The sequence below is a fragment of the Cenococcum geophilum genome, assembly GCF_001692895.1.
Source record: "Cenococcum geophilum 1.58 unplaced genomic scaffold K441scaffold_86, whole genome shotgun sequence".
Lineage (NCBI taxonomy): Eukaryota > Fungi > Ascomycota > Dothideomycetes > Gloniales > Gloniaceae > Cenococcum > Cenococcum geophilum.
Window position 1 is genome coordinate 466,694 of NW_027137644.1, and position 72,089 is coordinate 538,782.

Here is a 72,089-nt window from a genome sequence, read left to right on the forward strand (position 1 = left end):
CGAATAATCCCTAGTCTATAGTATAGCAAAGATAGGAATACTAGACTAGTAGAAAGCTTTAAGGACCAATATAAAGCTTTTATAACTACTCTATTCCCTAAACCCCCCTTTACTAGCCCTATAGAGTGGAAGGACTATATAATAGATAGTAAATGGGAATAGCTAGAACTAAAGAAAGTAGAAGTTAAATAAGCAATTTTCTCTAGCTTAAATAAAAAGGCTCTAGGACCAGATGGGATATCTTTTACAATTTTATAAAAGGCCTATCCTATTATAGAAGATCTTCTATATAAAATCTATAGGATTTTGTTTATCTTAGGCTATTAGCTAAAGGTCTAGAGAGAAGCCCAAGGAGTTATTCCCTAAAGTAAATAAGGAGGACTATTCCCTACTGTCGGGAATGAGGCAAGCGGTCGTCACGTGTCATCACGTGTCGCCGCGGCACTAGCGTGGCGAGGAGCCTTAAGCTCTTCGCCCTCCCTTATTTTAATAACAAGCTTTATTAACCAACATCACTATAACCCTACTCGAGTAGTCGTTATTGGTAAGTCACCCTATATGACCAACACTGATTAGTGGTTAAATACACAGTTAACTATAGAGCAGCTAGGTTATTAACAGAAGAGACAGTCTTATATAGGGGTGCTATATACGCTTATATGGAATGGATCCCGGCGATACTGTGCTACCTTAAACTTACGGAAAACTAGTAACAGAAGTGTTACTAAGTACTAGGAGATACTAAGTTGCGTCTATTACGCGAAACAACTACGTTTACAAAAATTTAGTTAAGTACTTTAGGTCAGAAGTGTTACTAAACCTAAGGTCCTAAGTTAACGTCCAAAACGCGTCAAACAACATCTTAAATTGCCTACCTTTTAATAGCAAACCTACGAAATCCTATAAAACCGAAAACCCTACCTACCTTCGACGTACGATACCTCGTCGATTCTACCTACTATAGCGTTAACCTATCCAAAGAAGTACGAGAAAGATATTAACCCAGAGATATAGGACAGAGCCATAACCAACTTTGTAACCGCCAAACAATAGGACCTAAATGGATTTTTAGTACACCGCATAGAACACTATAAAGACAGCAAATATAATAATACTGTGCTATAGTATTGTATAAAGGAGGACTTTATAGGATAGATAAAGGAAACATAGGCTCTTGCGAAGAAGACTATCGTATAAGACTTTTATAACTTCCTTCGGGAGAACGGAGTCTTTGTCCCTATGGATGGAGGCATTATTAGAGATAATATTCAGGAACATGTTATTAACGCAAAAGAAGAACACGAATGGACTCCATAAGAGATTAAGCACTAAAAGAAGCTTAGCTTACGATAGAATCTACAAGAAATTAAGCACCAAAAGAAGCTCAACTTATAAGGGAATCTAAGCAATACACCACTAGAGACACTTCCGCCTCTATCTTCAGCTCCACATCCATCGCTTTTACCTCCGTCTTTAGTTCCGTACCCATCGCTTCTACCTCCGTCTTTAGTTCCGTATCCATCACTTCTACCTCCGTCTTTAGTTTCCCAGTATCTGCTAATTTAACTCGCAACTTTAACTACTGCCCCTTAAGAGCAAGCGCAAGATCCCCTTGCTTCGCGATCCAATAACCTCTAAACTCCGCTATAGCAAGATCAGGTACCATGCCCTATTCTATTAAGCTCTACGTTCCTACCACAGCCCTTGCTTGTAGAGCTTACGAAGCTCTATTCGGACCAGGAGAAGAAGTTTTACAAGGAATTAGAATACGGCAGAGGGTACGATCAATGTCGGCCACGAAGCACTTGTGGAGGTTCTCGTGGAGATCCTCATAGAGGTCCTCGTGGAGGTCCTCGTGGGGATCCTCGTGGAGGTCCTCGTGGAGGTCCTCGCGGAGGTCCTCGCGGAGGTCCTCGTGGAGGTCCTTATAGAGGTCCTCGTGGATGTTCTTGTGGAGGTCCTCATAGAGGTCCTCGTGGAGCATCAAGAACTGTTTGGGATTCGATGGATTAATGGCCAAGACAACCCGGCAGATGCGATAACAAAGGCAATTTAAGAGTATTCCTATTGGTCAACTATCGTTCCCATTTACTCGAGCTAGCCGTATCCAGTTACACTCCGCTAGCTCCGCAACCCTATTTCAACGACGCAGTTTCCTAGGGCGTGCTACCTACCAAATTCTGCCATATTCTGCCGACCCCGACGTCCGCTAACCAATTAGGATTTTCCATCCCCGGGATGGAAAATCGCTATTGGCTTACTTACTACTAGCGCCTTGGCGGCAACCTTATCTTCGCGTTAAACCCTAACGTCCTTCCTTTTCTTCTTCTTCTTTTCCTTAGCTTTATATCTTTATATAGTAGCAATCTGTAAGTGTATATAGATAGCAACCATAAAAGAAGAGTTGCCAGTGTCGGGAATGAGGCAAGCGGTCGTCACGTGTCGTCACGTGTCGCCGCGGCACTAGCGTGGCGAGGAGCCTTAAGCTCTTCGCCCTCCCTCATTCTAACAACAAGCTTTATTAACCAACATCACTGTAACCCTACTTGAGTAGTCGTTATTGGTGAGTTACCCTATGTGACCAACACCTACTAAAGTCCTACAGACCTATCTCCTTATTAAACTGCCTAGGAAAGACTCTAGAAAAGATCTTTGCTACTAGATTAGGATATCTAGCTAGTACTACTAGCTTACTCCAAGATTCTTAACTAGGAGGAAGAAGACAGCGGTCCGTAATAGACGCAGTCTTACTACTTCTAAATAATATCCAATTTAAAAATAGTAGGAAGAAAGCTAGATAAAGAATAGCTACTACGTTATTCCTAGACGTAAAAGGGGCTTTTAACTATGTCTCCGCAAACTAGCTTTTATCTATCTATAAGGAACTAGGACTACCTATAGCGTTTACACAATAGGTAGCTACTTTTCTTAGCAATAGAAATCTACAGCTTTCCTTTAATAGGCAAATATAACAAAAAGTAGAACTAGAAATAGGGATACCATAGGGTTCGCCTATATCCCCTATTTTATTTCTACTATATCTACGTAATATCTATAGGCTATAGATAGAAGGAGCCTATTCCCTCAGCTATATGGACGATTTTGCAATTACAATTACTTTAAACTTAGCTAAATCTAATTGCAAAAAGCTAGAGAGAATTGCACTAGAGCTAATGTCTAGAGCTAAGGAAGCTACTATTAGCTTTAATATTGGCAAAACAGAGCTTATATACTTCTATAATAAGCGTACTACTATAGAAGAAGAGCTAAAGCTAGGAGATATAGAAATATCCCCTAAACCCCTAGTTAGGTGGTTAGGAGTATTCCTAGACTCTAAGCTTACTTTTAAACAATATGTAGAAATAAAAACCTCTAAAGCAAAAGCAGCCTTCTATTTAATTAGAAGACTAGGAAATATATAAAGAGGTCTATCTCTATAAGCCCTACGGCAGCTTTATATAGCCTATATTACTACTATAGCAGACTATAGAATACAATACTAGTGGAAAAGCAAATCTAGAGACTATCTACTAGCTAGGTACCAGTCTCTACAAAATGAGGCCCTAAAACTAGTTTTAGGAGCGTTTAGAGGATCTCCTAGCTAAGCTATAGAGATTGAAGCCTCTATCCCTCCTCCTAAAATTAGATTTAAAAAGCTTTGCAATAGCTACGCATTAAAAATCCTAAAATTTAAGGAAAACTATGCAATTAAAAAGGCCTATATAGAAGAGAATAATAAAGATAAAGACGAACTAGCAACTAGCTCTGATTCTAGTTTTAAAAACTCTACTATAAGGCACTTACTACAGCCAAAAACATAGCTACTATCCCTAGTATCTAGGGTTCAGCAGCTAGTTCAGAACTGGAAAATAGAGAAAATCTCTCTAGAATGGCAAAAACCATGGTCTCCTCCTATATCTACATCTTTCTCTATCTTGAAGAATAGTAAAGTAAAAGCTGTACAAGAATATTTAAGACTAGTAGAAAATTTACAAGAATCCCTAGAGTGGGGCCTAGTAGATATATACTATACAGATGGCTCTAAAGACAGTAAATTAAATATAGCTGCCGTATGTAAAATAGGGGAGAGAAATAGGATTAAATATGCAACAAACTGGAATCTAGGACCCTATATGGAAATTATAGACATAAAGCTTTATACAGTCTATAGGGCCCTAGAACACCTAAAATAATAAAGACTAAAAGAGAAACAAGTCTATATCTTTATAGATAGCCAAGCGGCTATTAAAAGATTGTAGCTTAATTCTCTTACAGGGGGATAAGAGCTAGTCTTTAAAATTACGTAAAGCTGTTCCTACTTAGCTAGTAAGGGTATCTCTATTAACTTTTATTGGGTTCCTAGCCATCTAGGAATCTATAGAAACGAAATAGTAAATAAGCTAGCTAAAAAGGGCCTCTTTAAAAAAAAACTATAATTTTTTTTATACATCTCTAGCCTACCTAGGAAGACAAGTAAGAGAAAAGATACTAGAATAGTGGAAAGATAATTGGCAATAGAATAAAAGCAAAGGAAAACACTATACTAGAATCTGTAAAGGAAACTACCCCTTTTCTTTTAAAGCCCCTAAGGATAAATATCCTAAAAGGCTATAATCAGCTCTCTTTTAACTAAAAGTAGGAAAAGGCTTCTTTAAATCCTTTTCTAAAACAATAGGGAAGGATAAAGAAGGTAGATGCTTTAGGGACTGTACTACAGTACAAACCCCTACGCATCTATTACTAGAATGCAGACTATATTGGGAAGATAGAAAGGAAATACAAAGACAAATAGGCTCTTCTCTCTCCCTAGAGAAGCTTTTTTGTATAAAAAAAGGAAGAGGGGCGCTTTTTCTATTTCTAAGCAGGACAAAAATAGCTACTAGAAAGTGGCTAAGAGCAGCAGGATCTCTAGAAGGAGGTAACTCCTACTAAAGTCCTAGTAGATAGACTATAGAAAGCAAAAGGACAGAAATAAACTATAAATAGGACAGGGACAGGCGTTAGGATCACTTTTATTTCAATTTTTTCTACTATTTTCCTACCGTTTTCTTACTACCTAATAGTTGCTAGCAACCTAGTATTTACTAGGAAGCTGTAAATCCCTAATTTAGGGATTTATAAACTACTAGGACATAGCCACTAGTACATATTAAGCTGCCTAAAAAGGATTCATGTATATAGAACTATAGCGCCATAGCCTAGAGGCTGCATGCGCAGTATTGTACGTAGTATAATACAATGGATATTAAAAAAAAAAGAAAAAAAAAGGTTGTAATCTAGGGTGCTAGGTAGCTAGGAGGCTAGCCATCTACTGTATAGTCGCGATTCTTGGTATTATACCGCGTTAACTTATTAATAAGATCCACTGCTTGAGACTCTCTTCTTATATAGGTGTTAGGCGGCAATTTGGCGCAGTAGAACCGCGTTTTAATGCAATGCTAGTAATATAGCGCCTAGCAGTCGTTTAGGGCACATTATACGTTATTATAGTAGGTTAAAGGGCTTAAAACTGGCCTTTCTTATAGGCATTAATAGCTAGATTAAGTCTGCCCTCTCGAAAAAGGGCTTCTTGCTGTTGTGGGGTGGTCATTGAGGTTGTAGTTGTATAACGCGTCGCGTGTCTTTTCGCGATTTTAGTGGGGTGGCCACATGCTTGCAGTGGCCACATGCTTGCCGAACACGTTATTAAGAAGTAGCTTACCCAACCCCAGAGAAAAATAAGTTATGGTGGGGAAGTTCTATCTTAAAAGCATAAGAAAACTGTAAAGTGTAAGGGTGCAAAACGCGCCTATTTTCTCTCAGACCCTCGGAGAGGAATTCGCCTCGCGCATGCCCTAGATTACGTTACCTACCCCTTAGTGCTATCTAATTGGCTATATTGGTCGCGCACGGTGCCTTCCTTGGCAGAATTTTACAACATGATTGCATAAAATGCATATCAAGGTGCAGAGGTCGATTCCTCAACGAGGGTCTAGGGCACCTGAGATAATACGGGCGCTGGTAGTGAATATTATAGTGGCTGGGACTACATACATACAGCCCATTCCGCCCTGTCCGTAGCTCAATAATACAACAACATCACTTATCTTAACATTATCAGCTATAAATGGCAGCTTCCTCAACGAATGCTGGCCCGTACGGGCCTGCTAGACGACCAATCACGAACTAGTTCCGTCCCGCATGAGCTTGGCGCCCGAGCGTGTCGCCTATGCAGCCCACATGCTACCCGTTTCGCTATATGCACGTTTTACTATGTGCTTGTTTTGCTATGTGCTTGTTTCGCTATATATCCGTTTGGTTATGTGTCACGGCTCCAAGAGCTCGACGGCTAACATGAAGGAGCGCTTCCATCCGTTAAGGCTTCGCTGCGGACGCCGAGCCACTCTCCATCCAAGAGCACGTGCGGCCTAGCTTCGTCGACATTTGAGGGATATTTGCCTTCAGCTCGAAAAATCCATCCACATGGAATGTCACGGAGTTATCTATGAAATCCATAGGAGGCATTTTAATGAATGAGTTTGGTGAGAACTGCTCGATTCAATGCTATATGAGACAAGAAACCCTTATTCGGTTCCTGAGAAGGCGTGGAATGAGGCGGAGGAGGACATACACCGGTCCTTTTTGAGCCTATATGCTAGCCACATCACCGTGGACGGCAGCCGCTTTCGCAAGACGGTCGGCGAGTTCATTATGCTCCCTGGGAATACGCCAGAACCCAATCTAGACGTTCTTAGTCTCGTATCCAGTCAACATACTGTTGGGTGTGACAACCTACCTTCACATTCTTAGCCTCGTGTTTTGTTACTACGCCATCGAGAGCGAGAAACAGATCCAGATTTGCCGGTTTGGTACCTTTAGACGTGCGCCAGTTGTTCCTCTACAAGCTCAGTCAGAAGAGTCTCTAAAAGCCCTTGTCAGGATAGTTGGAATATACCCTCCATGTTGGCAGCCATTCGGTCATCCCCTTAACAACATACTCGGAATCGGTCGCGATGATCCAAGCTTTAGACTCGCCCTTGGACTTGCCCGTTGGCTCCTTGGTATTGACCCCGTCGGCCTCAGCGAGGAATTCCAGACCTAACTTTGCCGCATAGAGTTCCGCTCGCTGATTTGACCGCAGTGGGAAGTTGTCCGCCGAGTCCGCGATAGGCATGGACAATTGGCTGCCATCATTATTGCCGTATGCTACACCAACTCCTGCTTTTGCTTCAGGTCGTCCGTTGTTCATACACGCACCATCAGTGAAGATGATGCGAAAGTGGTGGCAGGGATTAGCCGGTCGACGGCTTCGAGGAAGATCAAGGAGTTGATGGCTACATGCGCAGCAATATAACAGAAATTCATTGCAATGAGGACATTCTTGAAGGAGTTCTGGTACAGACCAATCTGTGGTTGTAGGACAGAGGATAAGCTTTCTATTGTGGATGTTCCCTTCTCCGTCATCCATCATGGTGAGGATATTCAGAACGAATTAAAACTATGCTCCAGATCATGAGTTGAGTTGTAGGATCGAGCTATCGCCGTTACTAGCGCACGGACCAAGGTATCAGGCAACCAGACCCCTTCAAGGCGGGGCACGTGGGGCTCCGCCGGGGATAGCACGTGCAACCTTGGCGTTAGGCGCCGGCGTTCGGCAGATCTCTCGAGGTCTGAGTTAACTGAGATAACCGTAACAGTAAGTTGATTTTAGTGTGAGAGAGTTCCGGGGCCCGAGCTTACCACTAAAGTTAGGACCATAAGCTCTTAGACTCTTGGTGGAGAATTCGTTGGTGATAAGGAGAAGTATGCCGCACGTGCGCCACCGGGGTCTGATTTATGAGATAAGTGGGATTATTGTGGTTGGCACAGCGCGTAATTCTAGGCAGCCACTTAAACATAGCCTTATTTGCACCGCCACAATTTCTCCGACTCATCTTTAGTTTGTTCTGTCACTTTATAGTCGATGGACCTTTAGTCGACGGATCTTAGGTCAACAGACTACTTTGCACAGCCCAAACCACTTTCTATTGAATTACATCCTCTTGTTCTTCTCTCCTTGGCCTGACCCGCTTTAGGGTCCTATACGAGCTCCTTGTACGAGCCTACACTTAGTCCTCTTTATTGAGCGCAATGAGATATCCCTTAACCCGTTGATATGGGTCCTACGGTTATCGATAAGGGACCAGCCAATCTGAGAACCTGGTTCAATCCAAGTGCCCAATCAAATCCGGTAGCGAATTCTCTAAGGAACGGGTTAAGGGATAATTACTGTTGTCTTTCCGACTATTTTGGACAATAACATTTTCAATTTTGGTTTTCGAAATGTGTAATCAGGATGAAATCGCCATGAATGCCGCTGGCCGCACCTCCTCCCACAGGTTCCGGGACCTTCGATCTGCCTCTCTCGCCCGGAAACGGGAAATTGCAAAGCAGAAGAAATACTACCATTTTCGTGGCCTCTCACCGTCCGACCTGCACACCCCGCATTACCTCCCTGTCTGTGCTTCTCCATCATGCCCTACCCAGGGCACTCCTGATGACTGCTGGCTATCAGTCTTCCCGGCAAATCTCTCCACTGCTCCACTCCGGGCCTTCACGAAGCGGGAGTTCTACGAGGAAGCGCAGCGCTGGCCTCGGCCACCCACGTACCATCATACGTACCAGAAAGACAAAGGCAAGGATCCGAAGCGCGGGGAAACCTGCAAGTGGGATAAGATGCAGTATGAGAAGAAGCAGTTACGGCGGGAGATGCGGTCGAAAGGCTGGCGAAATGAGGTTGACAGTTTTGAGGAGAGGCCTTGTGACTGTGGGTGTGACTTCTGGCATTGGTTTTACTTGGAGATTCTCCGGGAGGAACTGAAGTTTGAAGATCACGATACAGAGCCTGAAGGATTGGAAGTGGGTTTATCTGGTGAAAATATGGCGGGCAGATCAACCGAGGTTGTTGCAACCCCACAAGTGGAAGAGGATAAGGACTGGGATATTGTTTCGTGTGCTTCGTCTATATCCTGGATAGAATCAGTAGTCACAAGGTAGAGGTTGTTGCAAGGGAAGAAACTTTATCTGCCAGAAACAGGATTCCAAGAGCAACATGCGGTCGTTGCCCACGTGAGTTTCATTTAGCAGAGGCCCTATCGACTCGAGCTAGTCTCGCCATCCGCTCCACTCAGATCCAAGAAAAAACTCATTCAGCGTCTATGAAATCAATCTCCGGCCACTCATCACTACAGTAACTCCTCCCTACTCTCGCTCACTGTTCTCACTATATACCTCCAGCCAAAACGAATATTAGCATGGTCTACCCAGATTATTTATAACCGTATTTTTCTCCAGCCAACTTTTTTCCTTAGTGTACCAAGGATTTAAGAAACTAGACGCGCAGCGAGGTTGCTTAACATGACGTTTCTAACACTGCCGTAGACGCCTGCGTTAATAGCCATGCTTCATTGCAAACAGCATTACTAGATATCACAAAGCTCTAATGCCTAGTTCGACTGCTTGCCTATATATACATAACACCTGTATATTTTTTGGGGAAGCTTTATAGAGACCTAGTTAGCCTCACAAGGGGTGGTCCAAAGGGTCAAATGAATAAAATGTTTTTTTCGTTATTCCAATGCCACAGTGATATACCCGGCGCTTCAGCAGGCCATGCACAGGTTGAACGGAGCACACGACCCGACATTCAAGCCTATTTCTGATAGGTCATCGGTGATTATGGGTATTTTTCGTATGCATTAGGACGGTGATATCGGCATTGGTCATTTTTTAGCTTCTCTTGGATGTTCTAGGGAATTTCTCGAATATTTCAATTCGAATGAAATTCTACCTACAGCGAGCTGCACAATTAGAGACGTGGTTTCCACGGTTTTATTGCTAACTAACGGCATTACAAAAAAAAAAAAACCTGGGAAACCAATCTTACTACCAACCCTTTAGCCCTTTAGCATAACTTCTCATAAGGATTTAAAAAAAGAAGCCTCATGTTGAATGAGCAAGCACGGATAAGATATTGAATAAATTAATCCATGAACCCGCATGATCGATGCCCAGTATACCATCCTTAAAGAGAGGAGAGTAGAAATAATAGAAAGGAACGACAGGAAAGCCATGCGATTTAGACAAAGTCAAACAGCAGAATTGCAAACCTCATTTACAATGCCTCAACTACTATGCTTTAGCTCTTTGGTGCGTCACTCAGGGAACAAGTAGCACAGTTGAGCCACTTTTTGCACATATATGAGGTATGAGGGTTGGCTGTCTTTTCAACTGATCTCTCCAGACAATACTCTAACTGCCAGACAGGGTCATAAGCCATACCGTGGTCCCTCCGCAGATGCCGCCCAAGGTCGACCAGCATGAATCGTGATACCCTACCATTTTCGCACCCTCCGATCCCACATTCATATTCCCCATGGGATTGCTGAACGTGCGTTTCTTCCTGAAACTTTGGAACTGCTGCGAAGCAGTGGTTATAAGGACATCTAACGTTCTCGTGTTCCTCTTTTAGATGCTTCACAAGCTTGTCCTTTCTAGCGAACCCAGTAACGCTTGATGGGCAGGACTCAATAGGACACTTGTGATCGCGTGCATCTCCATGGGCAGTCAAGATATGACGATCAAGGTCGAATTGTCTACCGAAAGGTTTCGTATAGGTGCATAGTGGATATTTGCAGACAAGAGGAGTGACGTGAATGTTGAAGAGGTGAATCCTTAGAGAGCCGGGTGACTTGAAGGTGGCTCTTGAGGAGCATTTGGGCCAGGGGCACTTGCTAGCACCAATCCACTGGGCTTCAGTCTCACTCCAGTGGTTGTTTAGATGTTGTTTCACCTCATTTGCGATACTTGGGAGGCCTGTCGAGCAAGTGGGCCAGGGGCAACGCCATAAGTTGAGGCTTGGCGGAGGGGCTCTGTGAAGGGAAGAATGTCCACTGAACGCCTCGTTAGCGTTCATTAAAAAAAAAAGCCTACCCGGATTCGCCGGGTTCGATTGGTGCGTCGAGGTCGAAGCCTGACGCGTCAGCGATCGGTGGCTGATTTGGTGCTGCGTCAGAGTCTAAACGCCCCAGCTGGGAAGGGCGCAGGGCGTTCGCAGTGTCGGACGGCAGAATCGTCTGATCAAGAGCCTCGCAGTCGATAGGATCGAAGTCGCCAGTAGCCGTGTCCAGCATATGGAAATCACTGAAGTGTATATTGAATGAATTTGAATCGTTGCCGCCGAGCCGGGTGTCGACGTCCTCGCGCAAGAAGTTCTCGAAAGAAAAGTCGAATTTTGATGACATTCTGTATTGTGTGGGGTTGGTGCTGGACTGGAGCAATGAGTGAGACGTGAGAGTTATGTGAATGAAAAAGTAGGTGCCCTTCGGAGAAGGGGATGCTGGAGCTCATATGCTTTTCTCTGCAAAATGCAATAGCCTGGGCCCTAAGAGGGCGATAAGTCGAGGAGGCTTTGCAGACCGACCTATGGTATGTGAGTGCAACCATACCCTTGTCTCAGCCTGGCGCTTTTTTGCATTTCATTAATGAGCCACGTGAAGATGATTGGGTGTGCTCAAGTGCTGATTGTGTCTCCAGGTAAAACGGGGCAACAATCCTAGAGCAGATCGCATCCCATCCTCGTTATCGATACTACCCTTTTCGAAAGTATTGCGAAAATTCAAGCTACTGTACCCGCTACATCATCCCAGCATCCTCTTCAACAAAGTATCAGTAGTATCCTTAATGTCATTTAAACACTCCTTAGACCGATTTATAGAGCGTGGAAAAGCAGAATTGAAAGACTTCACCGGCAGCGCGTCTCCATCTCCGCCTATTCCAGCCTCGACCAAACCCCCACCAATCCCGCAATCTAGTAAACCTCCGCTCCCCACCTCCACAACGTCCCCAGCAGTCTCTTTATACTGGCGGCCCGTCTTCAATCCCTCAGTTCCGGTGACAGAACATTTCAAGCAGGAACTTGGCGCTCACGGCTGGGGCAACAATGAATCCCAAAACTACACCTCCGATTCGCGCAACTGCTTTCACACAGCAGACGGCAAACTCGTAATCCGTGCTATCGCGGACTCTTCCTCGCCCCAGGATAAATATACTAGTGCGCGGCTTGTGAGCCATCAGAAACTCTCCCGACAGCGTGGCTGCCTCACCGCTGTCTTACAGCCACCGTGCGCATCGGGCATCTGGCCTGCCTTCTGGCTGCTCCCTGCAGAGCCATTCTCTTGGCCGACGGATGGTGAAGTGGATATATTCGAGAGCTGGAATGGCGATTGTATAAACAGAAGCTGTTTGCATTGGGGTCATTATAATGGAGAGGACTGGAACAAGCACCGCACCCGAGAGACTTCCCTGCCAAATATGCCGCACCAGCCACACGTCTATGCTTTTGCTTGGAATCAACCCGAGAATGGGATCGGTGGTAGAATGATGTGGTATATTGATGGCGCTCCAGTAATGAGGGCGGAAATCCCGCCTGGTACGCGGAGAATGGAAGATTGGCGAATCATCATGAATGTTGCAATGGGGGGAAATGTTTGTGGGGGTTCCCTACCAAGAGATGGTTGTTATGATCTAGTTGTGAGCGAAATTAGGATGTGTGGGGAGCCTATGGGTGGATGGGATGGATTTGATAGGGATTGGCCAAGAACTCAAGAGGGTAAACCCATGTAACGGTTACTCTGATGCATCTTTAATGCTGGGCTGTTTTGGCGACCGAAATTAGAGGTATTGGCTACTATGTCTTGTGTCTGAATCGCCTGTTCCTTTAACTGGTCTTTATCCTCACTTTTCATTTGACAGTGCTGTTTCTGATCCATTCTCATTAAATTCACTACAATTGGTTCTCGATTAATGCTCTGCTTTTTTGTCACGATAACTTTCCGTTGCTTCCAGTTCATAAATCACTCTATGGATAAAAGGCTGAACTACAAGGACCACATCGTAGCTGCTAAGAATTACGAATGCTTGGTTGAGGAATCTCCACTTGATGTCTTAAACCAAAGCTGATATGCAGACAAATGCAATTTTCCTTTTTTAGCTCCAGACCTAATTATTGTTAGCCAGATTCCCTACCCTCTCTAGGCACGCCCTAGTGAGGGGCTTCACACCGATCAGCAAAGGCTAGAATATTCAGTGAGTAAGGACTATATATACCTGATAGCAAAAGCTACTCCGCATATTTGGTTTTGCATCTTCCTTCGCGTGCTTCTGTTTGCTGATGACTTATTTATTTGGGGGCATCCTTCCCATACAACGCTTTGTTGCATTGTTAACATATTTTTCGGGAATAAATCTTACTTGTTTTACAGAAGAATATCTCTATACAATTTTTAAACCGATTTCTTTATTCAAATACGTTGTATATGTATAATGCCTTTTTCTAAAAAGCCAGGTTTTTTTCAAATGTATTGTAAGCATTGATGTCGAGGGTTCGTTGCTAGCATATTTTCTATACAAGGGGGGGTAATATAAATGGATTAGACGCCCCCCTGCTACAGTCCCTCGTCAAAAGTCTCCGTGCGAGCGTATTTTTTAGATAACCCACCTTGCTAAATTACTATATAATAACCACATAATTAATTCTAAAGCTATAAAAAATATTTTAAGTTTATATTGTATATAAAATCTATAACTCCTTTAGAAATCCTATTAATTCTTTACTAAAATCTAAAATCTATAATATATATTTTCTACTACTAAATATTAAATTTATTTTTTAAAAATTTAATATCTTATAGATATTTACTTTTACTATAACTTTTTTTATTTAAATTTTTATTTTAAAAGTGTGAAGGTTTATTATAACCCTTTAAAAACTTATTTTTTTTAACTTTATATAGGAAATTGCATTTTTTGACTCTTTTTTAAGTTTATAACCTTACAACAAAATTTTATACTTTTTAAATAAAAATTTAAGTAGAGAGAGTCCCAATAAAAGCGAATCCCTATAAGATATTAGATTTTTAAGAAATATTTTTAATATCTAGTAATAGAAAATATATACTAAATATAGTAAGTTTTAGTAGGAAGTGTTAGCGACTCAGTCAATCAAGGCATAAGCACGGTAAGAGGGACGCGCAAGCCTGTACAATTGGATTGTCTATAAACGAGAATCTAAAGCTAAAGAAAAGGAAAGGAAAGGATAAGCAGCAACGCGAGGAGTTATATACGATCCCTAGTTACGTAAGAGTCACGTAAGCCCTGCGTCTACTATAATGTCTACTATAACGTCTACTATAGCTGCCGCTTTCTGCCAGTGCCGTAACATTACCCCCCCCCTCCGCAAAAGCCTGCCCTCAGGCTTTGTATGTCCGTATTATACCCATGGGGCGTTCTTCTTCTGGTAGCTTATTATCTTTATTATGCTAGCATTCCATCCATTTGTCTAGGTACTTTGGCGGTCCCGGTTTATTAGGGTAACGGCTATAGAATTCTTAAAGCTTATAGGGACTGCCGATAAAGTTCCATATAGGGTACTAGGTAGGATCTGGGTTATAGCCTTTCTAACTAACGCGGTACTTTAGCGTTTTCCTTACTAGCTTACAGGCCAGTATCTCTTTAATTTCCCATTTGTTATCGCCACTGACTTAAATTAGCAGGGGGGGTTTGTTCTTTTGTCTAGGTAATAGGTTATTTATAGCCTTCCGTAGCTTATCCGGCGAGAAGATAGGGTGAACTTTAATTAAGTCTAGGAGCTTAACCTTATACAAGTTGCCTACTTTATTAAGAATCTTATATAGTCCTGCCATCTTATAGTCTAGCTTACGGCTAGGCCGTTCCGTCTTCTAGTTCTTTATTATAACCCAGACTATATCGCCTACCGTAAAGTTAGGCTCGCGCCTATGCTTATTCGCCTACTGTTCTATTAATTTTTAGGCCTTTTTTAGGTTCGTACAGGCTACTTTCCAGGCTTCTTTTAAGCGCTTAGCGTACTGCCGGGCTTCCTTATAAGATAGTTTTTCGCGTATAGTCTGGGGCCCTTTTAGTCTTTCCCAGTTAAAGCTTATACGGGGTAGGTAACCCATTTCTAGTTAAATAGGGGCAAATCCGGTAGAGTTATAGGGTAGGGTCGCTTAGGCGTAGTCCATTAAGGGCAATAGTTTAGCCCAGTTATTCTAGAAGTAGTTAATAAAAGGCCGGAGTCTCTAGTCCAAGTATTAATTTACAATCTCCGTTTAACCGTCTGTCTGGGGGTAATATACCGTAAAAAGCTTTAGCTTAATACCTAGGATCTAGGTAAACTTATTCTAAAAGGCTAATATAAACTGCAGCCCGTAATTAGATATAATAGTGTTTAGTAGTCTATAAATTTAGTAGACGTAGTAGATATATAGTTAGGCCGCCTCTTTAGTATTAATATTCTTATAATAGGGAATTAAGAATAGGCGCTTACTAAAGCGGTTAACTAGGATTATAACCATATCATATCTATTACGGTCTAGAGGTAGCTTATAAAAGTCTATAGAGATATATTACTAGGGGCGGTCGGGTATTAGGAGGGGTTTTAATAGTCCTGGGGTTTTATCTTGTGGAATTATGGACCTACGGCAGTTATTGCAGTTCCGTATATAGCGGTTAATATCTATAATTATTCCGGGCCAGTAGTAGCGGTCGCTAATAATCTTACGGGTTTTATTTTTTCTAGAATAGGCCGTAGAGACCTAGGCATATGCTTTGGCAATAAGCCGAGTCCGTAAGTTCTGTTTCTCTGCTACCACTAGCTATTCGCAGTGCTTAAGCAGTCCACTTTTAAGGGACTATAGGCTAGAAACGTTCTTTGCCTTTTTACGGTACTCCTATAGAGAAGGGGCCGTACGGTTTATCTACAGCAATTTATTAATTAAGTTAAGTTCTAAAGGGTTAATAGAATACATCTCGGCGCCTAAGGAGTCTATACTTAGTTCTGCCTGTATCTAGGGGTTAAGGTACTCTAGTCGTAGTAGCGTCTGGGTCTATAATAAGATCTTCACAGCCGTATAGTTACCTAGGTTTTATTCGCGCCTAGTAAAAGCATCCGCACGGTTTGTAGCGCCTAGTCTGTATATAATTAAGAAGTTAAACTAAGATAGGATATCCGCCTAGCGTGCCTGCCGGGCCGTAAGGGCCTTAGTTGTTATAAAGTATTCTAGGGCCTTATAATCTAATACTACCTTAATAGGTTTAGGGGTCCCCTCTAGCTGTATACGCCAGTGCTAAAAGCTAGAGATAATAGCTAGTATTTCTTTATTATAGATGTGGTAGTTTAGTTTAGCATCTATTATAGTCTTTAAATAGTATATAATAGGGTGCTATTCTCCATCTAGTTGCTTCTGGGAAAAAATACCGGCTATTGCGCCGTTTAAGTGTTACGGACGCTTTAAGTACAATGTTATAACTACTTAGAGAAGAGACGGAAGAAGCTAGTTAGTTAATTTAGGTACGGTCTAGGATAGAACCAATAGAGCTATATAACGAGGAATAGTAACTAAGGTTATATAATGTAATCTATATAATCTATATAATCTATATAATCTATAATAGAGTAGATAGAGTATACGTACCTTATATATAAAGGGGATTTCTTAGGAGTATAGTTGTGTATTTAAAGGACCACAGTCCCTACTTAGATAGTTCTCTTCTTTGTAGTAAATCTCAGAATACAATTAGAGTTAATTTATTAGGTAACTACTCCACTAGTTATTATTATATTGTTAACTTCTTATTTACCTATATACCCAGCCTATTAATAAGTTTACCGTAGTTCCTACTATAAGGCTTTGTTATACATTTACTACTAAGGTTACGGTATTAATAAAGTCAAATAATATGCCACTAAAAGCAGCTACCATAACGCCATTAACGGTGGCAACTACTTTAAGGTTAGGTAACGACACTAGTATAGCAGATACTAACTTATAGCAACCTATAACAGTTAGATAACTATAAGAGATAGTTAACTAGTTAATAGAAAATAATATAACGTTAAAGAATAGGATTAATTGTAACGGAGCCTTGTAGCAGGAACTACGGTGGACTCGTTAATGGGCTAGGTATATAGGTATTGCAAGTAAGTTAACAACGTAATAATAACTGGTGGAGTAGTTGCCCAATAGATTAACTCTAATTGTATTCTGAGAATTACTATAAGGAAGGAACTATCTAGGTAGGGACTAAGGGTCCTTAAATACACAACCGTACTCCTAAGAAAGTCGTTACTCTGTCTGCTCTATCTACTCTATTTACTTTATTATAGATCTCGCAGATCACACAGATTATATAGATCATATTATATGACTCTGCTTACCATTCCTTGTTATATAGTTCTATGGGTTCTATCCTAGACCGTACTTATATTAACTAACTAGCTTCCTCTAACTCTTCTTTAAGTAGTTGTAATATTGTACTTAAAGTATTTATAACACTATCTCCCTTCTTTTTATCTTCGTCCTTAAAGATACCTAGCATCTCTAAGTTGTTTACTAGAGGTGTGATATCCGTTTAATTAATTTGGTTAATATTGTTACTTATAATACCTAAAGCACCTTCTTCTTCTTTAACCCTTTGTTGTACGCGTACAGTCTCTTCTATACTATCGCTTAGTGAAGTAATGCTATCTCCGTATTCTTATTACGTGAAAGAGGGGTTAGTCTATATTACGTTAGTAAGTCCTTTATCTTAATAGCCCTCTTTTTATACGGAGTGCACTAAAGCAAACGTTTAATCGTCCTGTGATATTCGCTTAATTTCTAACGCTAAGTGTGCGCGTTTTATAACTCTTAATAGTCTCTAAGTTCCCTAAGTAATTTGTTATAGGGTCTTATATTTAATCTGCCGCTGCGAGGCTTAATAATAAACTATTTATTACCTTAGCGGAACTTTATTATTCGCGTAATACTAAGAAGAAGGCTGCTAATACTTAATAACGGGCTCTTAATTCTCGTCTTGCTGTGTCTACTTAGTTAATCCGTCTTAAGAAAATTCGCGAGAAGGTTTATTTTAAGGAGTGGAAACTTATAGAATAAGGTTTATAGAAACTTGGTAATAAAAGAACGGATTCTCTTCTAATAGAGAAGGAAATAACTCTAAGTAGTTTGGCAGTCGCTCTTCCTAGGTCCCCTTTAGGTAACTCATTTTTTGGCGATTCCTCTTTATTAATATTGCCTGACCTTTTCTCTTTTAATACTCCTATACCTTTTCTATAGCGTTTTTTAGGTTCTCTAGTGGTTCCTAGGTAGTCTTATCGTAGCCTATCCACTTTACTTTATACTATATTTTATTGTCTATGTCCTTATAACTAACGATCTTTAAAACTTACTATTTGTCTTCCTCCTATCCTCTATACGTGTCTACTTTATAAACCGGTGGCTTAATATTCCTATATGCTGGCTCTAGTATTGCGATATATTATATAAGGTAGATCTTTATCCTAGCTGGTAGGTTTAACTTAAATATAACCAGTAAAATTTTCTATATAATTTTAAAAGGTCCTAGTCTAACATAGTCCAACTTCTTGCTTAGTCGTTAACTTTTAAAATTTTTGTATAGTAGCTATACTTTATCTCCCTCCTTAAGATCTGGTCCCTTAGATCTCTTAGTATTATAGTACCTTTTTATTCTTTGCTGTACCACCTTAGCTATTTCTGTAAGGTCTACATAAAGATTTATTAAACTCTTTATTCTTTATTTAGCTGTGCTACTTATCTTCTTTGCTTAACGTGGCGATAATAAGGTCCTTAGCTTATATCCGTAATTCGCCTTAAATAGTAATATACCCATTCCTTCTTATAGTGTTGCATTATATATAAACTATATAATTGGTAATAGCAATACCCAATTGTTCTGTGTATAATTAATATAATACCTTAGATACTCTTCTAGTGTCTAATTTAATCTTTCCATTTAACCGTCTATTTGTAGATAATATACGGTAAAAGTTACTGCTTAAACTCCTTACTCTACTAAGAATACTTCCTAAAATACTGCTATAAATCTTAGATCTCTATCCAATATAATCTTACTTAGTACTCCATGTCTTATAAACACTTCTTTAATATAAATTCTAGTAATATCTTCCGCTGATATTTCTTCTATGTATGCTATAAAGTATCCCCACTTTATAAGCTTGTCTACTATTATTAAGATTACGTTATAATCTTATCCGGTAATAGGATCTCTTAACCTTAGTAACTTAATAATAAAGTCCTATAATATAACCTCCTATGGTTTCTCTAGTATTTTAACTAGTTGTAGTCCTCTATATGGCTTATACCTCGTTAGTTTATTCCTTTAGCAATCTAGATATTCTTTTATAACTTGCCTAGCTAGTCCCTAGATTCTATTAATAATATACTTCTCTTAAAGTCTTAATACTAAGCCTATAGCTCCGTTATGTCCTTAAGTTAGTCCTTTATAAAATGTCTTAATAAACTCCTTTATAATAGATCTTGGTACGTATATCACTTTTTAATTTTCGTACTACTCTAAGTCTGGATCCTCCGTTTATGTATCTAGGATCTTTTATATCTAATTACTCTCTAGTAATTTATAGATCTTCTCTTCTTATATTACTGTAATCTTTAGATAATTATACCTAATTAATCTATCTATATCCCTTTGCAGTAAAGCCCCTAATGGCTTTTTATTATTTTATAGTTTAGCCTTTCTACTTAGAGCATCTGCTCGTGCATTTTCTGTACCCTTAGTATACTAAATCTCGAAATGGTATTCCGTAAGCATCTCTACCCATTTAACCTATTTGTAATTAAGTTCTTTTATTATTAGGAACCCTATTAGGTTCTTATAATTCATCCTAACTATAAATAGTTTTTCTATACCTTATAAGAATAATCTCTATTCCCTTAGTACTATAACTATACCTAATAACTCCTTATTATAGATATTATAGTTTAGTTCTAGTAGTGTTATTTTCTAACTATAGTATACCACTAGGTGCTATCTGTCACGGCACTGACCTGACGCATACTGTTTCATACTATCTCGTACTATTCCCTACTGTTGGCTAGCCCACCACTAGCGACTTGGCGGCCGGCCCTACTATTTATATACAATACCCCCTTTCCACCTTCTTCCCCTCTTTATACCATAACATAGTTATTTAGTCTACTTTATTGCAGCACTGTAACAGTTTGTGGTATCTTTAATTTGCGCCCCATCGCGATCACTGATTCCCCATACCCTAGCCAATTAACCTCCGCCCCAGAGCAATCGCGACCTATACGCGCCTCTGCTAAAACCGACACGTCCCCAGTACAGTCCTAGAACAATCCTTAGTTTTTACCTAGCGCCTAGATGGGCGATACTAACGACGCCAAAATGGCCGAAACTTAGAACCCCCGCGACGTTTTTGTAGACCTATTTATAGAGATATACCCCAATATTGCGTGGACAATCTACTGCTCCCCACTGTACCCTAAGACCTTTAAGCCTAGTAAAGCTTACCTTACCCTTATTAACTATACCAATAAGTTCCTTAACAACATTAAAGTAGGACTATAGTGTATATATAACACAAACACCACCAACAAGAAAGCTAACAAAAACCTTAGTGCCCTTATCGCTTCCTAGATAGGAACTATTAACTCCTAGGCAAAGACTATTACCGTTCTAAAATAATTAACCCCTATAACAACGGTAGTAACCTAGTAGAAAAAACGGAGATCTAAAGACCCGCTAATATTCAGCGGAAAAGGCACCCCGCTAGAATAATAAGCTAATTTTAAGACCTGGCATATTAAGATTAAGGGAGTCTTTAACCAGGACTGGGACTACTTTAACACAGTTTAGTCCCAGATCCTTTACATCTTAGACATACTAGAGGATAAGGCCTATAAGTTTATTAAGTAGGGCCTAGAGCTTATATATAAGAACCTAAATAACACATCTATGTAGAAATGGCCTACTAAGGAAGATATGCTTAAAGACCTTACTGCCTACTATGAGGTCCTTAATATAACCTAGGTCGCAAAGAATAAGCTTAACCATTTCCCCTAAGGCGAGCGTAATTACTGGTTCTGGAAGGGAGAGCTTAATAAGCTAATAGTCCGCGCTAAGAAAACAAATAAATAGAAGGTGGACCTACTCTAAAAGTTTATCTCTCCAAAAATGGAAGAGCTAGTACTTAGACTGGCCTATAAAATTAACGATAGTAACTATATAGGTTAGAGTAAGCAGATGGATGTATTTGCTAAGAACCTCGCGAACTATATACACCAAGCCAACCTTAAGAAAAACGCTAACTACTGCCTACCTGCCCAAGCCCCTGCCCCTATGTTAACCCTAACCCTAATAGTAACTAGAGAACCTATAGACCTTAATAGAATCTTAGATATAGAGCGCAAGCGCCGCGTTAATAATAGACTGTGCCTTGCCTATGGCCTACCCGGCCACTGGAAGGATGCCTATAACCCCACTAAGATAGTAAACCTAGTCCTAATACCACCCCGTTAAATAACGCGAATAAATAACCGCGGACGCGGCGACTGTGGAGTCTATTATAGACGCGGTAACCGCGGAGCCTATTATGGCCGCGGCGGACAACCCCCCCCCTTTAACCCTACGGCTTAGTTACTCCAAACCATGCCCTATATAGGAGCCCAACCCGTTAACAATGCCTAGTATTAGTAACTTCGCGCTAGCAAATACGAATACGGCTATGTTGTCGGCGAGGTATTATCTTCCTATACCCCAACTAAAATAGAGACAGACACTACCAGCTAGACGGACACTAGACCGCCCCGCTAAGACAGCCCCGTACCCTAGTTGTTAAAAGGTAAACCCTTAGACTAAGTTGCGCCTAAGGGTTTAAACCATATAAGGAGGAAGATAAGAAGATTAGGTCCCTATTACTAGATTAATTAGTCNTTTNTATTANTAAACTNCNACTTAATCTTANATNANNAAANANTAANAAGAAATTAATCCTTATTTAAACCTAACTCTCCTTATTACGTAACCTATACCCCTAAGTTTATATTAATACAGTAAGCCTAGTAAACTCCGGTAGTACTGCAATAGCATTTACTAACGCAGAGTCTATTGTAAGAAAGTATAACGTTATAACTAAGAAGCTGCTAGCACCTAGGCCACTACGCCTTATAGATAGCATCCTAACTTCGCTTATTACGGACTACTTTACTACCCAAATGTTAATCGGCCTCTATACTAAAGCCATACTCTTTTTTATTACCAAACTCTCGCCTACTACCCTAATTATTCTAGGTATGCCCTGGCTTTAGAAGCACGAGCCCCGTCCTAGCTTTAGGAAACTTAAGATCCGCTTTAACTTAGACTACTNCTNTAGGCACTACCTNCNGTAGGGGATAGCNGACGTTANTAGGGACGCCCTATNTNGANACTTAGNACTACTAAGCCTAGTGCCTAGGACTATATATAAAGCCCTAATAATAGAAGACGTTCCTAATAAAGGGGAGCCTATATAGCTGCAAAGAAATAAGATAATAAAAGACTAAACTAACCTAGCACTTAAGACCAAAATGATAGGCTAGCTAGCCCTGCCGAGACTAAGGAAGAAGGTCCGCTTCGCGCCGCTACTATTAAGAAACCAACCCTAACCCAGGCACTATTTAAACCCCGGCCGCCTAGCCTGACACCCAGAACTAAGCCATATGCCATATACGCACACTATAGCTCGCGTTATAGTAAGGACTGGCTATAGAACTACCGAGACCTAGATAATAGAAACCGCGCCACCGCAACGCCTAACCTTACACCTGTCTCCCGCGCGTACCGTATAGGGCCGCCGCCTCATTTCCGCCCCCCCGGGCTGACCAAGCCGTGCCAGCCCAGCTATAGCACCAGAGAGCCAGATACGCCCTAACCTAGACGATATTAAATGCACCTATACTATTAATTTTACCCAGTTCTATAAACAAAATACCTTGGCTTAATTATCTTAACTAATAGTATAACTATGGACCCTAAGAAAATACAGGCCTTATAGGAATAGAAGGACCCAACATTAATTAAAGAACTACAACAATTTCTCAGCTTCGCGAACTTCTACCGACGATTTATCTAAGGCTACTCTGCCATTACTATACCTATAACAAAACTTCTAAAGAAGGATATTAGATAGCTATAGGGACTAGAATAAGCCAAATCATTTAAAGCCCTTAAGGGAGCCTTTACTTCAGCACCAGTACTAGCATACTATAACTATATAAAGAAAACAGTAGTAGAGACAGACGCATTAAATTAGGCTTCCGGCGGAGTCCTTTCCTAGTATAATAATAACGGAAAATTAAAACCGGTCGCATTCTTCTCCGTAAAGCACTCCGCGCCAAAATATAACTACAAGATCTACAATAAAGAACTCCTAGCTATTGTTAAGGCTTTAAAGGAATAGCGTCCTAAGCTATAAGGAACTAAGGAGCCGTTTAAAATTATTACCGATTATAAGAACCTATAAATGTTTATAACTACTAAGCAGCTAAACTAGCGCTAAGTCTAGTAGGCAAAGTTCCTTTTACAGTTTAACTTTATAATTATATACAGACCCAGTAACAAAGCCACGCTCCCTAACGCCCTAAGCCGGCTACTAGGAATAAGGCCCAAGGACGCTAATAATAAACGCCTCCGCCACCGAGCCCAAGTCATTATACCGCCCTAGAAAGTTAACCCTATAATCTTAGAAGAATTACTATATAAGTCCCGTAACTCTAACAACGTAAAGTTTATAGCCGCTCTAGACCCTAAAATAGCCGAAAAGTCACTAGACGAGTTAATCTGGCTAAAATACCAGAAGAACGAACTCGCAAGAGATATAGTAGCAGCCCTACGTAATTAGAAAGCTCGCCATTAGCTAAAGAAAATTAGGAAATTACTCTATTATAATAAGTTAGAATATAGTATTATTAACGGATAGATCTACTTCCGCCAACGTCTCTTTATCCCTAACGCCCTAGACCTCCGCCTAGAAGTTACCCATTACTCTTATAGCAGCGGCCCCGCTAGTTACCCTAGCCGGGTTAAGACTTTTAACCTCTTAAACCAAACATACTAGTAGCTAGGAATCTCCTAGTTTATAGCTACCTTCGTTAAAGACTATACCCTATACTTTTGCACTAAAACCCCCTATTTTGCCCCGCCCGGTTTCCTAAAGCCATTAAAATTACCCACCCACCCATAGACCGATATCTTAATTAACTATATTACAACGCTGCTAGTATACTAACGCTACGGTAAAGTATACGAATATATCCTTGTTATTATGGACCGCCTAACTAAAATGTAATACCTTATTCTAGTAACAGGACTCTTAATAAAGGAGTTAGTTAATGGCTTTATTAACAACGTATATAAGCTCCATAGTGCACCAAGTATAATTATCTCTAATTACGGCACACAATTTGTTAGCAACTTCTAGCGATAACTAAGTAAACGCCTTAAGACAACCTTGCGACTAAGCTCAGCCTAGCACCCAGAAACGGACGGCTAAACTAAAATTATTAACGCCGCCGTAAATAAATACCTTTGTGCTTTTATTAGCTTTATATAGGACAACTAGGTTAACTACCTACCGCTTACTAAGTTTACTACAAATAACTAAGTTAACGAGAGTATAGGCATCTCCCTATTTTTTACAAACTATGGCTTTAACCCTCGCCTTAGAATTAAGCCTGCTGGCCCCCACCTACTAACACTATTAGCATAAGCAAAGAAGGAGTTCTTCCGCGCAAACTCTATAGCCAACCGCTTTAAGCGGATATTAACACAGCTTAAGGCCCTAGCCTGGATTTTACAGCAACGCTATAAAGATAATGCTAATACCCGTAGGGATAAGAGCGCGTTATTCTACGAAGGTAATATGGTTATAGTTAGCTTAGAAAATATAAAGATAAATAGACCTAAGAAGAAATAGGACGACAAATGGGACGGCCCGTACCCTATACTCGCAGTATACTAAAGGGCAGTCGTAGTAGACCTCCTAGACCACATCTAAGTAAATAAATCCTTTTATATATCTAAGGTCCGCCTCTAGGCTGCTAAAGAGATCTCTAGCTAAGTAAATATTAATACTATAGAGCGCCGTAATGTATAAGGACGAGTAGCAGAGAGAGATAATAACGGCAACATAAAAGACAAATAGGAGTTTAAGAAAATCCTTAATATACACAACGAAGACCCCCAGGGCCTAACTTATAAGATTAAATAGAAATATTATAAGGATATAACCTAGTAGCTAGAGGAAGACCTAAAGGGTTGCGAATAAGCTATATAGCGCTTTTATAAGCAACACCCTAAAAAGCTAGGACCCCTAAACTAGGTATAAGATAAGGAAAAGTTACGCCAAGGTCGCGGCCGACTACCGCATTAAAATTTGTGGTGGTTAAGATGTCATAGAACTTTAACCAGCGGTTAAAGTTGTCTAATTGGCCAAATTCTCACTAAGAAACGCCACACGGACCGATTTAGGTAGTGGTATAGAGTTCTACTAACCTTACTTACTAAACTAACCAATTAGGATTTTCTATGCCCGGCATAGAAAATCGCCATTAGCTTGGTTAAGGGCGGTAAGCGGAACTAACATCTTTACAGTAGAAAATAGGCAACCCCGTATACTGCCTATTTTTAAGTTATCTATTTAGTTTGGGGACCAAACCGTCTAGGGGAGAGGAGTACTGTTACGGCACTAACCTGACGCATACTGTTTCATACTATCTTATACTATTCCCTACTATTGGCTGGCCCACTACTAGCGACTTGGCGGCCGGCCCTACTATTTATATACAATACCCCCTTTCCACCTTCTTCCCCTCTTTATACCACAACGTAGTTATTTAGTCTACTTTATTGCAGCACTGTAACACTATCTATCCTTATATTTCTATAGAAAGTACGCTCCTAATGCATAGTTTAATATATCTGTCTTAACTACTGTCTCCAACTATAGTTAATAGATTTTAAGAACTAGCTCCTAGGTAAACAACTGCTTAATCCTTTTAAATAGTTCCTTTTATTCCTCTCCCTATGCCTATAGTTCTTCTTTCTTTATTAGTCTTATAAGTAGCTTAATATCCTTTAACTATTAAGCTATAAACCTTCTATAGTAATTACAGAACCCTAGAAATAACCTTAACTGCGTTACGTTTTCCGGTTCTTACCAATTCACTATAGCCTCAATCTTCTTTAGATCTATACTAAGTTAGCCTAGTTTAATAATAAATTTAATAAAATTGGTCTTCTTAGTAAAGAACTCGCATTTCTTAATTACTACTAATATTTATTCTTCTTATAGTCTCTTTAAGACCTATTTAATATATTCTCTATATTCTTCCTTACTTATTAAGTAGATAATAATATTATTAAGGTATACTATAATAAATTTATCTAAGTGTTCCCTTAATATATTATTAATACGCTTCTAGAATGTTACTAGTACGTTTATAAGCCTAAATTGTATAACTAGTAGTTTATATAGTCCTTCCTTTAACCTAAAGGCTGCCTTTTATTTATTGCCTTCCTTAATTCTAATTTAATGGTATGCCCATCTTAGATCTATTTTTATAAAGATTTATACGTTACTAATCCTGTCTTAGATTTTGCTAATTAAGGGTAAAGAATACCTATCCTTTCTAGTGATGCTATTTAACTGTCTATAGTTAATATATAGCCTAAGTTTTCTATTCTTCTTTGGTATAAACAGTACTAAATATCCTGCTAATAACTATAATAGTCTAATATATCCCTTTTAAAGATTTTCCTAAATAAACTCCTTAAGTGCCTATAACTCTTTTTCTGTTAACTTATAAGTTGGGTAGAACCTTAAACTTATTCCTAGTTCTAACTCTATCTTATAGTCCTATACTATATAATCTAATAGCTTTTTACTTTCTAGTAACTATAGCTTTTTGCTATACTTATAGTATTTCTTTAGTACGTAACTTAATCCTTAATTAGTCTCCTTATATATTGCTCTAATTTGGTACTATACTAACTTGGTTTATTATTATATCTTATATTATTATATATCTCTAATATTAACCTAACCTATAACCTAATTAATCTTTAGATTATATTCCTATAACTAAGGCATTCCTAATACTGCCTTATTATTCCCTAATGGTAATATATTAAAAGATATCTTAACTTATCTACCTTTAATGGTTATCTAACTTAGTCCTATTTTAAGATTAATAATACCTCCTTTATAGGCTATCGGATCTCCTAAAATTGTTACTAGTAGATAAGGGTGCTCTTTTTGCCTATATAGTAGCCCTATTCTTTTAACTACTGCTAGTAAAATATAGTTTCGTATCGCTCTATTATCTACTAACGCTTTAAACTGTTAATCTTGCTAATTAATTCTTAGGTTTAGGTGTTATCCTTAAATTCCTTTAAGGGTCTAAGGCTCTACTATTAGCTCCCTCTAGTCCTATAGGCCTCTACTTTTCCTAACTATTGGCTACTTAATTCTATTATACTTAGCTTACTCTTTTGCTAATGCCTAGTTCGCTTTTTATCTTTAATATACTATAAATAGGTATTCTCTAAACATTCCCACTATTGTCGTCTATCTAAGCATTCTTCCGTAAGAAATCTTCCTGGTTAAAGTATTAAACTTCCTTCCTCTTAGACTTCTGCTAGATGCCAGCTATGTATATACTTAGCATTTCTATACTATTATTTATCTATTATCTAGTATATCCTTATAGGGTATTTCCGGTTCTTTTTTTTTTTAGATTTTTAGATATCTTGTATATATTATCTATATATGCAATCTATAATAGCGTATAGTATACTATATGCTTTAGGTTAACTTTTAACTTATCTTTATCTTTAAGTTTAAACCTCTATTGCGCTAATCTAAACATTATAACTTTATTTATAGGTACTAAGACGCGTCTCTTACTTCTTTAGTCCTCTAATTGTTTCTCTAGATCCTTTAATATTATAATTAAGGCTCCCTTAATATGACTCATCGCTTTTTCCGTAATTAGGTGGTCTTAGATAACTTTTTCGTCTAACTATATATAGAAATCTTCCTACTTATTATTATATCGTTGTTTATACCACTTTTAGTATAGCTGCTAGAGTATATACGGCTTATTCGTAAAGAAGTATCTTCTTATTACTATATTATAATAGCCTTTTATATATTATTCTTTAAACCTAGTAGGAATCCCTAAATCCTCTTTATTTTCTAGTTTAGTAAGCTACTTAGCTCTTAGTGTGCCCGTTCTTAGCCTATTAGTAATTCTTTATACGGGTGCTCTGTCCCTTATACAACCTAGTATACTAAATCTTACGTTTAGTTTCTTTTCTTACTATACGATAATTCTTGCTCTGAACTCGTTTATGGTTTTTTATAGTTTGCGTCTTATAACCAGATCCTTAAAGTTCTCTTACTTCTTAATTACTGTATTAACTTCTCGATCTTTAGTCTAAATATTATGTTCTACTAATAAGTCTTCTAGGTCTATATATCTGTCTCCTAATCTAACTACTGTTTATACTATAGATTCTCTAATCTATAAAGAAGCTCCTTGCCTCTTACTTATAGGTGTCCTAATTTATACCCCAAATTCTTAACCCCTTAGATTCTTTAATCCTAAGCTTACTTCTTTCTTAAGCTGCGCTCTAGCCTTAGTCTAACTAGGCTTTATTAGTGTCCTTATCTCGTCTTAAGAGTCCTAGATCTTACTTATCTCGTCTTAAGAGTCTTATGCCTTTAGGAAACTTCGTCCTAAGCTTATTCGTATATTACTAAACTAAGCTATTACTCTATCCTATCGGTTTTTGTCTGTTATAGGTCCTTAAGCATACCTTATCTTATTTTAAGAATCTTAGTTATCTTTTATCTTGTCTTAAAAATCTTAAGCCTTTAGCCTTTTACCTTTATTAAGTGGTAAGCTAGCACTAGCAGTTATCTGCTTGCTTAATTATCTCTAGATATTACTCTTTTTGTCTTATAAAGCGATGGATACTATATCTAACGGTGTTATAATACCCGTCACTAAACCTTACTCTATAGCGGTCTTAGTCTCTACTTTTATTACGTTATTAAGGTTTAGATACCCCTAGTTAGTTCCTTTACTATCCTTATCGCTGTTAATTAATAAGTACTCCGACTCTATTATTATTATTACTAATTATTATCTATATATTGCTGTAATATCTTAATCTAGCTTATAGAGTTAATCTTATTCTTTATCTAACTCTTTAGTTCCTTTAAGTCCTCTTAACTCTAGCTCTTATAGCTAATAGCTTGCACCATACTTAGCGTCTTTATAAATTTGGCATGCATTATTGTAATAAAACGTAAAACTTTTAATTAAACATTCTTTTATTCCTTGCAGTATACTATTATTCCTCTATATGTATATATTATATACTACTAGTCTAGTTCCCTTTACTGCGTAATAACTCTAACTACTTCTATAGTCTTTAGCGAAATAACTTTATTTTCTATAATTTATATAAGCTCCATTTTTAAACTATTGCTTTTATTATAGAGTCCGCTTAAATGTCTTCTGCTACTAAAATCTTTAGTTTAGCCTATACTCCTTAGTCCTATAATTACTTAATCCTTAACCTCTAGGTTTCTATAGTTTCTTACTCTATCTCTTATAGGTTTCTTTAGTACTACTTAGGTCCATTAGCTCTGCGCTATACTATATTTTTTAATTTAGCTTAGGTTATTACATACTCTGCGTTTTATATAACTATAAAACTCTATCCTAGCCCTTCTTAGCCTGTTCCCTTTAGTAGATCCTATTATTAATCTTTATTACTTAATCTATTAGTTCCCTTAGGGTATCCGCATCTTCCATTAGGATAATCACGTCCTAGACTTTAGCCTTAAGTCCCTATTTATACTGTGCTATAAGCGCCTTATTATTCCACTTAACTTATATTACTAGCGTTTAGAACTACGTTATATACTTAATTGCTAAAGTTCGTTATATAATATCTTAAAGTTTTCTTTCTGCTATGGTCGTTACCTCTAGGTCTTTAAATATTTATATAAGTCGCTCCGCGAACTCTCCCTAACTTAAGAACATAAACCGTACCTCTTGGTTCGTTATTATTATTCTATTTACTTATATCTCTATAAGGTAAGGCTTAAACTATTTAAGTGCTCTTCCTAATAAGAACAATCCTGTATACGCTACTTAATCTATAAGTGTTAGTAGCTTAGCTCCTTCTTATAAAACCTTAAAGTGTATTTACATAAGGAATCCTTTAAACTTTAATCTTTCTTCTAAAAACCTTTTAATCGATAGTAGCTTAATCTTTACTACTCCTATCCTATTAATCCTATTTTTAAGTATCGTATTATTTTCCGTTAGTTAGTTAACTATTTCTTATAACTGTCCTACTGTTATAGGTTGTTGTAAGTTAGTGTCTGCCATACTAGTATCGTTACCTAATCTTAAAGTAGTTGCCGCCGTTAATGGCGTTGTGGTGGCTGCTTTTAGTGGTATATTATTTAACTTATTAAAACCGTAACTATGGTAGTAATTGTATAATGGAGCCTTATAGCAGGAACTACGGTAGACTCGTTAATAAGCTAGGTATATAGGTATTGCAAGTAAGTTAATAACGTAATAATAACTAGTAGAGTGGTTGCCTAACAGATTAACTCTAATTATATTTTAAGAATTACTATAAGGAAGGAACTATCTAGGTAGGGACTAAGGGTCCTTAAATATACAACTATACTCCTAAGAAAGTCGTTGCTCTATCTGCTCTGTCTGCTCTATTCGCTCTATTATAGATCTCGCAGATTACATAGATTACATAGATCACATCACGTGACTCTGCTTACCATTCCTCGTCATATGGTTCCATGGGTTCCATCCTGGACCGTGCTTATATTAACCAACTAGCTTCCTCCAACTCTTCTCCAAGTAGTCATAATATCGTACTTAAAGCGTTCGTAACATTAATAGGATAGAAGCGGTAAAAATTAAGTTACTATTAATTGAGAGATACTTAGGAGAAAGATTAAAACTTAAAGGATTCCTTATATAAATGCACTTTAAGGTTATGCAAGAAGAAGTAAAGCTACTAACACTTATAGATCAAATAGCGTATACGGGATTATTCCTATTAAGAAGGGCACTTATATAGTTTAAGCCTTACCTTATAGAGATATAAGTGAATAGAATAACAACTACTAATCTAGAAGTATGGTTTATATTTATAAGCTAAAAAGGGTTTAAGGAGCGACTTATATAAATATTTGGAGACCTAGAGGCAGTAACTACGGCAGAAAGAAAACTCTAAGACATTATATAACGAACCTTAGCAATTAAATATACAATGTAGTTCTAAACGTTAGTAATATAAGTTAAGTAGAATAATAAGGCGCTTATAGCATAGTATAAGTAAGGACTTAAGGCTAAAGTCTAAGACGTAATTATTATAATAAAGATGCGGATACCCTATAGGAGTTAATAAATTAAGCAATTAAGATTAATAATTGGATCTACTAAAGGGAACAGGCTAAGAGAGGTTAGGATAAAGTTCTATAGTTATATAAGGCGCAGAGTACATAATAACTAAAGCTAAGTTAAAAACTATAGTATAGCGCAGAGCTAATAGACCTAAGTAGTACTAAAGAATCTAGAAGATAGAATAAGAAATTATAAAAACCTAGAGAATAAGGATTAAGTAATTAAAGGTCTAAGAAGTAGAGGCTAAACTAGGGATCTTAGTAGTAGAAGACGTTTAGGCGGACTCCATAATAAGAAAAATAGTTTAAAGAAGGAGCTTATATAAGTTGCGGAAAATAGGGTTATTACGCTAAAGACTATAGAAGTAGTTAGAGTTACTATATAGTAAAGGGAATAAGACTAGCAGATAATATATACGTATAGAGTGACAATAATATACTATAAGGAACAAAAGAATATTTAATTAAAAGTTTTGCGTTTTGTTATAATAACATATACTAAATTTATAAGGACGCTAAGTATGGTATAAGCTATTAGCTATAAGAGCTAGAACCCATAGAATGCAGAGGAACTAATAAACCAGTTCGCAAATCAGATATTAAGGACAATAAATTTAACATAGGCAAAACATTTTATAATAATAAGGCGATAAAGGCGGCTTACTAGGAGTACGTAGACCTTAAAGATATTATACTAGAGGCAAAGGATAATTCTACTATAGAATAGGAAACATTAATAGGGATTAAGACCCTACTAGATATAATATCTATCACTTCGTAAGACGTAAGAGAAGTAGGGCAGTAAACTACTTTAGTACTTAATAAAGGCAAAAGGCCACAGGCTTAAGATTCTTAAGACGAGATACGGGATAACTAAGATTCTTAAGATAAGATAAGGTAAGCTTAAGGACCTATAACAGACGATAACCAATGGGGTAGAGTAATAGCTTAGTTCAGCAATATATAAATAAGCTTAGGATAAAGTTTCCTAAAGGCATAAGACTCTTAAGACGAGATAAGAATACTAAGTAAACCTAATTAGACTAAGGCTAGAGTAAAGCTTAAGATAAAAGCGAGCTTAGGGTTAAGAATCTTATAGGACTAAAATTTTAGCAATAGAATAAGGACTATTAAAGAACTTATAAGCAAGGCTCAGCAACCGGATTAAAGTATTAATACTAAAATTAAGAAGTAAGAAGACTTTAAGGATTTAAGCGCAAGATATAAACCAAAAGAAACTATAGAAGAATTTAGATAAAGAATTATTATATAGTAAGAACAGAAACTAAATAAGAGATTTAGTATATTAGGATATATAAGGGACAGAGCACTAGTACAAAGAATTACTAATAGGCTTAGGGTAGGCATACTAAGAGCTAAGTAGCTTATTAAACTAGAAAATAAAGAGGATCTAGGGATCCCTATTAGGTTTAAAGAATAATATATAAAGGGCTATTACAATATAGTAATAAGAAGATACTTCCTTACGGATAAGCTATATATACTTTAGCAGCTATACTAAAAGTAGTATAGACAGCGACATAATAATAAGTGGGAAGATCTTTATATGTAGTTAGATAAACGAGTTATTTAGGACTACCCTATTATAGAGAAGGCTATAACTTATATTAAAGGAGCCTTAATTATAATATTAAAGGATCTAAAGGATTAATTAGAGGATTAAAGAAGTAAGAGGTGTATCTTAGTACCTACGAATAAAGTTATAATGTTTAGATTAGCACGATAAAGGTTTAAACTTAAAAATAAAAATAAGTTAAGAGTTAACCTAAAGCACCTAGCATACTATACGCTATTATGGATTATATGCGTGGACGATATATACAAAATATATAAAAATCCAAAGAAAAAGAATCGGAAATACCCTATAAGGATATATTGGGCGCTAAATAAGCAATAGTACAGGAATGCTAAGTATATATATAAATAGCATCTAATAGAAGTTTAGGAGTTAGGAGACTTAATACTTTAACTAGAAAGATTCCTTATAGAAGAATACTTAGATAAATAATAGTGGTGGGACTACCTAGAGAATACGTATTTATAGTATATAGAAGATAAAAAGCGAACTAGGTATTGGCTAAAGAACAAGCTAAGTGCGATAAGATTAAGTAGCTAATAGTTAGGAAAAGTAGAGGCCTATAGAACTAAAGGGAGCTAGTAGTAGAGCATTAGACCCTTAAAGGAATTTAAGGACAACACCTAAATTTATAAGTTAAATGGCAAGATTAGCAGTTTAAAGCACTAATAGATAGTAAAGTAACGCAAAACTATATCTTACTAGTAGCAGTTAAGAAAATGGGATTACCTTATAGACAGAAGGAACAATTTTACCTATTAGTTATAATTTTAGGAGATCTAATAGCCTATAGAGAAGGGATTATTAACCTTAAAACGGGACCTATTTAGATAACCATTAAAGGAAGACAAATTAAGATGTCTTTTAATATCCTACTATTAGGACGGGATAAGGCAGTATTAGAAATACCTTAGTTATAGGAATATAATCTGAAGATTAATTAGATTATAAGTTAAGTCGATATTAGAGATACTTAACGCCGTAAAATGCAACAGTAAACTAAGTTAATATAGTATTAAGTTAAAGTAATATATAAAGAGACTAAGCGAGGCTTAAGTTATATACTAAAAAGATACTATAAGTATGGCAAGAAACTATAGAGCCTAGAAAGTAAAAAGCTAGTAGATTATATAGCGTGGGACTATAAAATAGAGTTAGAACTAGAAATAAGTTTAAAGTTCTTTCTAACCTATAAGCTTATAGAAGAAGAGTCTAGAGCACTTAAAGATTTTATCTAAAAGAACTTATAAAAGGGATATATTAGACTATTATAGTTATTAGTAGGTTATCTAGTACTATTTATACTAAAGAAGAATAGAAAACTTAGGTTATGCATTAACTATAAACAGTTAAATAGCATTACTTAAAAGAATAGGTATTCTTTACCCTTAATTAGCGAAATCTAGGATTAGATAGGTAATGCGCAAATCTTTATAAAGATAGATTTAAGATAGGCGTACCATTAGATTAGAATTAAGGAAGGCAATAAATAAAAAGCAGCTTTTAGATTAAGAGAAGGACTATATAAACCATTAGTTATACAATTCAGATTAATAAATACACTAATAATATTTTAGAAACAAATTAATAGTATATTAGGAGAACACCTTAATAAGTTTATTATAGTATACCTTAATAATATTATTATCTACTTAATAACTAAGGAAGAATACGGAGAACACGTTAAATGGGTCTTAAAGAGACTATAAGAAGAATAGATGCTAGTAGCAATTAAAAAATGCAAGTTCTTTATAAGGAAGACTAATTTTATTAAATTTATTATTAAACTAGGTTATATTAATATAGACCTAAAGAAGATAGAAGCTATAGTAAGTTGGTAGGAACTAGAGAATGTAATATAGTTAAGGTTATTTTTAGGGATTTATAACTACTATAGAAGGTTTATAGTATAGTGGTTAAAGAATATTAAACTATTTACCAGGCTTATAAAGAAAGAGGAACTATAGGCATAAGAAGATAAATAAAAAAAAGTTATTTAAGGAACTTAAAGAATTGTTTACCTAGGAGCCAATTTTTAAGATCTATTAATTAGGACTAGACACGGTTATAGAAACAGATATATTAGACTACGTATTAGGAGTATACTTACTATAAAAGTATAAGGACGTATAGCACCTAGTAGCGTATTATAGTAGAAAGATAATACTACTAGAGTTAAACTATAACGTCTATAACAAGGAGTTATTAGGTATAGTTACAGCACTTAAAGAATAGAGAGTATTCTTATAAAGTATAGAGAAACTATTTATAGTTAAGATAGATTATAAGAACTTAACGGGGTTCCTAATAATAAAAGAACTTAATTATAGATAAGTTAGATAGGTAGAGATGCTTATAGAATACCATTTTAAGATTTAGTATACTAAGGGAACTAAGAATATAAGAGCAGATACACTTAGTAAAAAAGCTAAACTACAAAATGGTAAGAAACCGTTAGGAGTAATACTACGCAGAGATAAAGATAGATTAATTAGATATAATCGCCCTAAGCTAGTAGCTATTTAAGAGGATAACAAACTAAAAAGAGTCTACAAGATATTAGAAAGCTTTTAGGCATAAAAGATCTTTAAGGCACAGCTAGAAGAATAGTTAGAATATCTAGGAGAAGAAATACTATATAAGTATAAAGAAGCGAAGTATATCCTAAGAAGCATAGCAGAGTATTTTATAGAAGATTTCTATAAGGGAATAACCTAAGGATATAACGGAGCAATAGGCTTAGTGTTAAGACTTTAAGAAAAATATATTATTAATAGAATATAAAATATTATAAGGAAAGTAATAAAGGAGTATCTAGATTGCTAAAGGAATAAACTAATAAGGCATAAGCTATATAAAGGGCTATAACCTATTAAAATACTGGAGAGACTATAGGAGGTTATATTATAGGACTTTATTATTAAGTTACTAAAGTTAAGAAATCCTATTACTGGATAAGATTATAATATAACCTTAGTAATAGTGGATAAGTTAACTAAATAGGGCTACTTTATAGTATATATAGAAGAAATCTTAGCGGAGGATATTGCTAGATTTTATGTTAAAGAAGTGTTCGTAAGATATAAAGCATTAAGTAAAATTATATTAGATAGGGATCTAAGATTTATAGCAGTATTTTAGGAGGTATTCTTAGCGGAATAAGGAGTTTAAGCAGCAACTTCTACCGCATATTATCCGCAAACAGATAGTTAAATAGAAAGATTAAATTAGACGCTAGAACAGTATCTAAGATATTATATTAATTATATATAGAACAATTGGGTATTATTACTACTAGTTATATAGTTTACATACAATATAACACCATAGGAAGAAATAGGCATATTACTATTTAAGGCAAATTATAGATATAAGCTAAGAATATCGTTATTACTATAATAAGTAAAAAAAACTAGTAGTATAGCTAAAGAGAAAATAAAGACGTTAATAAATCTTTATATAAACCTTATAGAATTAGTAAAGAAAGTATAAAAGAAAATATAAGATTTAATTTACCGTCCGACCTGGTCCCCCTAATGGGTCCACACAGACTAATTCCTATAGGGAAAAAACCTCCTTATTTATAGAGAAAAACCCCATTTTTTAGGTGAATAAAAAACCTCCAGGGGAGACGTAAGAGGTAATACTTCCAGATAGCATCCGTACTATATTAACGGGAGGAAAAACACCGTCAGGTTACTGCTCCAAGACTTTCCCCTTACGCCGGAAAGTGTCTAAAATGCCTGTCTTGCCCCGTCTGCCACTTAAACCAATTTGCCACGCTTATATATTGCCTATATAAAGTTGTGTGCCTGTCCCTAGCTCCTTTTCCAAGTCTCCTATAAATATCTCCTAATAATGACGCTTGCGCTCCGCCCGGGCCTACATACTAAGGTCTCTTATCCATTCCTCTATTAAAAGGTTTCTACAACGGGGTATATATAACTTGGTATCGCTTAAGCCCTAGGGCCCAAACCTAGGCCCTTACACCTATTTATAAGGTATAGAAGGACGCTCTAGTATTTAATAGGGGGGACTAGTCCCTATAACTAGATACCTAGGTTGCCAGGTAATGTTGAAATAGGGGGCCTCTGCTATACTTAGGGCGCGGATTGTTTGCGTATATATAGGTGCTGCGCGGTATATATAGTATTTATAGGAGGGAGGGGGTACGCCGGAGGGATAATTGCTTGTCAATTTAAATGACCGAACGTGTACAATAGACGTGGTAGCTGTGTTTAAACTTTTTGCTGGGGCTTACCCCCCAGTAAAAAAATTTCACACCACTACTACCACGTCGCTGCGCAGGCGCTGCGCAGCCGTACATACGTCTCTGCGTTTACTCTAGTAGTCTATTGACACGATCTAAATGGAATATCAATAGTAGCTGCCAGGTTCCCGGGCTCCACCGCGTGGAGGTGCAGAGGCCGATTTCGTCGAGCCCTAAAAGAAAATAAAGAAGTACTATAATGCTAAAAGATCTAAGGGACTATATCTTAAGGAGGGAGATAAAGTATAGCTACTATACAAAAATTTTAAGAGTTAACGACTAAGTAAGAAGTTAGACTACGTTAGACTAAGACCTTTTAAAATTATATAGAGAATTTTACTGGTTATATTTAAGTTAAACCTACTAGCTAAGATAAAGATCTACCCTATACAGTATATTATAATACTAGAGCCAGTATACAGAAATATTAAGCCACCGGTTTATAAGGCAGATATATATAAAGGGTAAAAAGAAGATAAATGGCAAGTTTTAAAGATCATTAGTTATAAGGACGTTAATAATAAAATATAGTATAAAGTTAAGTAAATAGGCTATAATAAGACTACTTAGGAGCTACTAGAGAATCTAAAGAACGCTATAAGAAAGGTACAGGAGTATTAGAAGAGATTAGGTCAGGCAGTATTAATAAAAAAAATCGCTAAAAAATAAGTTACCTAAGGGGGACCTAAGAAGAGTAGTTACCGAACTACTTAGATCTGTTTCCTTCTTAAATAGAAAAAAATCCGTTTTTTTATCGCTAAGTTCTTATAAACCTTATTTTATAAGTTTCTACTCCTTAAAACGGACCTTTTTATAAACCTTCTTAAGACGGATTAGCTAAGTAGACGCAGCGAGGCGGGAATTAAAAGCCCTTTACTAAGCTTTAGCAGCCTCCTATTTAGCGTTATAAGAATAATAGAGTTCTAATAGGGTAATAGATAGTTTATTATCTAGCTATATAGCAGTAGATTAAATATAAGACCCTAAAATTAATTAATTAGGGAACTAGACGACTATTAAGAGTAATAGGTTACGTATATTTAGTATTAGAGATAAAGCAAACGTTATAGGACGAATAAATATTCGCTTTAGTACACTTTAAGTAAGAGGACGGTTGTTATAAAGATGGACTCGCTAATATAATATAAACTAACCCCTCTTTTAAATAACGAGAATATAGAGACAGTATAATCTTACTAAGAGACAAGATTATAGCAATAGTATAAAACTAACGAGCTGTAGATAAAAAGGAAGGAGCCTTAGGTATAATAAGCAACGATATTAACCAAATTAATTAGATAGATATTATACCTCTAGTAAACAACCTAGAGATATTTAGAATCTTTAAGGATAAAGATAAAGAGGAGGGAGATGGTGTTACGGACGCTTTAAGTACAATATTATAACTACTTAAAGAAGAAACAGAAGAAGCTAGTTAGTTAATTTAGGTATAGTCTAAGATAGAACTAATAGAGCTATATAATAAGGAATAGTAACTAAGGTTATATAATATAATATATATAATCTATAGGATCTATATAATCCGTAATAAAGTAGATAAAGTACACATACCTTACGTATAAAGGGGATTTCTTAGAAGTATAGTTGTGTATTTAAAGGACCACAGTCCCTACCTAGATAGTTCTCTCCTTTATAGTAAATCTTAGAATATAATTAGAGTTAATCTGTTAGGCAACTACTCTACTAGTTATTATTACATTGTTAACTTCTTATTTACTTATATACCCAGCCCATTAATAAGTCTACCGTAGTTCCTGCTATAAGGCTTTATTATATTAAGGCATTAGTTTCTAGTATTAAGGGCCGTTCTAGGTTAAAGTGGGCAAGTAGGGGGGCCGACACTAGCCGTTTTTTAAGCTTATTAAAGGCCTACATATATATAGCGTTAAAGTAGAAGGGCTAGTCTTTCTTAGTAAGGCGGTTAAGAGGCCAGGCGATCCTACTATAGTTCTTAATAAAGCGTTAGTAGAAGTTACAGAAACCTAGAAATAATTGCACCCCCTTTACAGTCCATGGGGGCGTCCACTAGTTAATTACGGCCGTTTTCTCTAGGTTAGCCTTAATTTTGTCTATACTAATAATAAAACCTAGGTACTTTATACGCTTAACACTAAATTTAAACTTCTTAATATCGGCCTAGAGGCTAGCTTCGCGAAGCCATTATAGGACTTTATAGACATACTCCTTATATTCTAGTTCGTTCTCTAAGTAAATTATAATATTATCCAGATAGGCCGTATAGAAGTTATTAAGGTAGTTAAAGAGTACATCGTTTATATACCGCTAGTATGTAGCTAGTCCGTTAGTTAGTCTAAAAGGAAGTACCTTATATTTATACGTTCTGTAACGGGTCCAAAATATAGTAAAATCCTTAGACCTAGGGTTTATCCTAATTTAGTAAAAGGCCTAGCGGATATTAAGCTTTATAAAAACCTTAGCTCTACTTATTTAGGTAAGAGTCTTATTAAATAAGGGCAGTAGGTAGCGGTCCTTGCGGGTTATATTATTTAGCTTATAGTAGTTAATATAGAAGCGCAGTCCTCTATTTAGCTTTTTAATAAAAAGAATAGGTAAGTTAAAAGGGGCTTAGCTAGGCTCGATAAAGCCCTTTATCATGCGATGCGCTACCCATACCTGCGGTATGGGCTGGAGAGCTTATAAGGCATTCCAACCGGCAGCCCGTCCAGTCGTGAGACACTGCTGCTACCTTTTTGGTGGTTTGTATGGTCAAGTGGGTTGGGCTTGGGCATAACACCCTTATTTAGGTTATTAATAAGGTACTACTTTATAGCCTATAATTCGGCAATAGACTATAGATAGAGAGGGCTAAAGCTAAGGGTGCTTCCTTTATCTTGCTTAATCTCAATCTTATAGTTATATAGTCGGTAGGGTGGAAGCATATTAGACACTGCCTTAAAGAATACGTCCTTAAATTTCCGGTGTCGATTAGGCAGTTTTTATTCCACTAGTTCTTTATCTATAAGCCCGCTTTCCTATCCACTAAGCTTACTTTCCTTTTCCTTAATTATTTAGTTAATTTTGTATAGGCTAGTTGTAAAGGTAATAGTATTAGGCTAAACCAGGTTTTAGTAGAATCCTACAGCGCCAATATAGTAGATATTAACTGGTAGGAGGTCCGTAGGTTTCTTTAGCGTCCGTTAGGCCGTAGTTTACAGTATATAGTTTATAGTCTTCCTTAGCTTACGTTCTATTTTCTATAAGTTGTCCTTCCTATCTATTAGTTTAGTGTGGCATCTAATATCCCTAGCTTTCCTTTATGGCTTCATAGGGTTCTCCATAGGGGACTTAGCTAGGTCACTACCAACTTCCTAGGTCTTTAGTACGGGTAGCGTAATATAGGTAGTTTAAGAGCGGCGTAGTATACGGATCCGTTGCGGGTTAAGCTATATATCCTTCTTAAAGGCCTAGTCTCTGCGTATAGCATTGGCCTAATAAATAGTATTAATCTGGGGCTGTATAAGGTTTTCTATTATAATACTAATTTCTTTTATAAAGGAAGGGGTTAGGGGTAGAGTTTTGGGCTAGATAAGCCGTCTACTCTATACTTTAAGCTATAAGCCTAAATAGGCTAGCCATTTTCTTCTTAAGATTATATCGTGGCTTCCTAAGTTCGTAATAAGAAAGGGGACGTTATACTACCTTTATCCGTTAACGCGGAGGTAAATCCGCAAGATAGTCTTAATAGGTGGCCCTATCTATCCGTTATACCCGCGAATAGAAATTAGTTTAGGCAGTTCTTTAAGGGGTATATTTAAAAAGTTAGCCAGCTTTACAGCATACTAGGTATCTATTAAGGTAAAGGTATTTACTCTTAAGTCAGCTAAAGCAAAGGTTAAAACTTAATATCTATTACGGAATAAAGTATAAGGAATAGTGCAGCTTCTTCTACTAATTAGCCGACCTAGATTAAGATGTGATATATTAATCCCTTTTAACCCTAGAGAGGAGTCTTCCTTAAGGTTCCTCTTTTTCCGGCTCTATACTATCCTCCTAAATTAATAGGACCTTGCTTATCTTTACCTTTATTAGGCAGTTCCTTATAGGGTGGCCTATTTAACCGCATGAGAAGCAAGCTCCTTAATCGCTAAGGGCCTATATACGGGGGTCGCTGTATATAGGCTGGGTATACACTAAACCCATAATAGGGGTAGCTGCGTAGCTAGCTGCCGGGTTAACTATAGGAGTTGCCAATCGTGCCGGGGCACTATAGGCCGTACTTGTAGTACTTACGGCCTAGTTTATAAGGTTTTTGGTTTTTAGCTAATTAGCGTATACCTTAATTTAACGGAGGTCTTAGTTAATAGCTAGGCAATAGTCCATAAGTTCCTTTAACGTCTATACCGTAGTATAGGCTGGCAATACAGCCCGCTATAGGTCTAGGGTAAGCTTATTAAAGAGGTCTAGTAGTAGGTCTTCCTAGGGGATCTAGGCCTATATGGCTAGGTATAGAAAGCAGGTTTAGAAGGCTAAAAAGGTCTCCATTATTTTTATATTTAGGCTTTTATAGCTAAGGCGGGCGTTTTATACTTTAAAAGGGTCTTTATAAATAGAAGATAAGTATTTAATAATTTCTTCTTTAGAGATAAAGGGGTCTGCTAAGTCTTTAGTGTATTACGGGCGTAAATGCGTCTAAGCGTCTCCGCTAGTACGGCCAAAGACATAGGCCATCTTAGCTTAAGGGGTAGGAAAGTGGTTAGTATTAACTTTAAGCTTATCCCATAATTAAAGCTTCTAGTTATTAAATATCGGGTTTATTCCATCCGTAAGTAGCGGGGGATTTACAACCTTTGCCGACCGCTTTAGTGCTATATAGGCCTTGGTGGATTTACTAAGGCGCTAGGATAGGGCCTATAGGACTATAGCAAGTCTTTAGTTGTCTAATAATAACTTATTATTAGATATAGGGGTATCTCTAGCTTTAAGCAGCTCTCGCAGTTGTTTAATTTTAGTATTAGCAGCCGTAAGCTCCGCCTAGGGGGTTAAAACGTTAATTATTTCTTCATCTAAAGTATTTACGGGTCCTACAGTAGCTTTACCGGCTGCTGTGTTTCGTGGCATAGTAGTAGGGGTATTAGGTAATTCTAGGTAATTTCTTTAGGGGTTCTGGTCTGTGCGTATCTTATAGGTCCTTTCCTTAGGGTTCTATTCTTTTCTTTTAGGTCCTGTTCTTATGGTCCTAGTAATATCCTTAGGGTCCTGTTCTATGTTCTTATCCTATTTATAGTCTTATAGATATATTTAAGTTCCTTCTTAGAAAGAAAGAGTAGAGCGAGCTTTAGATAATATTAGCGACTTAGTTAATTAAGGCATGAGTACGGTAAGAGGGACGCGTAAGCCTATATAATTGGATTGTCTATAAACAAGAATCTAAAGCTAAAGAAAAGGAAAGGAAAGGATAAGTAGCAACATAAGGAGTTATATATAATCCCTAATCACGTAAGAGTCACGTAAGCCCTACGTCTACTATAACGTCTACTATAGCTGCCGCTTTCTGCCAGTGCTGTAATAGGAAGTTGGTAAAACCTAGAGACTTTTAATAAAGGACTATAGATTTTAAATACTTAAAAAGTATCGCGATTACTAGATTATATATCTATAAGTAGATTTAGATTTTTTTTTTTAAGCTCTAGAATTAATTATGTGACTTTTATATAGCATTTTAGCAAAAAGTGTCATTTTCGGCATGACCTCGGCACGGACACTTTAATAAGGGACTGTAATATCCTAAGTAAAACAACCTAGTCCCGCTATGTCACTTTAGACTCGCTTATTTCTTAACCTATACTAATAGGGGGGGCATTAATATTACCCCCTTATATAGTCGTTTAAGAAATATAAGGGGGTAATATTATAGTAATGTGCACAACTAGCTTCCACCCCCCCTCTAAGAAAAATATTTTTTTGCTTTAGTACGCGGGCTCGCTAGAAATCGTAGCGAACGCCTATACTTAGCTATAAGAACTTTACTTCTGGTAGACTTCGCGATTAGCCTTCCTCTATAGTATTGTAATCTTTGTTAAATATTATAAGGTCTTTACCCGTACAATATCACTAAATCTTATTAGTAATTGCAGGAACAGCTTTATATTCGCGTTTTGGCGGCTACAGCGGGGGGGCGGCAGTTAAGGGGAGGGGAGGGCGCGTGCGTCCTTAGTTTGGTTCTCCCCAGTGTGGCCAAAAATTACGATAAGCGAATTGAAATAAATGGATATTCGATAATCCGATATCCGATATCAATTTATTTTAATTCGCTTATTATAATATATATATATTAGATCGCACACTTTAACTTAAAATCTCTACTATATACTAGATTCTTCTAGTAACTATGGCTTCGGAGACTAATCTTAAGTCTTCTCTTCCTAAGGCTATATCTGAAACTATATTATCTATTCAATCAACTTTAAAATCTTAAAAGAATCGGTCTAATATTTATAATTTCTGTCATATGGCACCAAAAGGAGAAGAGCGTGACTCTTGTGGAAGATTACTCTATTTCTATAATTAATGCGATTTTAAAGCAGGCACGACAATAAACTTCTAGGGTTACTACTTATCTTAGCATAGGATTCAGATTAAACTACATAGAAAGGATTATTATACGACAGAAGTAGCTGAAGCATTACGATCAGTCTTCAATAAGCTATGGCTTAAAAACTATAATCTCGACAACAAAATTCTTAGAGAAGTAATTAATAAAAAGGCCGTTAAGACAACTCTTCTTAATCTTATTATTATACGAAATCTCTTTTTCTAAATTATTTAAAGTTAAGAGTTTTAGACATTTTGTTATGCTCTTAATTAATAAGCCGTTGGAATAATTCCTGCTTCTTATATAACCCTTATTTAGAAGGCAAGAGATAAGTTTATCCTTAATAAGGATATTATACAATGGGTTGTTTAATCCGCAATTACATAAATCCATTTTAGCGTAGATATCTGGACATCTCCAAGCAATAACCTTTATCTTACAGTCTGCGGCCACTTTATTAATGCAGGAGAATATGTTCGCAATATCCTACTTGCTCTACCTTAGGTAGTAGGCCATAGCAAAAAGTATTAATGGCTTGCTCTTCTTCCAGTTCTGCAAGATTTTAGTATCGTACAACAGATCGGAGCGGTTATTGGAGACAATTCTGGCACAAACGATACGCTCTATTGTACGATTAGCACTTACCTTTTAGAGCATAAGAAGATTTCTTAGAGTACAACTCATTGGCATATCCACTGCCAGGGACACGTTATTAATCTTATTATTTAGGCATTTATTTTTACAGATAGTAAAGAGCTTAGCTTTATCCTATCGTATAACAAAGAAGAGAAGGAAAGCTTTAAAGGGCTAACTAAAAAGGAGATAAAGGACAGAGACACGAAGTTTCGAGCTTTTGGGGTCCTTAGAAAGCTCCATAATATTATTGTTTATATTTAAAGTAGTCTAGGTTATACGAAGCAGTTTTAAGATTAAGCTAGGAGAAGAATTCCTCTTAATAATCGTACGAGATAGAATAGCTAGTGGACTATACTAGATGTTGCTCTTACTCTTTAAGAGCGGGTTAGCTGGTATATCTCTAATAATCTTAATATAATTAATAAAGGGGACTAGCTTTTAGTGCAAGACTAGGCACAGCTTCGTACAATATATAAGTTTTTAGCTGCTTTTAAATCAGCAACTCTAAAGCTTGAAGGAGAAAATGCAACACTTAAGAAGGTTCTTATTACTATGGATGTTCTTAATCTCCACTTTAAAGAGACATTAGTATGTCGTACGATACTAAATTTATTATATACACTAAGAAATTTTTAGGAGACACTTCTAAATATAAAAGTAGTCTAAAACTTTTAAACCTAAGTCTTACGAAGTAAGGCAAAGTTTGAAGATTACTATACTAAGCTCTTTACTACTCCTCTCTATACTGTAGCAGTTATTCTTTACCTAAGCCGTTATATGGTATACGGTAAAAAGATCTGGCTAAGTAATATCTACGATAGAGTACTCTGGCACGTTAGGCAGCTTTAGGAGAAACACCAACGTAAAGTATGTCCGCTTTTATTGTATAATAAGAGTCTTTTAAACCAGACAACTTAAAAAAAGCCTTTAAAAGAACTTAATACTTTTAATATTTTAGAGGCTTGGATGGAAGAATAATACCTTCGGCTATAGAGCTAAGACGAATTTGATAACTACCTTTTAGAGGTCTTATACGGTTTAAAGATTTAGGATCCTATTAAGTGGTGGTTATATAAGGATTAAGTAAGGCGCTAGCCACAGCTTTTATATTTTGCAGTTAATATCCTTTATATTTCTGCGATAAGTAATAAAGCAGAGGTAGTTTTCTTAGGTGGCCGTCGTACGGTAGGCTGGGAGAGAGTTTAGCTTGGGGTAGATATGCTTAAGATTATAGAGAGTATAAAGGATTAAATTAGAAGTGGTATTCTTAAAAGTTCTTTCTAAAAGGGGCTAGGAATAGTTAAATGTAATAGGTTATGCCCTAGAGATACTACTTAGCAGCTAATCTACCTATTCTAATTAGCGTATAATATATAACTAAGGGGCCTTAGTAGGAGAAGAAAACTTATTATAGAACTCTAAAACTCTTCTTTTATTAACAAATCCTTCTTATATAATAGCAATATTACTACTAGAACGGATACTAAGTCGTACAAGGCCTAGAACATTACAATAGTAAATTTTATTAAAGAAGAAAAAGAAAATTCATTTTAGAAGCTATATAGCTTGGGTATTATACGGCATAGAACCGTAAGCTTTAATAAAACTTAGAAGGAGCATTTGCCGTTAAATTATTGGGTATATTACTTAACCCATCGTCCGACTTATCTTCTTCCTCCTTAGCCGATAAATTACCCTCTAACTTATCTGGACAAGTGCTGCTATATATAAGATCACAACTATTTCCCTATTCCCGCTATTTGCAGTTCAAATAACAGTTATTCCAATATCTATTAAGTGTATGATAGGTAGAGAAGGGCCGAGGTCCTGACCAGCTTTAATTATCCTTTACTATATAGGCATTGCAAGGCTAAATCCATAAGTTAGCTACCGTACGACTAAGGAAAAAAGGTACTTATATTGGCTATATTATCTCCACAACTGTGGATAATCATTGCATTGACGTACGAAGGCCGCTTTATGTCGATTTGTTATTTAGTAATAGAAGCCGGCGTAGTAACGTCCTTAGCAGCGTAGTAGCGAAGAGCCGTGTATTGGACGTCCTAGAAGAAGTTAGTTAGGGATTGTATAAATAAGGGGAGACTTACCGTATAATATAGGCTCTTAAGCCAAGCATCTACCTCTGCTTAAGAGAAATTCTATAACTTCTCGCCAGTACTAAGAGCCGTAGTAATTATAATGGCGGCAACAGCAGGAGTTAAACTTAAAGCCATAATTAACGAGATAAATTTAAGCAATTAACTAGTAAACTATAGGCGTTGTGGTTAATTTAGGAATTAAAGAAAAGGTTTAAATATTTAAATTTAAAGCTCAAATTAGAATTACGGAAAAATGTTTTTCTATTACCTACCGTACGAGGCACCCGTTACTCTGGTATATGATTCCTGCACCCCCTATTATACGATATACAAAGAAAAGAGAGAGAAGGGGAGTTATGTAATGGGTTATACCTAGATATACTACTTAGCAGCTAGCCTGCCTACTTATATTAAATACCTATATACCAAAAAAATTCGATATTGGATTTTATTCGCTTATCTTATCGGATTTTACGATATCGTAATCGTTTTAATACGCATAATTTTTGGCCACACTGGTTCTCCCGGCTAACTAAGGCGATTCTCTAGGGCAACCAAAAAGGGTCCTTGCGTGCAGGCACATGCGTTCGCTACAATTACTATATACAGTTGGTGGCGATTTAGCGAGCCCGCGTACTAAAGCGAAAAAATATTTTCCTACAGCTCTGGGCACGACCAGCTTCACCCCCCCCTCTGGCAAAAATATTATTTCGCTACGGTACGCGGGCTCGCTAAATCGCCATTAACTGTATATAGTAATTGTAGTGAACGCATATGTCTGCACGCAAGGACCTTTTTAGTTGCCCTGGAGAATCACCTTAGTTGGCCGGAAGAATCGCCTTAGTTGGCCGGGAGAATCGCCTTAGTTGGCCGGGAGAACCAAATTGAAGACGTACGCTTCCTCTTCTCCCCCTTAATAACGCCTCTATTGCGGCCGCCAAAACGCGAATACAACGCTATCTCTGTAATTGTTAATGAAATTTAGCAATATCATATAGGTGGAAGCCTTACGATATTTGACAAAGATTACGATACTACGGAGGAAGGTTAATCGCAAGTCCCCTAGAAGTACCGATCTAACACAAATTATGTACCTTTTCGCCCAAAATCGCGTGCGAAAGTACTCGGGGGCGGCCGCTGCGCGACCTCGTGCGGGGTTCGTGCGCGTCATTAGCAGGGGTGGCCCTAACCTCGTATTAACCCGGGTCGTAACCGCGCCAAATCAGCCCCCCCGATATGTGATAGTTATCAAACGTACCCTAACTACTAACATAGAACGTAGGACGAAGCTAGAAACAACTCCCAAGCATAATGGGGACTTTTGTCTACACTCGCCTTCCTCCATTTAGGGATGATACGATTCGTCTCCTCGAAGTTCTTCCAGAACAGCCAGCGCAACCCCTTGAATGTGTAATGCGGGAGGTGCAGTTGTCCGACAATCCAATTTACATGGCACTCTCCTACTGCTGGGGGGATCCGAACTTTAACCGCTCTCTATTGTGCAATGGAAAGACTTTGCCCATTACTAGCAGTTTGTTTGCCGCTCTTTGTGGCCTCCGTGACCCCGCCCGGTCGATTATTCTTTGGGTGGACGCCGTGTGCATCAACCAGGATGATATCAAAGAGCGAAATGCACAGCTTATGCTTATGGCGCAGATATACGAAAAGGCCGATATGGTGCTCATGTGGCTGGGTGAGGGAGATTTCGATAGCAAGGCAGGCCTTCGCCTTGTGGAGCAACTTGCGAAAGCACAGACACAGAGGATGGCCAGGAAGGACACCAGAAATAGGTACCAATTGCAGTGGGTAGGCTTTGACTCTTATGGGTTGCCAATGTCGGGCGATCCTGGCTATTCCTCCTTCATCCGTCTTGTACGACGACCTTGGTTCAGCAGAGGTTGGGTGCTGCAGGAAGCAACGCTTGCAAAAGATATCACAGTCTGCTGTGGCAGCTTCCGATTCCAGTATCACGATTTTATGCTTGCTTGGTTATGTTGTGCCGAGTTAGGAATGTTGGACGATGTCTCTGCAATTGATATAACGCGACTATTCGGCTTAGGTTTGATGCGACAAGCTCATGCCAATGGCCACAAGGAAGAGCTGTTGACACTTCTCTGCCAAACACGGCTTTCTGTAACCAGCGACCCGAGGGATAAGATATACTGTCTGCTTGGTCTGGCATGCGACTCAGGCGCTACGGACCTTGATACCAGGCCGGACTACGGCCTTGATATCAGGCCGGACTACAACCTTGATTTTGAGTCAATTTATCGTGATTTAACAGTCAAGATAATCCAGGTCTATTCACATCTTGATGTGCTCTGCGTCCCGAAGCACATGGAAAGCTCTGGGCTCCCCTCCTGGGTACCGGACTGGAGGGCCATGTCTGCAGCTGGCATGGTATCATTAACCGGACGTGAGCAAAACTCCGACCGAGTCTGCAAATATCGCGCAGCCGGCGACTCTAAAGCTTCAGTTAAGTTCGCAGGAAGCAGAGCAATTCTAGGCCTCTCAGGTTTCTCCGTGGATCAAATTGTGGAATGCGGAGGAGTTGAAACGCCTGAAGAGAGCTCTCATGAGACTTCAGCCGTGCGATGGATCTTTAAAGCATTTGCCATTGGTCTAAACGTCCGGCTGCAGTACATCAACTGGAAATATGTGGCAGGCGTTTACAACCGAGAGAAGTACATAACTGGTGAGGATAAAATAGACGCGTTTTGGCAGACCCTCACGGCTGGATACTATTTCGGACCGGTGAGAGCCTTTGATGAGGAAAGGGCACTCTACAAAAAGTGGGACTCATACCTCCTTACATTTGGGTCCCTTCGTCATTGGTTGCCGAGGGGTATATTCGTAGCGCTGATTTTCCTGAAATTATGCCTGCAAGGGTTCCGGACGTTCTTCGCTCTTACGGTTTTCCTCCCTCTATATAGTACCGGACCAGGACCGTTCACCAACATGATGCCATGTGTACTGTATCGCCGGGTTGTCAGGACGTTTAAAGGCTATATGGCACTTGCGCCCGCATCCACCAGGGAAGGCGACTATGTGGTATTGTTTGAAGGGGGAAGGTTACCTTTGGTTGTAAGGAAAAATGAGGAGTATTGGACAATACTGGGGGATTGTTATGTTCATGGTATAATGGATGGAGAGGCATTTAACAAGGACAAGTGTGACATCATGTGGATCGAGTGAGGAACTATTTAGGCCGGGCAGGGTAGACTTTACCGCTCCCAGAACCTTATAGTTTAAACGTATAGAAATGCAATCGTACATAGTAACCAGATAAAGCCGCGATTATAATATTTATTAACTTCTTCTCCGTATACTAAGAATAAGACAGTATAATTTTATTAAGTAAAAAATAAGATGGAGACCACGTATTAGGAAATGGAGGTTCCTTTACGGGCAAGGCGCGCTCGCTTTTTTACCCCAGTTTAGCCAAGACCTAACTTCAACCTCAACTATAAAAGGCCTTCTCCCTCACTACTTTTGCCCTCATGCTCTATCTCCTCTTTTCTTTCCCGCTACCGTACCACCTTAGACTCTAGCTATCAGCCGTAAGGCATTTTCCATCCCCTTAGCGTCTATGCAGGTGCTCTGCCCCTTCCCCAATCTCCACATATTATGTTTTATACTAACAATCACCCAGCGCTGTAACTCTTTGGCCCTTTTTATAAAATACATTTATACTCTCTTCTAGTATTAACGTATGCTTTGGTCCTACCATATTCCTTCTTTCTTCTCTCCTCTTTCCTCTCCTCCTACCCACGTCTCCTACTAATTAGTTGTCACAGTGCTGCAATGAAGTAGACTAAATAACTACGTTGTGGTATGAAGAGGAGAAGAAGGTGGAAAGGGGGTATTGTATATAAATAGTAGGGCCGGCCGCCAAGGTACTAGTGGTAGGCTAGCTAATAGTAGAAAACAGTATAAGACAGTATAAAACAGTATGCGTTAGGTTAGTGCCGTAATAGTACTCCTCTTCCTTAGATGGTTTGGTCCCTAAACCGAATAAATAACTCTAAAATAGGTAGTATTTAGGGTCGCGTATTTTTTACTATAAAGATATTAGTTTTACTTACCGCCCTTAACTAAGCTAATGGCGATTTTCTATACCGGGTATAGAAAATCCTAATTGGTTAGTTTAGTAAGTAAAGTTAGTAGAACTCTATACCGCCACCTAAATTAATCCGTGTGGCGTTTCTTAGCAAGAATCTAGTTAATTAAATAACTTTAACTGCCGGTTAAAGTTCTATAATATCTTAACCACTATAAATTTTAATATGGTGGTCGGCTATAACCTTAGCGTGATTTTTTCTTATCTTATGCCTAGTCTGGGGGTCCTAGCTTCTTAAAGTGTTGCTTATAAAAGCGCTGTACAGCCTATTATAACCCTTTAGGTCTTTTTCTAGCTACTAGGTTATGTCCTTATAATATTTTTATTTAATCTTATAAGTTAGGCCTTAGGGGTCTTTATTGTGTATATTAAGGATTTTCTTAAACTCCTATTTATCTTCTATATTACCGTTATTATTTTTCTTTACTACTCGTCCTTATATATTACGGCGCTCTATAGTATTAATATTTGCTTAACTAAAGATCTCTTTAGTAGCCTAGAGGCGGACCTTAAATATATAGAAGAATTTATTTACTTAGATATAGTCCGGGAGGTCTACTATAACTACCCCTTAGTATACTATAAGTACGGGGTATAGGCCGTCCTATTTATCGTCCTATTTCTTCTTAGGTCTATTTATCTTTATATTTTCTAAGCTAACTATAACTATATTACCTTTATAGAATAACGCGCTCTTATCTCTACGGGTATTAGTATTGTCTTTATAGCGTTACTATAAAATCCGGGCTAGGGCCTTAAGCTATATTAATATCCGCTTAAAGCGGTTAGCTATAGAGTCTACGCAGAAGAACTTCTTCTTTGCTTATACTAATAGTGTTAGTAGGTAGGGGCCAGCAGGCTTAATTCTAAGGTAAGGGTTAAAGCCATAGTTTGTAAAAAACGGGGAGATGCCTATGCTCTTATTAACTTAGTTATTTATAGCAAACTTAGTAAGCGGTAGGTAGTTAACCTAGTTGTCTTATATAAAGCTAACAAAAGCATAAAGGTACTTATTTACGGCAGCGTTAATAATTTTAGTTTAGCCGTCTGTTTCTAGGTGCTAGGCTAAGCTTAGTCTTAAGGTTATCTTAAGGCGTTTACTTAGTCGTTACTAGAAATCACTAATAAATTATATGCCGTAATTAGAGATAATTATACTTAGTGCACCGTGGAGCTTATATATGTTGTTAATAAAGCTATTAACTAGCTCCTTTATTAAGAGTCCTGTTACTAAAACAAGGTATTATATTTTAGTTAGGCGGTCTATAATAATAAGGATATATTTATATGCCTTGCCATGGCGTTGGCATACTAGCAGCGTTATAATATAGTTAATCGAAATATCGGTCCATGGGCGAGCGGGTAGTTTTAGTAGCTTTAAGAAACCGGGCGGGGCAGAACAGGGGGTCTTAGTGCAAAAGCATAGGGCATAGTCTTTAACGAAGGTAGCCGTGAATTAGGAGATTCCTGGCCACCAGTATGTTCGGTTTAAGAGGTTAAGGGTTTTAACCCGGCCGGGGTAACTAGCGGGGCCGTTGCTATAAGAGCGGTGTATATAGAGGACTTGTAGTTCTAGCGGTGTTTGTATTCTTAGGGGCGGGGCAGTATTTCTTAGGGGTGGGGCGGTGGTCCAGTCTTCCAGAATCTCTGTTTTGTTTACTATGTATATTAGCTTACTAGTATTAGGTACCTCTTTTACTGTTAGCTAACGGTATTTAAGCGTTAGCCGTGTAATACGTCCATATAGTGCTACTTAGTTACAATTAGGGATATGCTATAGGAGATAGTTGTAGGTATAGTAATTAGAGTTAAACTTAAGCCCTAAAACGGGGAAGTTTATGCTTAAGTTATGCTTTTTAAGCTAGGGCATTTTAAGAATTACTAGTATTAAGGGTAATAACTTTATAATATAGAAAAGTATAGATTTTATATAGTGGCCAATTGTTATTTTTACTATAAAGTAATAGGTAATAAAGCTAGATCGGAGTCCGTTGGTAAGGCGGAGTGGTTTTAGGACTAGGAGTCTTTTTATTATAATATTATGCTTCTTTATAAGCGAGTTTTTGTTTGCAAACGCTGGTATTATACTACCACTATTAATAAGGCTTACTATTTTAATAAGAACTTCTAGGAGTAGGTTACGTAGTAAGGAGAGGTAAGTCTAAATAAGGATGGAATTTCTATCGTTATTTACTATTCTAAGATTAAATAGTAGCTGGCTTAGAATAAGGTTTAACTAATCTAGTAGTATAAATCTAATCCTTTTATCCTCCTCCCTATATAGTTTTAACCCTTAAAGGCAACTTAGTCTAAGGGTTAGCCTTTTAATAGCTGCGTTATAGGGCTTGGCTAGTAGCTGTAGTCTTAGCTAGTATATCCTAACGTGTTAGTCTTTAACGGTGTATATATGCTAGGGGGTACTTTACCAATAATATAGCCGGTTTCGCGGTTAGTAGTAACACGGAGTACTTATTTATAGTTTATATATAGGACTATTAGCTAGGGCTACGTTAGGAAAAGGAATTATAAAGGTGGATTTCTATATCCGAACCTACGTCCTTATCTATAGTTACCGCCTTAATTACTATCCCCTCTATTAAAGAATCCGCCGTAGCTAGGGGGGGGTTAGCGCGGTAGCATTAGAAGGGGATTTAGGTTTTACTAGGGGTTATAAGCATCTTTTTAGTAGCTAGGTTAACCACACGCTATATAGAGTCTGTTATTTATATAATATCTTTAGACGTTATTAAGGAGGCTATTACTACTGCTGCCGAACTTAACGGCGTCTAAGTTTATTGGGTTATTCTATAGTAATATAGGTTAATAGCCGCTAGCGGCACTTAGCTTAGCGGTATTTAACTTAGTATAGTGGGTATAGTTTTATAGGTTATAAGCAAATATATCCATCTGCTTACTCTAGCCTTTATAGTTAGCATCGCTAATTTTACGGCTAAGGGTAAAGGCCAGGTCCTTTATCTTAGAGGAAATATTATTTTTAAGCAAATCTACTTTTTGTTTCTTAGTCTTATTTACTTTAATTATTAACTTATTAAGCTCTGCTTTTTAGGACTAGTAGTTATACTCGCCTTAGCTTAAGGTATCCAACTTATTTTTAGCCGCTTGGGTTATATCTATAGTCTTATAGTATCCTCTTATATATATAAACATAGACTCTTAGTTAGAAAAGGTCTATTTACTTAGGTTATTTAGGTATATACATAGCATATTAAGGCTATATTTAATATAGTTATAAGCCTTATCTATTAGCATGTCTAATATATAAAGGATTTCGTCTATTAGGGTCTTAAAGCACTTTATATATCTTTAGAAAACGCCTTAGATTTTTATTTCCTATATTTAAATTTTTCTTACTTTTTAATTAGTAATCCCTTGCTATTAAACGGGGTTAAATCTTTTACTTTACGCTTTTTTTTATAGGGCTTAGTTAAAAGAGGGGAGCTAGTAATAGGGTTTTTATTAGCAATAGTCTTAGTAAGTATAGTAATCTAAGAGCTTAGGTTTTATATAGTCTTAGTGTATATAAGGGCTTACTGTTTATATTATTTAATATATAGTTTAAGTGTCTTAAGGGAGTTAATTCTATATTAAGCTTTTTTAAGTTAGGACTTTATAGCTTAGCCTTTACTATAGACGGCTTAAAGGCCGCTCTTAATACTGGTTAAGAAGGCTACATATATAGAGAGTTGCTAAAAGGTTCCTGCTATATTAAGGTCCTTTAGGTATTTAGGACCATTCCTAATTACCTAGGTAATATTAGTATAGAAGGTGTTAAGGAGGCAGGCAAGCGCTTCGCGAGGGTTTGTTGGCGGGACGTCGTCTATATTGTGGTCGCCCATTCTAGAAGATTTAGGTAAGGCAATCGGAATCTATAAGGCTAACTATAATACTAAGATTTACTAAGACTGTACTAAGGCTATACTAAGACTATATTAAGGTTGTCTGGGACTGTAGTATGGTGTTATTGGTCGCGCTAGGTCGCGATTATACTGGGAAAACAGAGATAGTAGACTAAGAAAAATAAAGATCGCGACAGGGTGCAGTTAGAGATACCATAAACTGTTACAGTGCTGTAATAAAGTAGACTAAATAACTATGTTGTGGTATAAAGAGGAGAAGAAGGTGGAAAGGGGGTATTGTATACAAATAGTAGGGCCGGCCGCTAAGGTACTAGTGGTAGGCCAGCTAATAGTAGGAAATAATACGAGATAGTATAAAACAGTATGCGTTAGGTCAGTGCCGTGACATTAGTATACTAGAATAATATTTCCGTTCATCCTATTCTTTACCTCCACCTCTAGTAATGCCTTAGATATAACTATAATATACAACTTAATCCCTATTAGAATAGCTATACCGAGAACTGCCTAATAATAGATTATATAGGTTATAGCTACTACGAGCTACGGAACGCGTTAGGCAGTATTATATTATAGCGTCATAATAAAGGCGAAGCTAAATACCGAAGTAGGTCCTTAGCAAAACTATAGGCTAATACCACTTACTTAGCTTGGTTAAAGCTGCGCCACTAAAAGCTAAAAGCCCTTACCTTCTTTAGCACCTTCTTAACCTAAACCTAAACCTTACTCTTTCCTAATAATTAGAGGATTATATTATAATTAAAAAAGCTACCGGGCTTTAGTTTAATCTAGCCCCCTATTTAGCTAAGGAGGTATAGGTTATATAAAAATATCCTTTATATAGACCTAAGACTTATAAGGCGGAATCTAAGGGTAAACGGCCTATCTAGTAGTATAGCCTAGCTTCTAGTAGAGCTAGTATTATAATCTTGCTCTTAGCTAATAAATACTAGAAAAAAATTTACGTATTTAATCTCCTAACGGAGACGGACTTTATACGGTAGCTGTATTAGCTAAATAGGCGCAGTAAGATAGATACGGGCGTAATCGCCTAATCTACTCGCGCTATCTACCCCCTTATATTATTTGTGATATCTAGCTATAGGTAAGAGTAAAAGTAAGGCTTTTGCGCATATTTAGGAGGTTAAGTAGCGGCTATAGGCTCTATAAAGTATGACTAAGGAAGTTCCTCGGATCTAGGGGAGAGATTTAAGGATACCCTTATTACTCGGAGTGTCTTTTAATACTTATAGTAGAATTATAGCACGCCTCCTACCTATCTAACCCTAGAAACTATAGTCTCGTAAAGGATCTAATATAGAAGATTTAGTTTACTAGTATAATCGGGTTAAAAAACGAATATATTAGCGCTAGCTCTAACTCTAAGAAATAAGGGTAGAGGTACTTTACCACTAACCTCCTTAATAAGAAGGCTTAGTGCAATACCCCTATTAGAGGCTAAATATACTAGCTTAGTTAATTAGGTCTTAATTGCAGTTCCTAATAAGCATTAATCTTATAATAGAGTTTAAGCCTATATAAACCTTTATATATTATAAACGGTAATTACTAGCAGAGTATAGATTATACGTTTTAATTCACTATTAAGTTAATAGGGTTATTTTAGCATAGATGCTGCGGATATAAGCTAGTAGCGAAGAAGGGACTAGCGTAGACTTAAAAGCCTAGCGTAACCCATCCTTTAGGGCTATTAGAAAGGCATAAGGTAATAATAATTCTAATAATAATAGCGGCAGTAACAGTGGCATCTTCTTAACCCCTTTATTTTAATTTATAAATTTTACTTAATAATATTAATGTCATGGAACCCCACCGCAGGGGCCTCCATAGGAGAACCCCGTGCTCTCGCGTACACCTCGCGTATAGCTTATATTAGCTACGCGTAGGTATATTACCTCCTTACGCCCTTAACCCTTACGATCGATTGCGTAACGTTTTGTAGACTCCTTAAATACATACACTCTATAGCTACTGCCCCCGTCCTATAACATTACGTTACGCCTTTTTTACTACTAATACTTAGCCTATAACCAATTCTACGTCTCTATAATACCGTAGGCGCTACTAGAAGCAGTGTGTTTATAAGTTACCCTACTCTATACTTCTAAGAAACCTATAATAGTAAAATAATATTCCTTATTAGCCACTATATTAAACCTAAAGAATAATCTAATACATATACTTAACCTACGCCGCCGATTAACCCTAGGAGAATTTAACTTATTAGCCCTAGCCTTAACCCCTAAGGGAAAGCCTAGTGGCTTAGAAGATTATAATAACCTTAATAAGGTAGATATTGATAATATCTTATTCTTTATTAATTATATAATTATGGATAAGTAAGCGGAAAAGCTATTACCTATTAAAATCGAAATATAAAACGCTAAGACGTTTATAAAAAAGGTAGCACAAGAACCTAATAAATACTACCGCCTTCTATAGAACTACTACCTAAAGCTTATATAAGCTGAAATACATACTACTTAAGATCGCGATATTATCTAAGACCTATAAGCTTATAAGGCGCTCGCTAATAACATATGCTAAGAGATTAAAAATAACCTCTATATGTCTAAACGCGGCATCTAACGGTTAAAAAAGGCTAAGATTATACTTATTACTATAGTTACTAAAAGAACGGCATAATTAAATACCTATAATCTTAGCTTAATAAGCATATTTATAATAATGCTAGATGCCTCTTTACTATATATAACGCCACCCAAGTCTCTATACCCCTAGCAACTTTACCTACTTAACGCTTAACGGAGGGTTAGCGCTAAGTAGCCTTACCTAATAGGAACCCCTACTAAAGCAGCAATAATAAAAACTATAATAATTAAACTTAAGCTACTACCGTAGGGTCTAATATATATTACCCTAACCCCTTAGTCTTTTAGGGAAACTATAAGGAATATAGCTACTAGAAGATATAAATCCGCAAAAAACTAACCTAAAGCGCCTACCTTTTTCCTATAGAAGATACTAAGATTAGTTACATTATTAGGCAAATAAAGGGTATACTATTTAACAAACTCTTCGCCTAATAGGAGACTAATAGCCCCTAGAAGTAGTAGTCCTACTAGGAAGTCCTTAATAATCTTAACCTAATATACCGCAACTATAGCCTATTAGCCACTAGCTAAGCTAAACTATATACCCTAAAGATAAACCCTACTAAATTATTTAACGAATTTTATATTAAATTCTAGGAATATACTAGAGCCCTTACCTAAGATAATACTAAAGACTAAGAGGACCTCCTTAAAAAAGTTACTTATTACCTTAGTTACGCAGCCGCTAGCTATAACTATAATAATATTTATAATATAGTAGCAGCTCTATAAAAGATTAAATAATAATTAAATTAGATTATTACTACTAACTTTTATCTAAAGACCTCTTTATAGGGGCCTTCTAAGCCTACTAAACCTATACACACTAAGCTACTAACACCTACTACCTTAAGTGCTACCGGAGCTAATATTAATTTCTCTATACTAACCTTCCTATAAAAACTCCTAAATAGAGAGCGTAAGCTACTTTAGAAACTAGGACGCTACTATAAATACTATTAAAAAGGCTGCCATTATAATAACCTAAACTGCCTAATAGCTAGGTTTAGTAGCTGCCGCCTAATACCTAGCCTAATACCCTAAATACTAAATATATTGCTATATACTACTACTATATAAAATAAAGACGTAGTAATAGCGGTAGAGTTAAATATAGAAGCGGAAAACGATAAGTCCTAGCTCTAAGTTGTAGGTTAGGGCGCCCTAACGATTAAGGGATCTATATATTAGCTTGCTTAATAAATAACTTAATAAAAATAAATAAACAGAAATAGATAGTTTTACCTATAATAGGAACTACTACTGAAAAATAATATAAAAGCCGTTCTATAATTAATTGTAGAGCTATTAATAAATTTATAGATACTTAATTTATATATATTTATAATCTACCTACCTTATCCCTTATTAAAGCCTACGCCTTATAACTTACTAACGGTAGTTATACCACATAAAAGATTACCTATATAGCATAACTCTACCTAGATATAAATAGGCACTAGGAAAAACTTTAGGCCTATATTATACTACTTACTAACTACCTAATTATCCTTAGAATAAACTAGCTTAAATAATATAACCCCGCCATTAACTAGAAGAAGAGAGAAGTAACCTTTAACTCTAAATATTATAGAGAGACTTACCTAGGGCATAGCCTAACCGCCCCTATTTACTCCCTAAAATATTAACCTCTAGAACCCCTTATTACTCTACCTATAACTAACTACTACTATATAAGTACCCTAGCCTTCTACCGCATAGTATATAGAAAGGGCTAGACCGTTGCTATAGCCCCCTAATTATAACTATATAAGCTTAATAAAGAATAAAACTACGTCCTCTATTACGGGACGGGGCAGTGGCTATAAGACGTATATATTTAAGGAGTCTACAAGACGTTACGCGATCAATTATAAGGGTTAAGGGCATAAGGAGGTAATATACCTACGTGTAGCTAATATAAGCTATACACGAGGTGTACGCGAGAGCACGGGGCTCTCCTATAGAGGCCCCTACGGTGGGGTTCCGTAATACTACCCCCCCTCCTATAGAGGCGGAGCTCCGGCGACGCTGTGGTTACTATATATATATAAAAGGGACACTTAGGGTATAGAAAAGAAGAAAGGGGGGTATCGCTAAAGGCTTAAAACAATGTTATATAATAAGGCTTGGCATCTAAGAATCCGACCAATCAGACAACTTTAACCGCCGGTTAAAGTTCCTAGACATCTCAACAATATTCCGGTCACGTAATCGCACTTTACTGCAATCTAACGGCAATCTAATGGTAATTTGCCCCTACGTGGTAATATACAACGGTTTAACTCTATAAGGGCTCCCATAGAGGATTAGGTATAAAATCTCTGCTTAGGCCCGGTTTCTATAGGTTCGCGTAGTAAAAGTCACTAATTAAATCCTTTGCATTTTCAAAGTCTTCCTATAGTTACCATTCTAGCTAATCTATGTCAAATCCTATATATATAGCTCTATAGTAGAGCCATCGTCCTCTACCTTTGCCAAAGTATTTAGAGTCGATAATTCATTCAACGGTCCACTCCTTATGGTTCTTATCTTCGTTCTTATCTTAGATTAGTACTAGTAAGGGTTCGGGCTATATCTGCCCCGGTAAGGGGTTAGGCTAGTAAAGGTATAGTAGCTATAGGTAAAATATAGGCCATATCCCGCGGGTGGCTAGGGCAGGCGGGAGCTCTAGCTCGTATGCGGCTCCCCTATTAATAACTCGTTTAATTAGGTAAAGGCCAAGGTTCTTATAATTAAGTGACTTTATAGGCCTCTACGTAAAGATATTACGTATATCTAGCTATACCCAGTCGCCAACACGCATCTCCGGTGGTGGCGTTCTATAACAGTCGGCGAAGTAGGCCTACTTTGCTTAAGCCCAGGCCATTTCTCCCTTATAGTAGTTAAGTAGATTTTTTATACGGTCTATATACTAGTCAGTAAGTAGCATCTTAAGGCGTTTTCTATATAGCAGTTTCTTATTAATAGGTTCTGGTAGTTCTATACCGGATTAGGGGTAATATCCCTTATTCGCGAAGAACGGGGTAAGTCCTATAGTAGTTAAGACGTAGTTATTCGCTGCGAATTCACCCAGTAGGAGGTAATCCACCCAGTTATCTTAACTATAGGCAACTACCTATCGTAGGTACGCTTTTATGCTAGCATTAGCGTTTTCCAGTTGCCTAGTAGTTTTATAGTAGAAGGATATAGACATCTTAATAGAGATGCTAAGGCGTTAGCAGATTCGTCTCTATACATTAGAGCCGAACTATATGCCTCAGTCGGACGTAATTAAGTTAGGTAACCCATGTAATCGGTAAATTTCGCAAAAAAAGGCGTTAGTAATATCGCTAACGGCTACGCCTTTAGTTAGGACGTAGTGGCGCTCTTTTATAAGTCGGTATATTATTATAAGAATGTTCTTATAGGTACGGCTATATCGCTTATAGGGTAGTAGGTCAACAACGAAATCTATAGCGATATCTGCCTATTATTATATAGGTACTAGTAGAGGGTGCAGTAGTCCTTGGTACTTTATATTAAAGGCCTTAGCGCGCTTACAATTATAGTAAGCGCCTATAAAGCGTTTAACTAAGTCTATTATTTTAGGCCAAAAGTAGTATCGGCTAAGAAGCTTATAGGTTCCTCCTCTACCTAGGTNNCCGCTTAATTAGAGGTNNTANGCCATTTAGATTAGTTNCCNTTNTAGATTTTCTAAGTTAGGGATAAATAGACGGCCTCTATAATAGAGCCTATTCTCTTTTACTTCTAAGGCTACTATATTAATCTAGCCTAAGCTTTAGAGTTTAGTCAGTAGCGTATAGGCGCTGGCGGTCTTTACGGCAATAAGTTAATATAGTAATAGGTTAACAGAGGTGTTATATACCGTAGTAATAAGCTTATTAATTTCAGAAGGTAATTCTAGTTCTATAGTGTGGAGCTAAGGTATAGTTAGCTCTATTATAGGTAGCATACCTAGGGCCAAATTCCATACTTTTAGGATCGTCTATTATTGGAACTAGTTATAGGGGTTATCTTTAGACTAAGGAAGGTCTTATAAGCGGCGTGTTAGGCTATTAGGCTTAGTACCTTATACTCCTAGCCTATATATAATTTTAAAGTTAAAACCAAAAAGGAACTCGTTCTAGCGTGCTTAGCATCAGTTTAGCTATTTCATAGTTATAAAGTACTTAAGGTTGCAATAATCCATAAGAACTTCAGTTAGCTGGTTAGGTTCTACTAAGGAGAGTTCCGGTTAGAATTCCTTAAACGCTTATATAATCGCGAGAAGTTCCTTATTATAGATCTCGTAGTTACATTCTTATAGTATAAGCTTAGACAAATAGAATACGATTAGGTAGAGGAGACCGTCATTACCTATCTAGGAAAAAACGCCTGCATTAACATGGTTTAAGGAGTCAGTCTTAAAATAGAGTTGTCGTCCTAGTATAAAGTGAGCTAAAATAGGTGCTTTAGTAAAAGCATCTTTAAGGTCTTAGAACGCCTTCTCGCATTTAGGCGTCTAGATAAAATATAAATATATTTTTCTTCCTTTTACGGAAAGGCCCTTTATTTACATTATTGCTATAAGTGGTGCTATAACACCTAAGAAGTTGTATATAAATTTTTAATAAAAGTTAGCAAAACTAAGGAAAGCTTGTACGTCTTTAATGCAGTTAGGGGTTTACTATTTAGTAATTATATATACCTTCTTAGGGTCTATACGGACACCCTTAGTAGTAATAATTAGTTTAAAGTATTTTACTTCTATAACTAAGAATTCGCACTTCTTTAAATTAATATAAAGTCCTACGTCCCTAAGGCGCTATAGGACCTTTTAAATATGCTCGGTATACTTAAAAGGGTCATTACTATAAATAAGTATATTATCCAAATACGCAGAGTAGAAGTCGTTAAGGTAGTCCCGTAAGGCGTTATTAATATAGCTTTAGAAACTGCCTGGGCCATTACATACGCTAAAGGGCATAATAGTATATTTAAATTAGCCAAAGCGCGATGCGAATACGGTTGTTCATTCATCACCTTCTCGTATTCGGAGGCGGTTAAAGGCGGCAATAATATCAAACTTAGTATAGATTTTGGCTTAGCTAAGCCGCTTAAGAGTCTCACGTATAAGCGGTATAGGGTATTAGTTCTTAATTATAATAGCGTTAAGTCCTCTATAGTCAACATAGAATTAAATACCTCCTCCTAACTTCTTAGTAAGGAGGATAGGGGCGGCTACTAAGGACATGCTAGGGCGAATAAACCCTTTATTAAGGTGTTCGTCGATATACTTTTTAACAACTAGAAGTTTATCTTTTAACATTAGGTAGGGTCTCTTATAGGGTAGCGTTTTTCCTTATTTAATATTAATAGTATAGTTATTAGGTTAATATGGGGGGAGTATATCTACGCTCTTTTATAAGCACATATTAATAAAGTTATAGTACCTTTTAAGAAGGAGCTTACGGAGTTCCTTGTTAGTAAGTCCTTTTTTAAGCTTTATAAACTTCTTAAAGTCTAAAGGTAAAAGTCCGTAGAGTTCTACGGGGGCATCATTTTCTAAGAGGTTAACTATATCTATCCTATTACTATAGAGGACGTAGTCCTATTCTTTATTAAGCTTATATAGTTATAATTAAAAGGCTACAGTAACAGTTTAGCCTTTCCTACGTGCTATGCGGTAGAAGGCCGCGGCACTTACATAGTAGCAGTTAGTTATAGGTAGGGTAATAAGGGGTTCCTTAGGTTGGTATCCTAGGGAGTAGATAAAGGCGGCTAGGCCATATCCTAGGCAGGTCTCTCTACAGTATTTAGAGTTAAAGGTTACTTCTCTCTTTTTCCAGTTAATAGCGGGGTTATATTATTTAAGCCAGTTTATTCTAAGGATAATAAGGTAGTTAGCAAGTGGTGTAATATAGGCCCAAAGTTCTTCCTAGTGCCCATTTATATCTAGGTAGAGTTATACCATATAGGTAATCTTCTATACGGTATAACTACCATTAGCGAGTTATAGGGCGCGGGCTTTAGTAAGGGGTAAGGTAGATAGGTTATAAGTACGCACAAATTAGGTATCTATAAATTTATTAGTAGCTCCGCAATTAATTATAGAACGGCTTTTATATTATTTTTTAGCAGTAGTTCCTATTACGGGTAAAACTATCTATTTCCATCTATTCATCTTTACTAAGTCATCTATTAAGTAGGCTAATATATAGATCCCCTTATTATCAGGGCGTCCTAACCTACGACTTAGGGCTAGGACTTAGCGTTTTCCGTTTCCGTATCCAACTCTACCGCTATTACTACGTCTTCGTCTTATACGGTAGTGGCATATAACAACGTATTTAGTATTTAAGGTACTAGGTTAGGTATTAAGCGGCGGCTACTAAACCTAGCTATTAGGCAGTTTAGGCTATAGCTATAACAGCCTTCTTAACAATATCTATAGCAACGCTTTAGCTTCTAGAGTAGCTCGCGTTCTCTATCTAGTAGCTTTTACGGGAAGGTTGTATAGAAAGGTTAATATTAGGACTAGTAGTATTACTTAAGGTAGTAGGTATTGGTAGTTTAGTAGGTCTAGAGGGCTTCTATAAGGAGGTCTTCGGGCGGGGGTTTATAGTAGCGATCTAATTCAGTCATTATTTAATCTTCCGTATAGCTGCTACCATATTATAAACATCATTGTAGTTATAGCTGGTGGCTGCGTAACTAAGGCAATAAGTGACTTTTTTAAGGAGATCTTTCTAGTCTTTAGTATCGTCTTAGGTAAGGGCTCTGGTATATTTCTAGAATTTAACATAGAACTTATCAAATAATTCAATAGGGCTTATCTTTAGGGCACGTAGTTTAGCTTAATTGGTGGCCAGTAGGTCGTAATTACGGTATATTAGGTTGAGATTATTAAGGACTTCTTAGTGGGACTGCCACTTCCGGGGGCTATTAGTCTCCTATTAGGCAAAGAGTCTGTTAAACAGTATACCCTTTATTCGCCTAATAATATAGCCAATCTTAATATCTTCCGTAGGAAAAAGGCAGGCGCTCTAAGTTAGTTTCTTACGAATTTACATCTTCTAGTAGCTATATTCTTTACAGTCTCCCTAAAAAACTAGGGGATTAAAATAACATACATTAGACCCTACGGTAGCAGCTTAGGTTCAGTCATTATAGCTTTCATCATTACTTTAGTAGGGGTTCCCATTAGGTAAGGCTGCTTGGCGTTAACCCTCTATTAAGCGTTAAGTAGGTAAAGTTGCCAGGGGCGTAGAGACTTAAGTGGCGTTATATACAGTAGAGAGGTATCTAGCGTTATTACAAATGTACTTATTAAGCTAAGATTATAGGTATTTAATTATGCCTTCTTTTTTAGTAACTGTAGCAATAAGTACAATCTCAGCCTTCTTTAACTATTAGACGTCGCGTTTAGACACACGGAGGTTATCTTTAGTTTCTTAACGCGTGTTATCGGCAAGCGCCTTACAAGCTTATAGGTCTTAGATAATATCGCGATCTTAGGCAGCACGCATCTCGGCTTATATAAGCTTTAGGTAGTAGTTCTATAAAAGGCGGTAATATTTATTAGGTTCTCGTGCTACTATTTTTATAAACGTCTCGGCGTCTTATATTTCAATTTTAATAGGTAGTAGCCCTTCTACTTGCTTATCCGTAGTTATATAGTTAATAAAAAATAAAATATTATTAGTGTCCATCTCCTTAGGGGTTAAGGCTAGGGCTAATAAATTAAATTCTCCTGGGATTAATTAGCGTCGTAGGTTAAGTATAGGTATTAGATTATTCTTTAGGTTTAATATAGTAGCTAGTAAGGAATATCGTCTTACTATTATAGGTTCCTTAGAAGTATAAAGTAAGGTAACTTATAGGCACGCTACTTCTAGCAGCGCCTATAGTATTGCAAAGATGTAGAATTAGTTATAGGCTAGGTGTCGGTAGTAAAAAGGCGCAACGTAATATCATGGGACGGGGCAGTGGCTATAAGACGTATGTATTCGAGGAGTCTACAAGACGTTGCGCGATCAATCGTAAGGGTCAAGGGCGTAAGGAGGTGATATACCTACGCGTAGCTGACATAAGCTATACGCGAGGTGTACGCGAGAGCACGGGGCTCTCCTATGGAGGCCCCTGCGGTGGGGTTCCGTGACATCCTCTATAGTAATAGGATAGATATAATCAACCTTTTAGAAGATAACGCCCCTATAGAACTCTACGAACTTTTATCTTTAGACTTTAAGAAGTTTATAAAGCTTAAAAAAGGACTTATTAACAAAGAACTCCATAAGCTCCTCCCTAAAAGGTATTATAACTTTACCAATATATGCTTACAAAAGGGCGTAGATACACTCCCCCTATATTAGCCTAATAACTATACCATTAATATTAAATAAGAAAAAATGCCACCTTATAAGAGACCCTATATAATATTAAAAGACAAACTTCTAGTTATAAAAAAGTATATTAATAAGCACCTTAATAAAGGATTTATTTGTCCTAGCATATTACTAATAGCTGCCCCTATCCTTCTTATTAAGAAACTAGAAGGAGGTATTTAATTCTATATTAACTATAAAGGACTTAACGCTATTATAATTAAAAACTAATACCTAGTACCGCTTATACGTAAGACCCTTAAGCGGCTTAGTTAAGCTAAAATCTATACTAAGCTTAATATTATCACCGCCTTTAATTATCTTTAAATATAAAAAGGTAACAAATAGAAAACCGTATTTATATCGCGCTTCAGCTAATTTAAATATATTATTATACCCTTTAGCGTATATAACGGCCCAGGCACCTTCTAAAGCTATATTAATAACGCCTTATAGGACTACTTTAACGACTTCTACTCTACGTACCTGGACGGCATACTTATTTATAGTAATAACCCTTCTAAGTATACCAAACACGTTTATTAGGTCCTATAGCGCCTTAGGGATATAGGACTTTATATTAATTTAAAGAAATATAAATTCTTAGTTATAAAAGTAAAATACCTTAAACTAATTATTACTACTAAGGGTGTCTGTATAGACCCTAAGAAAGTATATATAATTACTAAATAGTAAGCCCCTAACTACATTAAGGACGTATAAGCCTTTCTTAGTTTCGCTAACTTTTATTGGAAATTTATATATAACTTCTTAGGCGTAGTATTACCACTTATAGCAATAATATAAATAAAGGGCCTTTCTGCAAAAAGAAGAAAAACGCACCTACGTTTTACCTAGACGCCTAAATATAAGAAGGCGTTCTAAGACCTTAAAAATGCCTTTACCAAAGCACCTATCCTAGCTTACTTTACACTAGGACAACAACTCTATCTTAAAACCGACTCCTTACATTAGTATTTTATTAGGGTGCTAAGATCCTAGAGGCCTCCTAATAGGATTTTAACTTTCCTAATTATTCTAATCGTTCTAATAGGCTCCTAGCAGGCTCCTAGCAGGATTTAATTTTCCTAATTATCCTAATAGGCTCCTAATAGGAACCTACTATCCTAATACAATCCTAATAGGACCCTATTATCCTAATACAATCCTAATAGACCCTACTATCCTAATATATTCCTAATACGTCCCTAATACGTTCCTAATACATTCCTAATACGTTTCTAATAGAACTCTATTATCCTAATACGTTCCTAATAGGAACGCCCCCCTAAGCAACGCCCCCTATAAAGCTCTATACGAAGCTCTGTATAAAGCTCTACGCGAGGCTCTGTATAAAGCTTTATATAAGGCTCTACACAAAACTCTACACAAAGCTCTATACGAAGCTCTATATATAGAGGCTTTACACAAGGCTCTGCGCGAAGCTCTACGTATAAAGGCTTTACATAAAGCTCTATATAAAGGTCTCCACGAAGCGACACACATTACTATTAGGTCCCCGCTATATTCCCAATAGCCTCTATACATACCTCTGCTAAGTATATCCCCTATATAGCCACCTTATTTTTTTTTACCCTTTCTTACATTCTTTTTACCTAAGGAGGCACCAGAACGGGAGCTAGTAGAGAACTATTACTAGAACTAAACAACCGTTACTAGAACTAGACGACCGTCACTAGGACTAGACAACTATCCCCTAAACTAACCACCGCTACTAGAACGAGACAGCCGTCCCTAGAACTAACGACTATTAATAGAATAGATAGCCGTCGCCAAAATAGATAGCTGTCGCTAGAATAGATAACCGTCGCTAGAATAGACAACCGTCCCCTAACTAACGACCTTCGCCAGAACTAGACGGCCGTCGCTAGAATAGATAACCGTCGCCAAAACCAGACAACCGTTACTAGAACTAGACGACCGTCACCAGAACTAGACAACCGTCGTTAAAACTAGATAACTGTTGCCAAAACTAGACGATAACCGTTTAAACAACCAGCCAGTAAACACTACGAACGATTTAATTAATCGATTAAACAATTAAACTAGAGCTTTAATATTAGCCCATTACCAAATCAAATTAAGGCCTCTTAGGGAAGCACCCTAACAACCACCGTTTAAATATAATTAGAGCCTTTAATTAGGCTAACCCCTCCCCTAAATTAAACCAGACACTAATATACAGACAAATAGGCAGGCACTAGGCCTAGTTAGGAAATCGGTATATAGTTAGTAGATTATCAGGAACACCGCTAATTAATAATTTAAAGCCTCTACAATAGGCTTCCCCTTTATCTCCTCAATCAATCGCTTAACGCCCGAGCGATTGTCCCCCTAAAACAACGTAGAGCTCTTATAGGCAGGAAGGATAGCTAGCAAACGGCTATAAAGAACGATTTGAATTAATCGGAGCCTTTAATCGGGCCAACCTCTCTCCTAAATTAAATTAAACACTAATATAGGCAGGTAGGTAGATAAGCAGGTAGGCAGGCAGGTAGGTAGGTAGGTAGGTAAATAGGCAAGTAGGTAGGCAGGTAGGTAGTTAGGTAGATAGGTAGGTAAGTAAGCAAGCAGGTAGGCAGGTAGGTAGATAGGTAGGCGGGCAGGCAGGTAAACAAGCAGGTAGGTAGGTAGGTAGGTAGGTAAATAGGCAAGTAGGTAGGCAGGTAGGTAGTTAGGTAGATAGGTAGGTAAGTAAGCAAGCAGGTAGGCAGGTAGGTAGATAGGTAGGCGGGCAGGCAGGTAAACAAGCAGGTAGGTAGGCAGATAGGTAGGCAGGTAGGTAGGTACTAGGCCTAGTTAGGAAATTAGTATACGGCCAGCGGACCGTTAGGAACACCGCCAATTAACGATTTAGAGCCTCTGCGAGGCTTCCCCATTATCTCCTTAATTGACCGCTTAACGCCTGAGCGATTATCCTCCTAGAACGGCGTAGAGCTCCTATAACAGATAGATACAGGCATTAGGTAAAAAGGATCAATTTGGATTATATATCCTGTATATAGCATAGGGTTTAAAAATTAAACTAGTTTTTATATTTATTGGTTAGCTATAAATACCAAAGCATTAATATGCGTTATTTTTAAAATTTAAATTTTAATATTATCCTAATTGTCCTAATAGTACTAATAGTCCTAATTGTCCTGGAGGTCCTAGAGGTCCTAGAGGTCCAAATAGTCCTAATAATCTATATAGTCCGTATAGCCCAAGAGCGCTCCTAATAGGCTCCTAATAGGATACTAAGTATAAGTGTCTCCTAGAGCTCCTAATAGTCCTATTAGGAGCTATTAAGAGCTGTTAGTACTGTTAGGAGGCATAAATATTTTGCTAATATAGACCACGTTAACGTAGGCGTCCTTTTATAAATAGGTAATAACGGTCTCCTTTACCTAGTCGCATTCTACTCGTCTAAGCTTATACTATAAGAGTATAACTANNAGATNTATAATAAAGAACTNCTTANAATTNTATAAGNGTTTAAAGAATTNTAANTAGAACTNTCCTTAGTAGAGCCTAACTAGCTAACTAAAGTCCTTACGGACTATTATAACCTTAAGTACTTTATAACTATAAAGTAGCTAAACTAACGCTAGGCACGTTAGAACGAGTTCCTCTTTAGTTTTAACTTTAAAATTATATATAGACTAGAAGTATAAGGTACTAAACCTAATAGCCTAATACGCCGCTTATAAGACCTTCCTTAGTCTAAAAATAACCCCTATAATTAGTTCTAACAATAGACAATCCTAAAAGTATAAAATTTAGCCCTAGGCATACTACCTATAATAAAGCTAATTATACCTTAGCTTTATACTACAGAACTAAAGTTACCTCCTAAAATTAATAAGCTTATTACCCCGGTATATAACACCTCTATTAACCTACTACTATATTAACTTATCGCCGCAAAGACCGCTAGCGCCTATACGCTGCCTACTAACCTCTAAAGCTTAGGCTAGATTAATATAGCAGCCTTAGAAGTAAAAGAGAACAGGCTCTATTATAGAGGCCGCCTATTTATCCCTAACTTAGAAAATTTATAACGGCAACTAATCTAAATAGCCTATAACCTCTAATTAAGCGGCTACCTAGGTAAAGAAGGAACCTACAAGCTCCTTAGCTAATACTACTTTTAGCTAAAAAAATAATAGACTTAGTTAAACGCTTTATAGGCGCCTACTATAGTTATAAGCGCGCTAAGGCCTTTAATACAAAGTACTAAGGACTACTATACCCTCTACTAGTACCTATATAATAATAGGTAGATATTACTATAGATTTCGTTATTAACCTACCACCCTATAAATAACACGGCCGTACCTATAAGAACATCCTTATAATAATATGCCGACTTATAAAAGAGCGCCACTATATCCTAACTAAAGGCGTAGCTATTAGCGATATTACTAACGCCTTTCTTTACGAAGTTTACTAACTATATAGGTTACCTAACTTAATTACGTCTAACTAAGGCATATAATCTAACTCTAATATATAGAGACGAATCTACTAACGCCTTAGTATCTTCGTTAAGATATCTATATCCCTTTACTATAAAACTACTAGACAACTAAAAAACGCTAATACCAGTATAAAAGCGTACCTATAATAGGTAGTCGCCTATAGTTAAGGTAACTAGGTAGATAACCTCCTACTAGGTAAATTTATAGCGAATAACTACGTCTTAACTACTATAGGACTTACCCCGTTCTTTATAAATAAGGGTTATTACCCCTAATCCAGCATAGAGCTACTAGAACCTATTAATAAGAAACTACTATATAGAAAACGCCTTAAGATACTACTTACCGACTAGCATATAGACCGTATAAAAAATCTACTCAACTACTATAAGGGAGAAATGGCCTAGGCTTAAGTAAAGTAGGCCTACTTCGCTAACTATTATAAAACGCCACTACCGGAGATATATGTTGGTGACTAGGTATAGCTAGATATACGTAATATCTCTATATAAAGGCCTATAAAGTCACTTAATTATAAGAACCTTGGCCCCTATTTAATTAAATAAGTTATTAATAGGGGAGCCGTATATAAGCTAGAACTTCTACCTACCCTAGCTACCTATGGGATATAGCCTATATTTTACCTATAGCTACTACACCTCTATTAGCCTAACCCCTTATTAGGGCAGACACAGCCTAAACCCCTACTAGTATTAATCTAAGACGAGAACAAAGACGAGAACTATAAGGAGTAGACTATTAAACGAATTATTAACTCTAAATACTTTAGCAAAGGTAGAGGACAACGGCTCTACTACAGAGCTATATACACAGGATTTAATATAGATTAGCCAGAATAGCAACTATAGGAAGACTTTAAAAATGTAAAGGATCTAATTAGTAACTTTTACTATATAAACCCACAGAAACTAGGCCTAAGTAGAGATTTTATACCTAATCCTCTATAGGAGCCCTTATAGAGTTAAACTGCTATACATTACTATATAAGGGCAAATTACCATTAAATTACTATTAGATTACGGTAAAGTACAATTATATAACTAGAATATTATTAAGATGTCTAGGAACTTTAACTAGCGGTTAAAGTTATCTAATTAGTCGGATTCTTAAATGCTAAGCCTTATTATATAACGTTATTTTAAGCCTTTAGCAATACCCCCCTTTCTTCTTTTCTATACCTTAAGTGTCCCTTTTATATATATATAGTAACCATAGCGTCACCAGAGCTCCACCTCTATAGAAGGGGGGGTAGTATTATAGAACCCCACCATAGGGGCCTCTATAGGAGAACCCTATACTCTTATATACACCTTATATACAGCTTATATCAGCTACACGTAGGTATATTACCTCCTTACGCCCTTAACCCTTACGATTAATTGCATAACGTCTTATAGACTCCTTAAATACATACGCTCTATAGCCACTACCCCCGTCCTATAACAATTAATTTCTATACTATACCTCCTAAAAAACTAAAGGCTTCTTAGCATTATATAATTATAGCCTTTAGGGCAAATATAAGCAATATACTTAAAAAAAAAAGGATAAAAAAGGGGAGAGTACCTTACTTCCCTCTAGGAGATAATCCTATAAAATATTTAGCCTAGTTGCGCTTAGGCAAGTTATTCTATATTACCTTTTTTTTTTTAAATATTCTACCTAATAAGGCACTTGTAGATCCTAAGGCCTTTAACGAATATAAAGATATTTATAAGAATATAAGTAACAGCTAAGATATTAGAGGAAGCAATTAAGGTAATTTAGCAATTATCTCCTTCTTCTATTCTTAATAACTATAAATATATCTAACGGTTAGCAGCGAATCTAATATTTATTAAAGATAATATAGCTAACCTAAACTTAAAACCTAAAGCTAAAGGTAATAAAGCTAGCAATACTAGCAATAAAGCTAATAAAGTTAGCGATTAACTAGCACCTTATAGGTTAGGTATATACTTCCCCCCTATATAATATCCTTACTTAACAATTATTAGGTAACAGAAATGACCGCA

At 37.1% G+C, this 72,089-nt stretch overlaps 4 protein-coding genes across 4 annotated transcripts; 3 read left to right on the forward strand and 1 right to left on the reverse strand.

Annotated features, from left to right (window-relative positions):
• Positions 1 to 7,944: 7,944 nt before the first annotated feature.
• K441DRAFT_670875 (uncharacterized protein) lies at positions 7,945 to 9,050 on the forward strand. Its single transcript, XM_067650337.1, has one exon. It carries the CDS (start codon positions 8,302 to 8,304, stop codon positions 9,013 to 9,015), a length of 714 nt encoding a protein of 237 aa, XP_067496938.1. The 5' UTR covers positions 7,945 to 8,301; the 3' UTR covers positions 9,016 to 9,050.
• A 689-nt stretch (positions 9,051 to 9,739) lies between these two features.
• K441DRAFT_357116 (uncharacterized protein) lies at positions 9,740 to 11,045 on the reverse strand. The gene has a single exon (XM_067641354.1). The coding sequence runs from the start codon at positions 10,931 to 10,933 to the stop codon at positions 10,157 to 10,159; it is 777 nt and encodes a 258-aa protein (XP_067496939.1). The 5' UTR covers positions 10,934 to 11,045; the 3' UTR covers positions 9,740 to 10,156.
• A 322-nt stretch (positions 11,046 to 11,367) lies between these two features.
• Positions 11,368 to 12,642, forward strand: K441DRAFT_691205 (glycoside hydrolase family 16 protein; the record flags this gene model as incomplete). The annotated part of the gene is made up of 2 exons (XM_067652461.1): positions 11,368 to 11,449; positions 11,798 to 12,642. The coding sequence occupies 2 exons, from the start codon at positions 11,368 to 11,370 to the stop codon at positions 12,640 to 12,642; spliced, it is 927 nt and encodes a 308-aa protein (XP_067496940.1).
• Positions 12,643 to 48,511: 35,869 nt separating this feature from the next.
• On the forward strand, positions 48,512 to 49,860 carry K441DRAFT_670878 (uncharacterized protein). Its single transcript, XM_067650338.1, has one exon. The coding sequence runs from the start codon at positions 48,577 to 48,579 to the stop codon at positions 49,759 to 49,761; it is 1,185 nt and encodes a 394-aa protein (XP_067496941.1). The 5' UTR covers positions 48,512 to 48,576; the 3' UTR covers positions 49,762 to 49,860.
• Positions 49,861 to 72,089: the final 22,229 nt, after the last annotated feature.

Coding starts and splice junctions, on each gene's coding strand:
- K441DRAFT_670875 (XM_067650337.1), top strand. CDS start 8,302: ATGTGTAATCAGGATGAAATCGCCATGAATGCCGCTGGCCGCACCTCC.
- K441DRAFT_357116 (XM_067641354.1), bottom strand. CDS start 10,933: ATGAACGCTAACGAGGCGTTCAGTGGACATTCTTCCCTTCACAGAGCC.
- K441DRAFT_670878 (XM_067650338.1), top strand. CDS start 48,577: ATGTTGGACGATGTCTCTGCAATTGATATAACGCGACTATTCGGCTTA.